This window comes from Wolffia australiana, chromosome 3 (genome assembly GCF_029677425.1).
Source record: "Wolffia australiana isolate 7733 chromosome 3, ASM2967742v1".
NCBI lineage: Eukaryota > Viridiplantae > Streptophyta > Magnoliopsida > Alismatales > Araceae > Wolffia > Wolffia australiana.
In genome coordinates, this window is record NC_135837.1 from 4,236,206 (window position 1) to 4,308,294 (window position 72,089).

At 38.4% G+C, this 72,089-nt stretch overlaps 2 protein-coding genes across 2 annotated transcripts; one reads left to right on the forward strand and one right to left on the reverse strand.

The window, feature by feature from the left end:
• Positions 1 to 36,439: 36,439 nt before the first annotated feature.
• On the forward strand, positions 36,440 to 43,157 carry LOC144700698 (MLO-like protein 12). The gene is made up of 15 exons (XM_078572170.1): positions 36,440 to 36,566; positions 36,671 to 36,813; positions 37,723 to 37,780; positions 37,879 to 38,030; positions 39,143 to 39,259; positions 39,340 to 39,400; positions 39,819 to 39,907; positions 39,993 to 40,067; positions 40,150 to 40,238; positions 40,336 to 40,385; positions 40,668 to 40,708; positions 40,795 to 40,968; positions 41,363 to 41,398; positions 42,396 to 42,524; positions 42,685 to 43,157. Exons 2-15 carry the CDS (start codon positions 36,700 to 36,702, stop codon positions 43,123 to 43,125), a joined length of 1,626 nt encoding a protein of 541 aa, XP_078428296.1. The 5' UTR covers positions 36,440 to 36,566; positions 36,671 to 36,699; the 3' UTR covers positions 43,126 to 43,157.
• A 2,189-nt stretch (positions 43,158 to 45,346) lies between these two features.
• On the reverse strand, positions 45,347 to 58,102 carry HPY2 (RING/U-box superfamily protein). The gene is made up of 7 exons (XM_078572171.1): positions 57,967 to 58,102; positions 57,814 to 57,885; positions 57,598 to 57,708; positions 57,384 to 57,494; positions 45,916 to 46,055; positions 45,750 to 45,835; positions 45,347 to 45,675 (listed from the first exon to the last, which is right to left on the reverse strand). Exons 1-7 carry the CDS (start codon positions 58,060 to 58,062, stop codon positions 45,536 to 45,538), a joined length of 756 nt encoding a protein of 251 aa, XP_078428297.1. The 5' UTR covers positions 58,063 to 58,102; the 3' UTR covers positions 45,347 to 45,535.
• Between the last annotated feature and the right edge of the window lie 13,987 nt (positions 58,103 to 72,089).

A 72,089-nucleotide genomic window follows, 5' to 3' on the forward strand; every position in this document is an offset into this window, starting at 1 on the left:
ACCGAACGGAACAAATCCGTAGGGGCTCGCACATAGCGGACGGGCTCGGCCCGTGCCTAAGAAGACATTCAACTTCGTAGTTTTCTCGATAAATGCCTCTCACCTAATCTAACTTGAGCACTGTGGAGTGCAGTAAAAAATATACTGAAAGACGTAATGGAACTGACTAGCAAGGGAACGACGTACCTCGTCGGAGGGTGTTCGTCTTCGTTATCTCTGACAGTGCACAAGTCGGTGCGGGTAAGTCGGTGGAGACGTGCTTTAGACAAGCACTGGATAGCACGACCAGCGGTGGTGGCACAGCTCGCTAGAGTGTTAGCCGGAGGTCGGAAGAGAGAACGAGATGGAAGAGGCCCCCGGTAGAAAGTGACTCAACCAGTTAACCAGGCCCGGAGATGATGCAGACGATGCACAAAAGTGACGGTCTGGAGCGGGGTGGAGCATGGAGATCAACCGTCCGCAGCTACTCGGTGTAGATAGGAATAGTCTGTTTGCAAGAGGCAGCTTCAACAACGCTAGGAAGCCGATCATTTTGCCGCACCCTTAGGTACTCGACGACACTGGACGATGCTCCCGTAGCCTTGTGCTAAGCGAATCCGCATGAAGAGTTATGTGCGGGCAAAACAGCGGCAGATGTTACACCACGTATCCCTCCGAGTTTTCACAATATGTGCAGAAGGGAACCAAGAGTTGATCGTGCAAATGAAGTCGTCGCACAATAGTCCACAACCGGAATGTGGACGGATTGCGAATGCGATATAGATATAACCAGAGAAGATCAGGACCCTTGATGGGAACAATAAGAGGCGATGTATGTCACGTCAGGTGTCGGGAACAGCAAAATTTGATCAGGTGGGTTGGAAATTCGGGCGCAAGCGACAGCAGGGAATTCTGTTGCGTTGTCGGCGAGAAAAGGGAAACTCGGATCCGAATCCGTGTACGCAAGTTGACGGAACAAATCTCGTTGACCAAATGCGGCAATGACGCGGATCCTGCCACACTTGCACCAGGGACTCGTGGGTTATCACCTAGAAGGAGTTTTGCGGTCACAAAGCTTGAAGGACGCCCGACGAACAATGGTTGCACGAGTTGGTATGTGCGTGATACAGCGTCCAAGTGACGACCCACACGTATGCACGACGATGGAGAAAAATCGACGCATGGTGTTAGGTATTGGTGACGGTGATCTCTTCTTCCCACCTTCTCTTCTTTCTCCTTTCTTACTCTTCTCCTTCCTCCACCTCTCCTCTTCTTCTAGATGAGATCCAGACATGAGGTAACTGTCAACAGAAAATTTCCAGATCTGAAAACACAACGTGGCCTTATAAAGACCCCCCATTTTACAACATAATTAAGAAAACTAAGAAAGAGAAATAAAACGAGACTAAATTAAAACAATACGGCGTGATACAACGTCCAACATGGGTCCAACAAGGGGCCCAATAAGGACCCCCCATTTTACAACATAATTAAGAAAACTAAGAAAGAGAAAGAAAATGATACGAAATTAAAACAATAGGGGTACTCGTCATGACGAACACAAAACAGGGAATAAAAACAACGAAAAACAGATAAACGGAGGATGCGAACACATGCTTTACCCAGGGTACTTAAACCCGGGCTTCTTCACGGATGCTTTGGTATGCCGGTCAGGCTGGACTCGGACCGGTGGCAATGCTAGTGATGGTGATGACATCGGCGATGGCTCCGCTGATGATTCATCAGCGTCGTCTGGATGTGCTCCATCAAGTTGTTGAACCTGCTTAATGTAAGTTTGTTGAAGTTTTCATTCAATCTCATCTCTTGTTTGCATTGAAAAATGCCTGATCCTGGTGAAATATAAGGATACAGACTCGAGAGGAAGCATTAACGGCTCATCAGGCTTGCATTGAGGTTCTAGGAACCTAGGTTTCCATTTTCACATCATCATTCATCTATTTACCCTTAAAATCCATCAATTTCTCACTCTAAACATTCAATTTTCCTGACTTTCTATAATTTTTTCATTCTCTCTCTAGATATTAATACATATACCTAGTTCATCCTCTCAAAATTCCATCTCAAGATTCTTCTATACTCTCTCTTCATTTTCTCTCTCTATCTCTTCATTTCTGACATTTTCTCTTTCTAAAACCGTTTATTTCTCTCTCTAGAGTCCTTTCCATTCTCTCCATAGATCATCCTTCATTATTCCATTCAAATTTCAAAAAAGAAAATCGTGTTTGATATCCATCATTTAGGGCAAAAAAAGTGAAGAGTGGACTTAGTCAAATTGACTAAGTCCTGACCATATTGGGTCAAGCCCAATAAGGCTTAGCCCATTTGGCTAAGTCTTGACTTAGCCAAATTGGGCTGGCCCACTAAGGCCAGCCCTATATGAGCCACACAAGGACCACCAGCTCATCCGGCTCGCCGCTGCCGCTGCTGCTCTGCAACCCCTCTGCCGCCACCGCCGCCAGCGATAGCCGGAAAAGGTATTTTTCTTTTTTATATATTTCAAAGTTGCAAAAAAATCAGAAAAAATCCATAAAATTAATATAATCAATATTTAGTATTTTTAAAATCTCAAAAATTCCAAAAATATTTAACTTTCGTTTTTAATATATCTAGTATTTTTTGGTGTTTATTAAATTCAAGAAAATTCAAAAAATATTTATTTCCTATTTCTAGTGTTAATTAAAATTATGAAAATTAGTCTTAAATATTTTTAGTGTTTTTATTTGTATTTTTGATTCAATTTGGTCATAGAAACTGATATAAATTTACTAATAATCCATAAAAATCTCAGTAATTATATATCTCACTTTTAAACTCACTTCCTTCATTCCAAGCTTGAGAAAAATTCTGAAATTAAATTTATGCCTCTCTGAGGATAGACCCCTTACTTGCTCTATATTAATTATTGAATATTTAAGTGGAATTTTCATAAAAATTGTTGGTTATGTCCAAATCAAAACAACGGCATAAAACCTCTAAATTTATAATTATCAGGATCATTATGAGCAATGGAAAGGCTCATGAAGATGGAGAAGAAAGAAAGGGAGCAGTAAAACCTACCAACATTAATCCGTTTCTTCCTAGATATTCAACACCTGCCTTACTACTAAATTTTTTTATCCCCATGACTTTTTTGTGAGAATTAATCTAAAAATGACCTTGATCAAAATTTTCAGCAGATTACAGTAGAAAAAAGAGGACTGGGAAATGAGGATTCAGGCTGAATATATTGAAAGCCAAAATGCATAATCAAAGGAGGCAAATACATCCATATAATAAATGAGGATGGAGACTAACAAGCTGAAGAGAGGTTAAGGAATGCATGATATCCAACAAGAAACATGATGGAAGGTTCACTTTCTTATGTCAACCATTATAAATTTCAGAGAGTACATTTAATTTGATATGAAATCATCGTCTTCAATGAAGTAAATTAAAAGAAGTGTGGGGATATTTGTGTTATACCTAAAGTGTAATTGTAAAAAAAGTATCACATCTTTTTTTTAAAATTCCATGGGGTATTATTAAAGGATATGAGATTGAAAAGGAGGAAGTTTTTTTGAGAATACATTAACATAGACCCACAAGCAGAATCATGATTTTCATTCATCTATACCAGGGTATTAATGCAATATTCAGTTGTTTACCTATACACTGAGAAGTAAATAATAACTCTGATAATTATGTAAATTCCAGGGTATGTACATATTTGATTTGTGGGTTTTTTCACTTGAATATTCAATTTTAAATAAATGAATAAGCATTTCATTTTAAGCCATTGACTATAAGTCTGAATGACTTATTGGTAGGAAATGGGTCTAAAAATTAGTAAAGAATTCTTTTATTGAATGAGATGATCATTTCCTTGTTGGTGAAATTTTTTATTTTAATGTGATGGTATTTCATTGCTTCAGGCTTCTCAAAGCCATGTGATTACTATACCCTGTAAAGAGAAAGGTTTTACATGTTGGCATTGATTATTTGATGCATAATATATTTCATATTTTTGGAGTTTGCTTTCATGCTGGTACGGATATAATACATAATTTAAAGTCTACCCTGTAATATTATGGGCCAAGAGGAGCATGAAGCCTGCCTTGAAGTATAAATTTGGTTACAGCGGCTATGAATATAAAAAATGCAGGTTTGATATAGGTTATATTATTACCAACCTTTAGGTTTAATTTTTTTATAACTATTTTTTGTACTTTTTTCATGCATTTTTATAGTTTACCTAATTGGAGCAGGCACATTTCCTTATCTTCCCTAATATTTTATAGTTCATTAGTCAAAAGGACAAGACCTCTACATCGCACAATAACTAAATTCAAGGTACATATTATCCTTATTCTCTAAAAACGCTGAATTTCAAATAGAAAGAGAGAGCAACCCCCCGGTTTATATTTCTTCATTGAAGTGAATTCCATGGCCTATAGAAATAATATAAACTATATTACACTAGAAATATTTAAAAGAGAAGAATATATCCCCTTATTTCATATTCAACCATGTATTGATGATAAATTAAACAGAAAAGTTATCATGAATATCATTAGAAACCATGATGAAAAAATACCGGGTTTTATCATATGCTCTTAAGTGTAGAACAATACATATTCTCCATTTATATAGGTTTAGATTCAGGACTCAAAAGTTTGCTTTGGATATTGAAAAACGTCAAATTTTCTCTTAGTTTAAGAGTGAATGTTGTTAATTCAGAAAATATTAGATTAATTTTTACATTACCTAGTAACGATAAGGCTTGTTCTTGGTTATATAAGATAAACCCTAAAAAACTATGATGATAAAAAAGTACCCAAAAAATCTAAAGAAAAAAATCAATACACAATAAAAATTTATTACCCAAGTTGTACCGCAATAATTTCTTTTTTATGCTCAAGACTCCAAACACAAGCCATCACAGTGGAAAATATTACATAATCATTTACCGTTTGTTGGCATCCAATAAGCAGGGTTTCAATTAGGTAGCCTTCAGCTCAGAAATAAACTCTACCTTGACTAAAAGCTGATAAATGACTCTGAATGCTGTGGTGGAAAAGATACAGAACCATTGCCTACCATGCGGTCCCTCGATGCTTCAAATATTTGACACTCCGTCAACTGTGAAACCACATCATTAATGGTTAGCCTGACATCTGTACTAAATGCTATACAAGCCATTGCAGTTTCTATAAAATTCCACATTGAGTTTGCATCATATTGTCCCTCCATTCTTTGGTCTGCGATGCTCTCTGTCTCCATGATCCAACTTCATTTTCACTTGTTAGACTATTTGATTTTCGTTTTCTTCAAATTTAAAACATAGCTTTCCAGTAACAAGTTTGATTATAAAAATCCCAAAGCTATACACACCACTTTTGTTGTTCAATCAATTTTTCCTTATTTTTCTGCACAACAAAAATCCACGTGAGATGAGGATAAAAAGTGGAGACACTAATTTTATTCATAGAAAATAATAATTTTCAGAGACAAACTCAGGATCAATGTATCCTGGAGTTCCAGCTACACCAGTCGATATGTTGGTATTCCCATTATTTTGTGGGTATGACTTGGAAAGGCCAAAATCTCCTAGTTTGGCATCAAAATTTTCATCTAATAGAATGTTTGAAGCCTTTACATCTCTATGAATAATCGTTGGCTCGCAGCCATGATGCAAATAGTCGAGTCCTGCAAATGAAATTAATATTTCAAAGAATATGCTATTAATTCAATTTATGCAAATAATGAATTTTCAAGCTAAATCTTGTTCAATTCCAACAGCTGTTTGAAGTCGCAAATTCCAGCTGAAGATCTTCCTATCAATGGCATCACCTGTCAATGAGATTTCTTGTTTTAAACCCCTTCTGAGTAATATTTAAGTCAAATTATGAAGGATAGATACAGTTTTTGATGATGAATAGCCTAATAAGAGACCCTAACGGGGCAAATTCATACACTAGAGACATATTCTCCTTGCGATATCCCAATAATGGTACCAGATGCCTATGGTACACCCCAATCAATAATTTTGCCTGAAATGATAGTTTTTAGAAAGGGAGTACAATAAGACCTATGTGTAACTTTTAATCAACAAAAAAAGTAAAACACAGACTGCGGCCCTCACCTTAGCTATGAAATGTTTTTTTCGTTAAGCCGATGATGGTGAAAGTACCTTTACTGCAACTTGAGTTCCATCTTTTACACAACCACGATTAATAGTTCCAAACCCTCCTTTACCAATTCGATGTTCAAAGTTATTGGTAAACTTTATAATATCAAATAATGAAAAAATACGTTGTTCAGAATGAAACATTCCTTCTTTATTCACCAGGGTATCACCTGGAGTTCTCTTATGTTCAATAGGTTCCTGTGCTGTTGGGAGGAAACAAATATTTATATTGTGATGTAATAAAAAAAATTAAATAGGAAGTTTGGTTTTATTTAAAAATTTAAATACCAAATTCAATTCCAAACCTTAAACCATCTTGTGTTTCTTCTCTGTGTTTCTATGTTTCAGCACTAATAATAATAGCACAAATGCCAAGAGGAGCAGAAGGAATATTGATGGCGCGACTGAAAATAGGAATATAAACCTTATTTTTGTTTTTTATCTTCTTGTTGTACCAGAAATTTTTACCGCATGATACAAAACTGGGTTTTTGTCAAATATATGATTGAATTTGAGATAATGGTCAGAATATGCTGGTGATTTGCATTTTGAAATTTTAAGTAACAATACATAGCATTAATACATCCTTAAAGAACCTTATATGCTATTAGTGGGTCCTATGAAAATATTAGATTGAGAACAAAAGGTTTAAATTCTCTGCCAGAAAAGAGTTCACTAGAATGCTCTTCCAGTTTGAGAGATATCTGCTAGGAAATCCTACATTGTATCCCTTCTACGTGGTTATGAATCCAATGGTCCCTTCTTTCCTATCGATTGTACATATTTAATTTTGTCTCCACAATAAGAATTTGGGACAGTACAAGTTATATTTAAGAAAAATATCTTTTATTTCACTCCACACGAGCCTTGGTATCAATTAATGACCAAATTTAATCATGCTAAGACAACATAATTTAAGATGAATGAGGATTATTAACCTTAAATCAAGAAGCCCATTTTTGAATCTCTCAAGAGGAATTTATGGAAGGTGCCTGCTCGAACTATTGTTTTCCAAGGACCTGTAAACTAGGAATCAATCAGAATGTTGTTGAACTATTCATTGAGATTGTTATCATTTTCAGTTTACAACAAATTCAGAGCTAGTAGTTGGCCCAAATAAGGATATATTTCTCCGGAGATGTTGTTGTGTGACATGTCACTGATAAATTAAAATTCAAATAAAATTATTTTATACACAGTCTTAACACAAGGAACATGAACTGAAGAAATAGAAATGGCCTTACAGTGATGTCGGATATGTGAGATTGACTATGAAAGGTGGGATTTGCCCCCTCAACCCACTTGTGGGACAAGTTCCAGTTATCAATAATAAATTTTTTCTTCTCGGTAACATTTTCCCCGAGTTTTATTTATAATTAATGTAGATTATAGAGGTAAAAAAACCTCTATAATTAGTGAAATTCTGTTCTGTTCTGTTCTCAAGAATGTTAAAAGAAATTAGTGAAATTCTGAAAATAGATTGATTAATTTACAACTGATACTGGTCAATTCCTCTCAATCTTTCAGCTTATCCCTGGAATTTTGACCGGCCATTGATATAAAAAAACTCACGGAGAGGATATCCTGGAGTAGTTGGAGCCACTGATATAAAAAAACTCACACAGAGGATATACATCTTACGCCCATCGAGGATAAGTTTTGAGGGATGCACGGATCACCCTCCCAGTTCATGTTCACTTTGTACCACTTATTTAGGTCCAACATGGTGTTCACTATCAGATTCCGAGATTAAAAATTAAGTTTTAAGCAAATTATTTGTCTCCATAACCAACTGGTAAGGCTTTATCTTCACTCTTGTTCGCTGGCAGAAAAGTAAGTGATCGCAGAGCAAGGACTTCCTTGGCGTTGATCAATAGTGGCAAGGTTGAGTTTAACATGGGCCGAAGAGAGTAAGTGAGCGCCCCCTGGCAAGCCAATGGGTTTTATATATACCACGTTTGCCTGACGATAAGCAGGCCGAACTGGATCGTAGAAAAATTCATCTTCAGTGTAGATGTTGAACTCTCTTAGCTCCCCATTTTGGAGTTTCTGTAGCTCAGTAAAGTACATGACAACAATAGTAATCTCTTTGGGGCTTCCAGAAGTGGTAAGGACAAAATGCTTAAAGCTTGACGATCTGATTGCTGTAGTCTGAAGTACCTCCGGAGGCGCCATATACTGCAAGTTATTAACCTGCCTAACTGTTAAGAAACGTGAGATGCCAATATGAGATCAAGAAGGGGAAGTAGAGAAGAAGAGAGAGGGGCATCTCACAATCTTCAATCAAATGCCATTTAGGATGAATCATTACAGAACAGAAGATGGAAATAGGGAGTAGAAGATGGATAGGGAGACGGGCGGAGCCACCATCCTGTGCTACGGAGTTTGATAGAGATTGAGAGGGGATATTTAAATAAAGAGACAAGGAGGAGCTGAAAACGTTTCAGAAATATGCAGGAAGACGAGTAGACAACGTAATTATATGAAAAGTAGAGGATGTGTCCTGCCTAGTTTCGCCGAGAAGTCTAAAATTGAATTTGTTTTTAACACTAGACTTCTCGCAAGCAATCCAATAGGGAAATTCAAAGAGATATAAGTGAGATACGAAGAGAGAGGAAAAAGCGGTAGTCAAATGAACAAATAGGCAGTCAGAGGGTTGGTGAGAGATATTTATATCGAACGACGGGGGGAGGGAGAGAGGAAAGAAGAGATGGCAAGCGGCGGGAAGATAAACCATGAGACATACAGATACACAGAGATATATTATTCACAAAGAAAGAGAGATAGAGAGAGTGAAATGAAAAAATAGATGCGGAGCTGGAGAAAAAGACAGAAAGCAGAGAACAGGAAGATAAAACGAGCGATAGACAAAGGTACACACAAGAGGAGAGAGGAGAAGAGTGATGGAAAGAGAAATACATATATATGATGTATATTTATATATGAAAAAAGTTGGAGAGAGATAGGGAGAGATGGAGAGAGATAGATAAAAAGAAAGAGAAATAAAGAGAGATACAGAGATAGAGAGAGAGAAGAGAGATAGATAGATATATAGAGAGAGTGGTGGCACACACGATGATACCCCATCGTCTGACGCGACACCACTACTATTGTTGTCATGTACTTTGCGGAAATGACTCATGTCACGACACATCAGATTTATCAACCTTGGACCCAGGATCCAAATTTCGTTTATTGTTAGATTTGATTTCTTTAATTTCTTTGAATCCTCTAGTAATTTTCTCTTTCATCCAAGGCCTATAAATAGGCCATTGCTGTAATGGATCATTGGTATTTTTGGAATTTAAATTTTCTTCTAATTGCTAAAGTTCCTTTCTTCCGTCGCTACCGCTGAGAGGAGGCCGCCCTCCCTATGCTCTATTCTGATTGTGAAGCTTCCTTCCCCCCCTCCCCTTGATAAGCCTAAAATTGATGTGTAAATGCGTTGTTGTTTGGGCTTTTAGACATGCAATAAAATATATAAATACCCTTAATCACTAGATACTGTGTATAGATCAAGCAAGGGGTCAAACCATAGGGAGGCACTAGGCAAGAATTTTTATCCGATTTTAAATAATATAATTCAAGAATGAATTAAATTTTCACTTAATAGACTTTAATTATGTATATAATTAATCAATATTAAGTAGAAACTTAATTTTGATTTTAATATTTTCAGTCAAGACACTCAAGATAGGATAATTTTAATTATAAGATAAGATTAATTCGTATTACTAATTTTCCAATTATGATAAAATTTTAAGACAATTTTTATGTATTAAAATTGGGAATTAATAATCAGGAAGGGGGTTTTGAAATTGTACTTCAAGATGGACGAATTTTTGGATGAAATTTTATATTTAGGTTTTTTATATATTGAATTAAATTTCCAAACAGTGAATTTTTTGAAATCTAGAGAGAGAAAGTGAAGAATTTGGGGAAAAGTGAAATCAGAATCTAAAAATGAAGAATTGTTCCAAATCTATTTGGAACTAAAGATTAAAAGCCAGATCTCGAATCAAAGTCAAAATGCAATGATAATTTCATTTCAAAACAACTTTAAAGGCATGTACATTTTTCCCATGCCTTTACATATTAGAATCATTCAAGAAGAAGTTGAAAACACAAATTAGAAACTTACAATTTTCATTGATGAATCCAGATGTGTCGACCTCCAAAGCAACTCCTGTGTCCTTCCTGGCCAAATCCTTGGGGAGAGCTTCCAAAATTGAATTTCACCTTTTTCCAGACCTCTATTTAAAGATCCGTATGGATTGTAGAAGGGTAAAAGACAAACGTGCCCTCAAAATTTCATCTCAATCGGATGTCTAGATCTCAAGATGTCATTGTTTTACTGAGGATTAATCTAGGCCATTGGATTTCTTTTATCTCTCTTAAAAAGTGGCATTTTCTGATTGGTTGGCACTTTTTTTCTCGTTTTCCCCATTCTCAGATCACGTTCTGACACGTTTTGTGCGCTTCCACAGGCCCAATCATTGGAAAATCGATGGTCCATTTTAACGGTTCACAAAGCACCACGTCGCCCTATATTTAAAAAAAACAGAAAAGACTAAAGAGACGTTTTATAGAATTTATTACCCGCAAGGTCGATTTCCACGTGCATTTAATGCAGGCGACAAATCAATCTTTGAATGTAATCATAATTTGTATTTTTTAAAAAATGCATGTGTGTCGCTTGCCGCGGGCATTTAATGCACACGGCTAACCGACTGCGGTACGAGGTATCTAGTTTAAAAAATGCACGTGGAGATCGACTCTCCGCGTGCCTTTATTGCTTGAAAAGAATAATAAAAAATACCCTTTTCTTTTCGCCCTCCACGTCATTACTTTTAAAAAATCATTAGCTCATTATGGCATCGCGCATTGCGATGCCATAATGAGAAAATAATGCTCTCTCTCTCATTAGTATTTAAAAAATATGCATCTGCTTATTCGCCCGAATTTCAGGCGAATGACGTGGATGCCATGTGATATGAATATTAATATGTTATAAAATGCCAAATCAATAAAATATGTATTATTCAAATTCGTAAAATATTTCTTGGCTCAATATTGGTCAGAAAATTATAAAAAAATTTGGAAAAATACCAAAAAAATTAGGAAAGCCCTTACCAACCTTTAGCCAAGTATTTAATGCCCTGTAAAAAATATTGCTTCAATGAAATGAGGTTAAATAACATGTGAAAAATATTAAAAAATTAGAAACAATAATAAAATCAAAGTGTAAGTTATTTATCTCCATTTATATATGATAACATGCAAATATGGCCATTAAAACACATAAATATAATGTAATATTCATCAATTAAACATGATAATTTGCATGTTATCATCCCCCCCTAGCACTCCGTTGTCGTCCGCGCGACCGCCATGCACAACCGCCCTACCCCATGGCCGCCGCGCACAACCGTTTGCCTAGGTGGCCGCTTGCATGCAGCCGCCGTGCGCAGCTGCCCGGCCACGCGGTTTGCATGCTCAACCGCCTGTCCACGCTGTCAAAGCCCATGTCACCCACTCCCCCCATTGCACTACACCGGTGCCCAAGGTCCACTATTCCCTCTTTGGTGTTTTGCATTATTTCCTCTAGCATTTTCTTATGTGTTTTTCTACCGTTGGACTTAGTAAAAATATGTTTGCGTCTTCTCGTAATTGACTGTTCGGGATATTGAATTTGAAGCTTTGTTTTCACCGCGGTGGTTGTAAGACAGTCCTCCCACCCTCGACCAAGGGGAGAGGCTGCACCATAAACATTTTTGCTGCATTTAAATGTTCGACAATTGATTGTGTTGATTTGTGATGTGTTTTATCCATCCCTAGTTGACCCTTAGTCTACCCTACCCGCATCAGTCCAATCCATCCTACATCAGAGAGAGAGAAATACCCAATGAATGCGGCCACTCAAAATCATTGACCAGGCTGTATAACAAAGAGGGTAGGGGCTGGAGTTTGAGCACGGATATGAAGGGCGTGCTGCTTCCTGTGTTTACCAAGAAGACCTGCACATTTTTGCCGCCCACAATGAAGATGATCTCCCGTCGTTGGAAACTCTTTGATTCAACCATTATCCACAAACTAATGCACAAACCATTATCCATAAACGTCGGAGGTTAGAGAAGCCCATCATAATTCCCGTAAAAGAACTCTGCGTTCACCCAGCACTTGGCGACTGCATTCGGCGATCCCAGCATATAGCTGTTTTGAGCTCCGCTGGGGAAGCTTCGGACAGTTTGTAAACATCCTAAGCAAAGTCAAATTTGTATCCCCTGAAACATTGTAGTTCACTCTCGTACTTGTGTAGGACTCATCCCTTACATACGAAATCCCGCACAGTTTGTCGATCTACGTCGAGACGTCCATCAGTCCACAGTCTATGCTTATGAACCCTAAAACCATGAAAACAATTGGAGGATTAGTAGTCGATATTGAATGGATTAATGGATAGATATATGGATGCATGTTGGTGAATATCAATATTGGTGTGCATCATCTTGGTGTAGTCTATGCTGGCATACCTTTAAACCTTGAAAAAAAATGGAGGTTAAAGCATGTCTGGTTGAACGAGTGCTCTTGTCTCACCTCGAGATGCCAACCAACGCTAGCTGCCTATGCGCCATACATGGATAGTCGACACTTGTCCTCGAGACTCTAACTGACGCCAACCACCATTGCACTATACGAGGATAGTAGACACTTGTCATTGAGACTCCAACCATTGACACCGTATAGAGGACCATTCCTGTCTCTCCTAGAGAGGCATACTAACATCTGATGCCGCTATATCGTGCAGATGCCATTGCTGTTGTGCCTCAAGCTGTCTGAACTCCCTTCGCCTGCCAACACATCCAGTTAGACGTGTCATCATTTCACTAGGCATGGTGATGCACCCAAGGTGCCATGTCATCATAAATACAAGGACTCCACGTGACTCTTATTATCCTAAGTATAAGGTAAGACAAACACAAATTTATTAATTTTATCGAAATTTCTTCTCCTGTCCCAATTTCTTCAATATTGATTTCTTCTTCTCTACTCTTTGTCGATACTTCATTTTCTAGTACAATATTCAACAATAAATGGATAAATGATAGACATATGGATATTTTAAGGCCTATTTTAACAACATTGTCGAATATAACTTGGAAATAGATAAAGAGAAAAAAATAGAGGGAGATGATTAGATGAACAGAGACCATGGAGTGTGATAGACCGTAAAACTTAGAAGAAGATGGAGATTAATCATCGGCGAGGATAGAGATTGGCTTCTGGAAAATAATTCTCATGATACCCAACATGGGCGGTGTAGGAGTTTCTCCTAGTCTGCAACACAGAGAGCAGACAACGAACTAGCGAAAAATAGAGGTGGAGGGCGAGAGAAGAGAAGATGAACAACCACACTTAAATCTATTCACGTAGAGAAAAAGATGGATCTCAACTTGCTCAAAGAAAGACTGATTCAAAGAGAGAAAAAAGGAACGTTCAGGAATTTACGTTTCCCTTTTATTCTACCACGTCCTTTATTTCAAGCACAAGAGGATTAACCCCAACAATCTCTTCCTTAATCCAGCTTCTATTCTTTGATGATGCGAAGTCCTTCAAACACATTCCTGCAAACTTTAATCTTTTCAGAGCCTTAGTAAACATGCCTGCTAGTTGTTTATCAGTCTCCACATATTCTTAATCAATCTTTTTCTCCTCCAAACATGAATGAATGAAATGATAACGACTATCGATATGCTTTGAACAACTATGAAGTACTGGATTTTTGCTCAAATTTATGGCTGATTTGTTATCAACCATCAATTTGATTTGTTTTGTTTCTTCACCTGTTAACTCACCAATCAAGTGAGCTAACAACGCACCCTGGCAGGTAGTAGCAATGAAAACAATGCACTCAGCCTCGCACGATAATAAGGCTACTACGTTTTGTTTTTGAGAGGTCCTACTGATTTCCCTTCAACCAATAAAAACACGAGGCCACTGGTACTCTTCCAATCATCTGTATCACCAACATGATCACTGTCATTATATCCAAACATGCCTTCTCCAGCTCGACCCTTCTCATAAAAGGGTCCATAATTGAGTGTTCCTTTGACATATCTAAGGACTCTCATGACTGCCAATAAGTGTTTAGTGGTTGGATGCTTAATGAACCTGCTAAGAATTCCAACATGGTAATTAAGGTCTGGTCAGGTGTGAGAATCTGTTCCATCTCAAACTCCCAATCAGACTTCTGTAATGATCTGAATTTATAATTGAATCTGTTCCATCTCTGCTGAATTTTTCCCGTGCTTCCATAGGAGTGAATGCAGGAATGTAGTCAGCCATTCCCGATTGCTCAAGTATCTTCAATGAATTAAGCCTTCTGATTTAAGATGATGTGAGAATTACCCTGAATAGCATCTATTCCCAAATACTAATTGAGTAAGCCAAGATCACTTATCTCAAATAATTTCATCATATAGTTCTTGAGCTCTTGAATACGACAGATTCTTGGACATGTCACTATCAAATCATCAACATAAACGCCAAATAGCAAATGAGATATATCAGAAAGATTGAAATAGACATCATGCTCATTCACACTTCTAGTGAATCCAAGAGAGGATATAGACTTGTCTAATTTCAAATACCAAGCACGAGGGGCCTGCTTTAGCCCATACTGAGCTTTATTTAACTTGAGTACATGCTGCTCATTGCCCTTCTTGATAAACCCATCTGGTTGTCTGACATAATTCTCTTCTTCGCATTTATAAATGCAGATTTAACATATAAATGATGTATCTCCCAATCTTCTTGTGCTGTAAGAGCCTACTGTACTCTGATGGTTTCCATCCTTGCTACTTGAGAAAATACTTCATCATAATCTATGTCATACCTTTGAGGATATCCCTTCACAACCAATCTTGCCTTGTGTCTGATTACTTCACCATTGGAGTTATTCTATGTCTTGAACACCCATTCGAGATCAATGAGTTTGCATAGATCTGGTAGCTGAACAAGTTCCCATCTATGATCCCTTTCAATTTCGTCCATCTCTTCTTGCATTGTGTGCTTCCATATTTTTTCCTTGTTGGCCTCTGAAAAGTTCACTGGTTCTTCAGTAAGATTCATACAAGTTTCAGGACCAACATTTATCTGAGATGTTTCATTGTAGATTTGATCTACAATTCTGATTTTTTTGGCCAGTCTTCTGCAGAGGTAGAATTCTCATCTAAATCAGCTTCAGCTCTTCCTCCATACTCCATGTCAGATGTATTTTCAGCTGTTTGCTTGAAATCATCAACAACAAGATCCTATAAGTTGGAAAGTTTAGACGTACCTTCATTTTTGGATTTGTTGTCTTCTCCCCAATTCTACAGATGTTCTTCCTGAAAAACCACATCTCTACTGATATGAAGTTTACAAGTAATTGGATCATAACACCTGTACGCCTTTGTTCAAGTTTCATAGCCTATGAAAATCATGGGATGACTTATGTCATCAAGCTTTCCCGATCTCTTTCCAAATACCTTTACATGCACGGAAGAGCCAAACACCCTGACATGCTCAACATTTGGTTTTAAACAAGTCCATTTTTTGCTTGCAACGACACCATCAAGGCTCTTAAAAGGTGACCTGTTCAAAATATAAACAACAATACGTACAACTTCTCCCCATAATTCTGGTGTCATAACTGTTTATTTAATCATTCTTCTGACAATAGACATAATGATCCTATTTCTTCTTTTAACAATGCCATTCTTCTGAGGAGAGTAAGGAAGGGACTATTAGTTGGCATCGAATTCCAAGATCATCACAGAATTTTTTGAACTCATTTGAGGTGAATTCTCTTTGATCTGATCTGAAACATTTCATCTTCAAAGACTTTTCCGCTTCAGCCAATGACTTGAATCTTTTGAAAGGTTCAAAAGCTTCAGATTTTTGCTTGAGAACAACAACCCACCTTAATCTGGAAAAATATCAACAATTAACATGAAATAATTACTCCCGCGTAATGCTGATGAAGAGATGGCCCCACACAACTCACCATGGATAAGTTCTAGAGGTTTTGTTGCTCTATGAGACATTACTGAAAAAAATGGAGTTGTGTGTTGCTTTCTAGCAGTGCAGCTTTGACATATTTGTGCAGGTGCTTCAAGAAGAGGCAGCCCATTCACCAGCTCCTAGCTAGCTGTATGGGCATCTTGAAATTCAAGTGCTGAAAATGTTGATGCCAAAGCCAAGCTGAAGATTTATCATCAGCAGCAAAGAAACACCTGTTGGAATCACATAATTTCAAAGGATATAGTCTCCCTTGAGTTCGTCTTGCAGATAGAAGAAAATTCCCATGAGAATCATAGATAGAAAGCATTCCGGCTTTCAGAACAACCTTGTATCCTTCTTCATCAAGTTGCCTATGACTCAGAATCATAGATAGAAAGCATTCCGGCTTTCAGAACAACCTTGTATCCTTCTTCATCAAGTTGTCTGTGACTCAGAATATTTAATTTCATCTTAGGAATATAAAGAGCAATTTGAAATTTCAAGATCATGCCGTCTTCACTCCATAAGGTAATGTTACCTTTGCCAAGGATCTCAACCTTCGACCCATCACCAAAACAAACTGCTTGGGTTGAAGTTTCTCCGATGTCTTGAAATAAGCTCTTGTTTCCAGTCATATGATTACTTGCACCAATATCAAGATACCAAATATTTTCTTCAAGAGGTTGAACACCTGAACGTTGAAGAAGAAGCTCCTGAACATCATCACAATTGCCATAAGAAGAGCAGGGTTGGGCTTCTCCTCGACATTTGCAAGATGAGCTCTCTCCTCCTCTTTGTGGCATTCTGATGCAAAATGTCCATATATGTTGCAGTTGTAACACTTGATCTTGGATTTGTCTCATGGTCTGCCTTCTTTCGCCTTCCCACGATCATCATTGTTTCTCCCACAACCATGACCACGACCGTGTCCATGACCACGACCACATCGTCTGATCTGAGGAAAAATGCCATCTTCTCTGCCTTTTGATTTTACCATAGCAAGAGAATACAGAGCATGCTCCTTGCGCATCTTTATTTCTCGTAGCCTGTCTTCATGTATCCTCAGAGAACCAATCACTTCTTCAAGAGTCATGAAGTCCATGTCTCCAAATTGCTCTATAGACAAAGCAATGGGGTCAAACTTTGCTGGAACTGCTCAAAGAAGTTTGGCAACAACATCACCTTCTTCAAACTTCTCGCCCAAGCTTCTCATTTGAGTGACAACTCTGAAAAGTTTTCCACCAAAATCTGATACGAGTTCTTCTTCTGCCATAACTAGCATTTCAAACTCCCATTTCAAAGCTCGTACCTTGGCCTTTTTTACACGAGAAACACCGATGTTCATCGTCCTTATAGCTCCCCATGTCTCCTTGGCAGATTTATTGATGTTCATTATCCACACGCCACCTAATATTATATTTCTCAACAGATCATCCCGCTGTACTTTTGAACTCAATTTAAATAATGTAGCATCACAATTTCTAGAAATGAATGTCATTTTATACAAAATACTTAAAATGTTAGTGTATTGATAGACCCATATTTTCCTTGTAATCATACATATTTAAAAGTCACATTGGAATCATTTCATGTGTATTATCTTGAATTTTATAAGAACTTTGCATTTCATGCACTAAATAGAGCAAGTGATAAAATGCAATTTAAGGTCATTTTTATAAATGTTTTAGATACTCAATAATTTCTTAGTACAAATATATGTAGCACATTAAAAATTTTAATGTTCTATCTAGTATTTCAGTTAATATTTTTTCAGGGAAGAATTCGAAGAGGAAGAAAGAGATAGAGAGAAAGAAATAGAGGAAATGAAAAAAAGAAAAAAAAATATACATCTATAAGAATGTTTATTGGGCAGGCTAAGGACTCGGCCAGGCGCATAAGAGCCCAAGCCAGCCATAGGCAAGCGAGCATAGGGCACTGGAGCCCGCCTGCAGCCAGTAAGGGGTGGTGCCCAGTAGGCACGCCCAACCAGCCACATAGTACACAAGGAATACAGGCCCACAGAGAGGCCAATAGAGTTGGCAACATTTATATAGGTCCACATTTTTAGATGTTGTCGATATGGATTTAGAATCCCACTATGCCTTTTATTGTTGCAGTGGGCGGGGCCACCAATGGGCAATAAATGGATTGTGGCCCAATGGGCCACGATCCAAAGAACACAAGAAAGAAATTGAGATTGGTCTTTGAGCCAATGGGCAGGAGTGTTCTTTCTTATTTCTAGGCTCCCTATAGGCTGGCGAGGATGACGCGAATGCGTGACCCTCCTGCGAACGAATCAGTAGAATGGATCACTGATGGGGCAGCTGACAGGGCGTGGTGACATGGCGATGGGGGTACACCCACTAAAGTTGGGTCCACGGCTCTGATTTAATCACAACCTTTGACCCATTTCAAGATCAGATCAAACGGCCAGGGGCAGTTTGGTCCAACCTTGTCCCTAGACGTCGACGACACTGCCGGATACCATTTTTGACTGGTGAGGGGGGACCGCAGGGGATCCAACAACTGGGGAGGATCCCCACGACCGTCCTCGTCCATCATACAGCCTGGGAGGTCCCTTCGACGCCATTAAAAGGGCCCGAAGGCCCCAATTTCATCTATCTTTTGACCACAAACCATACCGATGGCGGGGATCTCTCTCGGACTCGAAGGCAGACTGCGGTGTCGTGACAGCGTAGGCGATTGGAGAAAAACTCAGGTGAGGGGCTGGGGAAGCTCGGATCTGGGCCAGAACAATGGAGAAGAACACATGAAACCTTAAACCAAAGTTAGGCGTTGATCGGCGCCACCACTCTTGTCTTCAAATCTGGGCAGATCACTGAGTTTTTCTAGTCACTTTTGTTGACATTCAGTTGGATTTTATCATCATTTAGTCTATAATTAGTTTAATCATTGATTAAATCCATTTCGATCAAAGAATTGTTACCGTGATTTCTGTGTGGCATTTTATTGAACACTTCGTGTGTTTGATGGTTATTTTTTTGACTTACCTAAGTTCTACTTTCTTAACCTGATAAAAATTAAACTCTATATATATCATACGTCTGATAGGCATTCTATCAAACAACTGAGGGGCATTCAACAGAAGATTGTTCTTATCCCCGATTTTCCTTTATAAAACTTATAAGCTGATTTAAGATATATAACATCGATTTCTCCCTATTCATGACCCTTTATTAGGAATTCTGTCGAACACCTTCAAGGTGTTCGACTAAATCAGCCTTTTACTCCCTTAAATTGATCCTAAAAAATCTATAGAAATATATTTAAAGATATAAAAACATCTTAAAATACCTATAGTAATAATATAATAAATATTTCACCTATATAAGTAATATTCTATAGCGATAGGTGATCTTATATTAATATATATAAGTTAAAATTCTAATTAAAATAAATTATAAAAATTAAAATTATGATTAAAAAAATCAAATACAAAAATTGAAATTATAATTAAAATAAAATGAGCTAGCAAGTCTTGGGGAGAGGCTTCACCGATTGAGAAATCCTCAGCTCTGTACTTGGAGGCTTCGCCGATTTGAGAACTCCTCAGCTTAGTCCAAGGAGACTTCGCCGATTGAGAACACCTTAGCTAAGGCAATGGAGGCTTCGCCGATTGAGAATACCTTCGAGGCTTCGCTGATTGAGAAATTACCTCTTAATTACTAATACTACCTCTTCTTAATATTTGTCCATACCCATATATTAGATACTTACTCTCTCCTTATATATCTTCTTAGTATATATACAAATACTTCTCTATCTTACTAAATTACCTTTAATTAAATATAGTTATACCTATATAACTAACTTCTCTTCAATTTTCTTATCCCTACTTTTATTAAAGTAATTACATATATTAGGCAGCCCTCTACTTCTTCTTTCCTCTTATTAAACTAGTTACTCTTAGTAAGCACTTATCTATCTTTCAACTAACTATATGTATGTATGTATGTATGTATGTATGTATGTATGTATGTATGTATGTATGTATGTATGTATGTATGTATGTATGTATGCATGTATGTATGTATGTATGTAATTTATCCACGTTATTTACAACCACTTTTGTTAATTGTAATGCAGTGGTACTGAACCATAGACAAATGTATTATTATTATTATTATTGTGGATTAGTATTTCCTTTTACAAAGATTTCCTACGTTCAATACTATTTGTATAACTTACGTTCAACAGAATAAACATTTTCTTACTCGTTTGCTTACATTTGACTAAATTTATCTATTATTATTATATTAAACTCTAAAATTTTTAAGTAAACAGTAAAATTTCCTTTTCTTCTCATTTTTGTGGTTGTAATCCTTTCCTTTTGTTGCGCTGGTTAGAATAATATATAACTATTTTTGCACAAATCAGTAACTTAACCATTTGTTTTATACTGTTCACTGGTTATGGAGTTTTGTGTAGTGCTATATCCTAATTGTTCATCATAGTTAGTGCAAAGGTATATATTAAAACTTCAAGGAATCTTATTTAATATTCTATTACATTGGTAAAGAAGTTTAATGCATCATCTTCCTTATCTTATCTTTGCTTACACCAAGTAAAGACCATCCCATGTTGACCTTTACTATCACCATCATTAATTTCTTGTGTTTCTAAGGTATGGCTATGATATCCATGCAATTATCAAGCCATAGCTTATAGTGAAAACATAGCCATACATCCATAAGATATTTTTGGTGTCTCAGGTTTAAACTCCACTACAAGAATTGTGAGCTTAGTCAGCCTAACTAGCATTTTGGTATACTATAACTTAGGTATTAATTTGGCCCAAATATGTGAATTATACCTCTAAAGCTCATCTACTACTTGTTCTTAGTATCTCCACAATGATGACTACAGAATCAGACATATTCATCATATCAATGAGACTAGTAATTGTCTCATGAAGTCAATTCGAATCCATTACCTAGTTTTGAAAATCCTTTCGAACTGTTATTCTAAATGGATTTAAGGGGAGTTATGCTCATAGGTTTAGCATCATGACTATGTTAGATGGCACAAAATATGATTTTGAATAAGATCATTCCCAGTTTCCAAGTGGATATGCTACCTATTTGAGGTGTGAAGGGGATGGAAAAATGAAAAGCTTGAAAATTGATGACCACACAGGTGGAGTGTGAAGTCTGCCATGAGTAGGCCCTCCTAAAATTATATATTCCTCTTCTTTTACCATATTCATTAATCTTTGTGTCGTAATCTTTTATTAACCTATGAGCCTAGACCAATAGGCATCAACTAAAACATGCTGGTTTGCAGACCAATAAAAAATTGTTTAATCTAATGTGATGGGCCTTTTATTCTCTACTAAAACATTTGGTTACACACCTGTTATGATTAAAAAGCAAATATTCAGAAAAGTTTTCCATCTACTAAAATATGTGGTGTTCCCAGTTCATGTGTAGAAGGATAAAACATTTTAAAATTGATATTTAGAACCGTTATCTGAGGTTGATATGCCTTTTCATGGAGGTAACTGCTACTAACATGGTGCTGAATAGCTGTAATGGTATGGACATAAGCCCAATCAGCAGAAAATATGGATCTTTTCAAACCTACCCAAATTTAAGTTAAGTAAACAAGTAGACTGCTACACAAAAGTGGTTAGGGCTGAATTAAAAAAAACTTGAGGGGTATCAAAATTTCAAAAGAGAGCAAAAAGTAATAAGAAAACTTTCAAAAGTTGAACGAAATATTTTTATGTAAGTGAACAGAAAGATTATGTATTAGAAATTTATTTTTGATAAGAAAATTCCAATATAAAGTTTTTTTGGAATTTTTTTTAGAATTTCAAGAAATGTTTTTCAATATTAGAAAATTAAAATTTTGGAATATTAGAAATGGAATATTGACGACACTTGAGGCTTTTTAATCATGTCGGTGGATCAAATGTGGTGCTCTCAATATTCATGCTCCTTCCAAGGCATGGACATTCCACCCATGTCTTGCAGTATGAAGGCATTCAATAAATAAATAGAAATCTTGCAGTATGAAGGCTTCACGATCGGAATATATAGATTCCCAAAGCTTGATAAGTCCTTTCCCCAAACTAGGTCGGGGAGATCTTCAAAGTTTTTCTTCTCTATTATAAACCTCACAAAATAGATGTAAAACATTGTTCTTTAAATATATACCCCACAAGACAGCTAGATATCCTATCCATCTATTGTATTGTTTTCTTGAAATAATCTGACCTGTCGGATCCTATTTATCTTGCACCCAAACATCCAATAGAACGATTTGAATCTGTGTTCTGATCCATCATGTCCTTCACTTCCTTTAGAGAATTTTGTACGGTCTACTTCCACCTTTTCTGCACTTGAGGGCATTTCAAATAAAGTTTATCGCCTTTTGGAGACCAATTTCTAGGCCATGAAAGCATCATGTTTACAATAATTGAATTGCAATACATGACTTGACCATTCAAAAGTTAAGTTTCTTTAAAAAAATAAATAAAACCAATATGGAAAAAAATTTAGTTCAATAGAAAACCACATTCACATAATTAAAATATGCAACTAGTGAGCATAATCAATGTCATCATAAACAACACTTCTATAAATATTGTTTGTCATTGATTTTTTTTAATCAGTTTGTTTACCTGATTTTATATGCTTGATTGATCACTGATGGGTTATCTATGTTTGATTTATCTTTTGGATGATATTCAGAGTACAAGACATTGGAATTACCTTGAGTAGAATTGGCTACACTCTCAGTTTTCTCCATTTAAGTTTTTATTAAAGGTATTCACGTACAAAGCCTTTAGATATAGTCATGATCAACGTGATAACACATTTTATTTAAACTTCCTAAATCCTGTTTGAATATCTAATAGATCTTCTTACCACCCAGATTCACTTGAGGGAATAAGGTTTTATGAAGTGGAGAATAAAAGGGGGGGGGCTCACATATCTATATCCCATAGAAACCTATAATGGATCATACAAATTTAGAGACAAATATGGATCATGATCAATGGGCTAGGCCATCTCACGTGGTTCTTAGAGATACTTCTATGGGCTTTTTGGGAAAATTGGAGCAATTGAAATTTAGGGCTTCAAAGGAGTTAGAGAGGATCCCTCCCATATTCTTGATCCCTCCCAAATTCAGTCTAACTTTCCTTTTAGTAAGGCACTTGATTTTTAGATGGGGAGTACCACAAAGTCAAATTCAACCATTGGGAAACGAGAAGGAAATGCAGGGAGAGAAGATAGAGAAAAATATAAAGGAATTATAGATCGTGGTTTATACATAAATATTCTCTTTCTTTCTCTATTTACCTCATTCTATAAGTGCTCTAGCAGTGGCTTATGAGAAAGATAGTTCTTATAAGGATCCTTGTTATTCAATCCAGCAGGGTAAGTTATATAAAGTTTTCATCCTTTACTCATTCTTTTCATTTTTTTAAGAAATAACCGACGTTAGTAAAATACAAGAATACAAGCTAAGGAATACAGATTGGGGCTCAAAAGGAAAATCTCAATAATATAGAAACCTAGATTGAAGGTTTCATCATCATCCACATCCATTTCCCCTACTCTTTCCCCAGTCTAAATTGTTGTCTCGGTATATTCCCATTTTTTAACATTATTCTTTATATAATATAAACATTTCCCATTATGAATATCACATACTATTGGTAGTTTTCACCAATAATCGTATTAAAAATTTTATCAATTTACCCTTCCAAAATTTTGTCCCATTCCGCCTATGTTCAAATGCTATTTTTTTTGATTGTGCGCTTATTTATTTAATTTTCAAGCTTAGAAAAGTTCTCAAATAGAATTCTTGCATTCATGTAATCAAACCCTTATTTATATGATATTATTTATAAAGTATTAGGAAGAAAAAATATTATAAATACTCTTTTCAAAGTTGAAATTAAAAGAAAGCATACAACCCATGAATGTTTATATATCAAATACCACATGAGAAAAATAATAAAATTACCAATAAAAAGTATTTGTTTGGAGGAAGGTGTGTGAAATCCTACTGGATGGTGGGATAACTATGAGGGGGGAAGAATTAGTTTTTTTGTCTTTATTTATTTTCTCTAAATTCTTTTTTGTGTACTTGTTGTTTTATTGTCTCCATTTGTTATGTCACCCGTGCACCAGATTATTTTATCCTTGACGAGGTCCTAAACCCTGCACTAGTCCTAGGAGGAGACAGTCCTCCCAGATTCTCTCTCTCATGTGGTTAACCCCCAAAGCTGGTACTATCTGGCCAGGTGATTAGATCACAGTTTAACATTAATTATGATATAATCCACTCACGCTCTCAGTAACCTTACTTTGTCATCATCTTTCGGTATGCCACTGTTTGATTCATCTTCCACAGAATTACTTCAAGAGCTTAGCTCGTCGTTCACACCTCCCTTCGGCCTGATTTTCCTCTTTGAAGTCTTGAAGCTACCTCACCGATTCACATTAACTTAAAGAAAGTCAACTAAGCTATATTCAGCATCATCCTACAAAGAATAGAAAATTCAAAGCAGGGATTGACTTCTTAGTCAACCTCCTGGGCTCCCCCTTAGTCTAGTGCAGACTACTAATAGTCTAACCCTTACCTTTATGGACAAGTATGATTCACTCAGAGTCAAACAAGTATGAGAATTTTAAGTTTCTCACTTATTCCAAATCTTAAAAAAACCGGATGATAATCAACCTATAGGCTAACCTTCAAATGGTACTAAATGAAATAGAAAGAAATCAATATCAAATAAAAATTCCTGTTCAACCAATGAGCTGACTTTGACTCACTGGCTTATCTATGAATTCACTTTTGACTGTCTTTCTATATGGAACCTAAAATGTTAGTTCTAATAAATATGTTCTTATGTAACAATCTTTCTCATAAATTTTTCAAAACAAGATATTTCACCATTTTGACTTATATCTCTATTTCAATAACTTCAGATTTTGCATGATGCAATTTAATTTTCAATCACCTCAACAGAATTTTATATTTTGAAATTTTTGAATTCCGAATAATCAAACAATCGTAATTAGGAATACAATGCGACCAAAATCTTATGAAAATATTTCTGTTAATATTTTGAATCTTTGTCAAGAGCGTTTTACTCCAGAAAAGAAATTCCAGAATATAGAATCAAAACTTGAACTCGAGGATTTAAAGATTTGAAGTCAGAATGAGGAATTGAGGTTATGTTGACCTAATTCAAGAACATATATTAATATGTTTATTTTCACATTCAAGAGAAGAAGAATGAAAGAACTTAGACTGATGGATTCACACACTGCGTTTTGAGAAAACCAATTTTTACCTGTCGAATATTGACTGCTTTCAGTCAAAGAGAGAATGAGGAAATGTGCATGATTTACCTTGAATCAGATGTAAAGGGAGAAAGTTTTCTTAAATATCCCCTTTGATATCTTCTATTAAAAAAATTGGCAGCCAGAAAGTTTTCTTGAAGAGAGAAGGACCAAGAGAGCCTGACAGTAGGAGATCATGAGCACTTTCCAATGAAGAAACCTTTTGAAGAGAATCAGTCGAACTGTTTCTTGAGTCTTTTTTTCACTATAAAGGGAAAGGGGAGGGCATCATTTTGATCAGGCTTGCTTTTGATCCCTCCCCAACTTATGAGAGCGATATTATATACTGTAAGAGAGAGACAAAACTTTACATTATTATTATATATTTTATAGATACACATTTTTTGAAAAATTATAAAAAACAATAAGGTACAAAAATCTTATTCTTTATGAAACGTTGTCGTCTGTCATCACATACCCACTCTATCTGTCAGTACATGCATCCACAAAGAGATACCTTTCTCACATGATTTTGGAAATAATGATCACTCACTTATGAAAAAAAATTGACATTATTTTCATAAAATATCAATGGTCATAATGTAAATTCATCAAACTCATTTTAATTTACAAGGTCAACATGATATGGGATTGACAACCACATTACATCCATCAATCTTTACTATGTTTTTTGTTGCTCTATAAAACTAATGTGTGGGATCCTCTCCACCCATATGATTACGTTCATATAACTTAATTGCAAATGCATATAACTTGGTAGACATGCTGAGGTTCCAACACATGATGCTCCAAGCTACATATCATGATATAGAAGAAATAATGAATTTTATTAAGTCTTTATTGAATCTTCATCTTATTGATTATTTGTTACATATGATTCCTTGTTCTTATTATGGCTTGAATGACATAGGTCAGGATAAAAAGTCAAGTCCTAATTGGTCATCTTCGTCAAGACATACACGTCTACAAACCATTGATGAAACTCATTTAACTGTATTTGTCATTTCTTATTCAGTGAGATTTTTGATTGTATAATGCATATTATGTGGCCCTCAAACATATCACTATTTCATGTCGTGTTTTAAAATTCATTAAATCAATATATTCATTTGAATTCATAGGTGATGTTCATAATGAAGCTCACAAATTCACTCAATGACATACTGAATTATGATTAGAGAATAATAAATTAATCAATAATTTTTAAAATTTATCATAAAGTTATATATTGAAGGATATTCAACAAGGTCATCAAACTATTAAAAACTAATGACATTACATCGTCCTACTTTTCATATGAAAAGTATGGCTGATATTGTAAGCATTAGTGTGGAAACACTGAGGCAAACACCAGTCTCAACTAGTGTGTGGAGCGGGGCCTGAATGAGAGACCCTACACTTTAGGGTTGTATGAAATGATAAATTTTAGTGCGAGCTATATATATTCAATGAACATAAAATCTTCTTGAACTAGTAATTAATTAGACATATCTCCTGCATGCACATATCTCATCGAGCAACCTGATACATGGCATAATGGATGCCAATCGATTGACTAGACCAAACTTTAATGATTGGCTTAGGAACTTAAAGATCCTCCTTATATTTGAGAACATAGCCTATGTCCTTGAGAGTGGTGGCCTGGGAGAGTTTGTGTTGGATGCAATTAAAGGAGAGATAATGGAATATCAAGGAATTTAAGAATGAAGTAGAGAAACAATTGGGAAAGAGTATTAAAACACTTCAACCAGATTGAGGTGGAGAATACTTAAGTACACAGTTCACTCAATACATGAAGGATAAGGGTATCCTAACTCAGCTGACACCTCCATACATACCACAAATGAATGGGGTGTAGGAAAGGAGAAATTGAACCTTGTTAGACATGGTAAGATATATGATGAGCTTATAAAGACTACCAGTATGGAATGTCCTCTGAGGGATATGTGCTTGAAATAGCTGCGCATATACTGACCATGTTACCTTGCAAGTCCGTAACTTCCACACCATATGAGATATGGAGAGGAAGAAGACCAAATTTTATGTATGCTAGAGTATGGGATCTCCTGCCAATGTGAAGAGGTGTGACTCATGAAAGTTGGAACCCAGAACTGAGCTGTGTAGATTTGTGGGATATCCAAAAGAGACACATGGATACTAATTTTACTAGCTAAAGGCACAGACCGTTTTTGTTTCAAAGAGGGCCATCTTCTTAGAGGATGAATATCTTTTAAGAGAAGATAGTGGGAGTAAAGTAGTTTTGAAAGAAATTCCAAATCAAGACACGCATACTATCTCATTAGATGAGCACTCAATTCATGAACATATTCAGGAAAATACACTAAACACATGTAAGTCAGGAAGAGTAGTGAGACATCCTAATCACTATATCAGACATATAGCATTAGGTGAAGTCGAGACACTACATCTTAAGGATGATGATCATCTGACATATGATGAGGTGGTTCGAGATTCTGACTCTCAAAGATGGCGAGAACAGATGGATTTTGAAATCCAATCCATGCACCAAAATCAAGTACGGTACTTGTGTTGACCCTCCTGAAGGTATAGTACCTATCAGGTGTAAGTGGATCTTGTATGTGGATCTATGACACATACAAGGTAAGACTAGTTACAAAAGGTTATCCTCAAAGGCAAGGAGTTGACTATGATGAAAAATTTTCACCAGTTGCCATGATAAAGTCAATCAGAATGCTTCTCGCCATAGCGGCACACAATGACTATGAGATCTGGCAAATGGATGTCAAGACTATTTTCCTCAATGGAAACCTTGAGGAAGAGGTGTATATGGTACAACCCGAGGGTTATGCATCCCAGGAATTTCTAGATAAGGTGTGTAAGTTGTAATGATCCATTTGTGGATTAAAGCAAGCTTTGAGGATCTGGAATCTCAGATTTGATGAGGTATCAGACCTCATGACTTCAATTTTGAATGAACATGAACCATGTGTATACAAGAAAACCAGTGGGAGTGCAATTGGTTTTGTGATTTTATATGTGGATGATGTTCTACTCATTGGGAATGATGTAGGAATATTGTCATCAGTAAAGGCATGGTTATCCAAGAACTTCCCCATAAAATATTTGGGAGAGGCCTCCATGAAAGATTTGGGAAAGACAACCTCCATATTGGGAATACGTATCTATAGAGATAGATCGATGAGGTTTGCTAGGATTATCCCAATCTATGTACATAGACACCATTGTCAGAAGTTTTGGCATGGAGAACTCAAAGAGAGGTCTCATACCGATGAGGCATGGAGTTCAAATATCTAAGGAGCACTCACTTAAGAGTCCTGAAGATAAAGCGATGATGTCTAAAGTTCCATATGCTTCGGCTATTGGATCCCTCATGTACGCGATGCTATGTACTAGGCCTGATGTTACATTAGCTCTAAGTGTTATGAGCAGATTTCAAGCAGAATTAGGAGAGGAACATTGGGTAGCAGGGAAATGCATCCTTAAGTATTTGAGAAGAACTAAGGATTTATTTATGATTTAGTGAGGAGAGATGTTGAAGCTCCAGGGTTACATTGACTCAAGCTTCCAGTCAGATCTAGGTAATAGTAGATCTACATCTAGATTCCCGTTCACACTGAACAGAGGTGCAATGTCTTGCAAAATTTCCAAGTAGCGTACTACAGTAGACTCGACGACAGAAGCTGAATACATTGTAATAGTCAAGGCCGCCAAGAAAGCAGTTTGGTTCAAGAAATTCATCACATAACTTGGCGTTATTCCATCCATCTCAGAACTTATTTCATTGTTGTGTGACAACAATGGTGCAACAACACAAGTGAAAGAGCACGATCTCATCAGAAAACTAAACACATTCTGAGGCGATTTCACTTGATTAGGAGATCATTGCATGACGAGATATTGTGATGGAAAGGGTTCTATCAACAGACAACATAACAGACCCACTAACTAAGTCGCTAGCTCATGAAGTTTTTGAGCTTCATTGTTAAACAATTGGATTATTGAACAAGGGTGATTGGCTTTAGTCCAAGTGGGAGATTGATGCATATTGTATGGCCATCAACCCAATCAGACCACCATGCTTATTTAAGTTCATTGGATAAAATATTGCATTCATTATTATTCTAGTGTGATGTTTATAATGAAGTCCATGAATACATGCAATGACATAGTGAATTATGATGAGATCATAATATAGTGATCACTAGTCTTTCAACATCTATTCTAGATATTCTTATTCGGCTGACAGTCGAGACAAACATCAAATTATCGAAATAGAATGGCACTAGCTGATCCTACTTATACAATAAGTATATCTGATCATGTTGCTATTAGTGTGACAACACTAAGGACAAATAGTGGGTACTCTTTGGAGAAAGAGTTCACTAAATTTATCCGTACGAATGCTTGAATGGTTTTATACCCAAACATCGATCAGGATGATTCATGTCATGGTTGTATAAGTGATCCATTAACTTGAGACACCAAGGACAGCTCGTGAATGGACGACTACATTTTGACTACGACATACGAGCCTCCAATCTTGGGATTCAAACAAGTCATGGCTCAGATGTAGTAAGAAGCTCACAGAGATCATTGAGTGGTCAAGACAGGATCGTCCACGCTTGGTATAAAAGGAGATTTACTCAAGGAAGACGATGTAGAAAGTCCAAAGCTAGGGTAGTGGGGATATTAGAGAGGGAGTTTTCTAATAATTCCTGTTATGCATTAGTACTAATTGAATGACGTATTATGGGTTGAGGATAAACCATACCCTAAGTCATTCGAGAGACTTACACAGATGTTGGATTATACATTAATGGTAACTGATGATGTTAAAGGTTCTATGAGAGAGTTCAGCACTATTTGATATCTTCTAGAGCACGAGGTGTAGCTTGGCACCCCATGGGCTGGGAACTTAGCCTATCGTTGGGTTAAATCAATCCTTAGTTGATTAATCTATATGTTGTTATAGTTAATTAATCAGGTTGGCCAATAATTGTTATTGGGCCACTAAAATTATTAATTAGAACAACACATAAGGCTAGAGGTCAAACGCGTAAGGCCATAAGGGCATTTGTGGATATATTTTACTTTTTAGGATTTTTGAGAAAAAAATTAATGTAAAATATAAATAGGGAATGGGCACTCATTTCAAGTACCCAGGTCAGCCATATTCGAAAGCCCCACCTTTTCTCCACTCTCTTCTCCACTTATCCAAGGAGAGTGTCTTCATGGTGAGAAGATCTTGTAGATTATCAAGAAGAGTTGAAGAAGAAAATGTGAAGATCCAAGTACCGAGTGATCGCTTGGATACTTCTAGAGGCCAGAGGTCGACAACCTCAAAACGATCTCAAAGCAACAAAGTCAAGGGTGGTACAAGTTCCGTTAAAGGTACACTCAATGTGTGATTTTAAAGATTGAATATGAATTGATTAACAAGCTTTCGCATCCATGGAATCGTGGTTTACGTGGACGAACCAAGGCACTCATCCCAATACTACTAAGGGAGGGGTCTTAGGATTCTTCATGTTGGGCATGTTCCCTTTTTCTTGGGGGGGGGGAAGGCCCATCTCCACTCCTATGTGAGGGGGGAACCCCTCTTTAAACAAGAAGAAAGAAAGAAAAAAAGACCCTGTTTTATTTTATTTTTAGTGTTTTTTTCTATTTTTTTAATTATTTATAGAAATGCCCTTCCAAATTTGAGGGTTCCATGGGAAACCCTAGCTGTTGCCGTAGCCGCCAACTTCTCTGCCCCCCTCAGTTGCCCTGCTTGCAGCCGCCAGTCCTACCGCCCGTAGCCACCAACCACGCCGCCCATGTCTGTCACCACATCTGCCGTCGTGCCCACAACGACGCAAACAGCTGTAGCCGCGTTGTGTCAGCACTTCCCACCACGCCTACAACTGTGTCCGCGCCTATTGTGCCCTCTACTGCGCCCCTACCTATTGCTACACCTGTGCTAGTTTCCACGGCCCGCGCCCCTTGTGTCGTGCACCGTGCTCGTCTACATGCGCCGTTCCCGCCAACCTTGCTCGTGCTGTCTGCACTGTCATTGCACGCCGTTCATGTCTTCGACGGGTCAACCGCCGGCTCCCCTTATCACTGATATGGATGTCACGATCACGACTGATCCGATACACTCACATCTATTCCCTTTTATGTTCTCATTTATTTCCTTCAGTACCTCTCGAGCATGTCTCCACCGCTGGGGTTAGGTTTGTGATAGATAGGAATAATGCTTTCTGGGAAAGTATTTCTACCTTTACATCTTTTGTCGAATTTGTCCAGGGTGTGCGCACTAGCGCCAATAGACGTGCTCATGTTGTTAGTCTTCAACTCAACATCTGGGTCATTGGAAGCCTAGTGGCATACCCAATACCCTTTTCCAGTGGTTATTGGTGTCTAGTGTGTTCGACGCTAGGTTTATACTTCTCATTGACCTTTTCTGCACGTGCATACGCACCATCATCCACTTGTATTACATTCAGCCAATTGATGCCAGAACGGGCGATCGATCCCATCCTCTTGTTCCGCATCATGGGTAATCTTTCTAGAAGAGTTATTTGAATGGATCTATATGGATACCTGAATGATATAATAGTTTAACATCATTCAAGAAGATTGAAATCCCATTTTCAAAATGGATCTGTTGACCTAAGACTCCAAGGACATGTTATGCATGGGGGACTATATTTTTTCTAAGATCCAAGAGTCTCTAATCATAGGATTCAAACATGTATTATAGCAAGAAGTACAAAAAGGTGATCGAATGTTCTAGATGGGAACATCTGACCTCAGTGTAGGATGAGATTAACTCGAGGAATGAGATGCATTAAATCTATGGTGATGCAGGATGACTAGATGTGACGGAGCTAGGTGATGACAGGAACTGGATCCTAGGACAACTAGGGGTGATAGGATAAAACAGACCACAAATCACACGGTCGAGTTTAGAAATTAAATCCGGTGTAAGTTCTGATGGTGCAGCGCCTCTCCTCTTTGAGGGCGGGAGTACTGTCTTACAACCACCGTGGTGATGCAAAGCACCAAAATCAATAACTTCTAACAGGCGATCACTAGAAGTTTTAAAGGCCTACTCAATTTATTCGCTTGAAGATTCAAAATCCAAATCTAATCCGACGGTGGTGGATAAACACTCGAAGAATACTGGACGAAGAACACGGCACCAAAGAGTGTAGGAGTACCTCGACACTCGATAGTGCGTGAAGAGGCAGCGAGGAATTCTTGATGAATCGTTGACGAGGGTGAGACTGGACAGTAAGGCGAGCACGAGGGCATGGGGGAGCGACGTAGTGGCAAGGGTTGAGTGCGGTGGTGTGAACGGCTGACAATGTGGAGGGCAGTCTGCATGGCAGGTTACCGGTGCTTGCGGCCTGCACAGCGGGCATCTGCGCGGGGCAGGCGCTTGTGCAAGCGGACGCCTGCGTGGGTTGGGCGCTTATGGGGGCGGGCGGCCTGTGGGGCGGGGCTCACGGGGCGGGCTTTCAGCGGGTGAGCGCTGCGTGGCGGCGCCAGGCAGCGGGCGCTATGCGTAGGGGCGGACGCGCAGCGGGAGAATGCCTGCGTGGGCAAACGCTTGTGCGAGCAGGCGCTTGCGTAGGGCGGACGCGTGTGCGGGAGAACGCCTGCGTGGGCAAACGCCTGCGCAGGTTGGCGCCTGCGTGGGGCGGGTGCCTGTGCGGGTGGGCGCCTGCGCGAGGCGGGCGTCTGTGCGGGCGAACGCCTCCATGGGGCAGGCGTTTGTGAGGGCGGCGCCTGTGCGGGTGGCGTGGCGCGGGGCAGCGGCCAAGGGGGGAAGGGAGGGCGACGGTCTAGGGCACGGGGCAGCCTAGACGCGGGGCACCGGCCAAGGAACAGGGGCGCGGGTGGCCGGGGCGCTGGGTGCGGGCGGCCGGGGCGTAGGGCAGTGGCCAAGGGCATAGAGCGCGACGGCGATCAGCGGTAGTGGTGATCGGGGGCGGCAGCGGCGACCGGAACGGGATGGGGAGATAGGACGAGCCTTCCAAGGAGAGAAAAAAACTTCAACTCTTGAAATAAACTCGCTAAGTGTTTTTTTGCAACATTGGCCTACATATAGGCCTTGGAGGAAAGAGAATAAAAAATAAAATAACCATCAAGGACGAGGCGACGTGTCGACTCGTCACGTCACGAATGGTTCTGTAGTTGTCGTTGATGACGTGTCATGACGTAGGATATGTCCTGCGTAAGTGGAGGCATGTCCGTGGTCGGTGCGTTGACGTGGTCGTCATCATGGCAGTTCTTCAATTGACGTTGATGACGGGTTAGGATGTGAGGTGTCTCGGATGACGGTGGCGGCTCGTGCGAAGATGGTGCATTGACGTCGTTGCCATCGTATAGCAAGGGTCGTGAAGATATTGTAGCAGACTTTCTCCTATGATCTTCATTATACATCAATTGTAAGTGAGACATGGATTAGGGTTTGATGGTGAACCATATATTCAGTCATTATTGAGTTTGACTGAGACAAAGGATTATACATATACGACAACCAATGATGCCAAAGGTTCCTTGAGAGAGTTCAATCACTAGTTTGTATATTAAATAACCCGAGGGGTATCATGACACGCCACAACTGAAAACTGAACCTGTCACTTGGATTAAAGTAAACATTAATTAATCTACATGTAAATATAGTTAATTAATAAAAGTTATTGGCCCATTAAAGTTATGAACTAGACTGATGCATGGTCCACAAGGTAACAAGCATAAAATTAGTGGACATTAGTGGATACACATAAAGTCGCTAGGACATTTTGAAAAGTACCTAAATAAGTTTAAATATAGGAGGGGGGCACCCATTATAGGTAACCATGTGAGCCACATCTAGGCATCCCGCTCCCCCCAGCCCTCTTTCCTCCCATCTGCTCATTCAACTCACCCATTTAGTGAGACCTGATGGTAAGAAGATCAACTTGATCTTCAAGAAGACTTAAAAAAGAAGAAGAGATCCATCAACTTATTGATCACATGGATATATCAGCACATCTCTTTGAATGGCTTAAAGAATCTCCTTAAAAATGAAACTCAAAGGTGGGATTGTTTCCTATAAGTTAGTATGGGTACATTATGCATTACATCACATATATATATAATTATAGCATAGACTCCATGAAAAAATAAAACAGTTCAGCACTTAAGGAAAGCCCAAGCATCTGACATTATATATATAGAGCTGACTTATATGATATGGAGTTTAGCATTCCATCTTCACCAGACAATCAGCTGTAAGAATTTTTTTCTACATCTGAGAGAATCCTACTAGGAATTTCCTGAGATGGGATGCATACACCATCATAAAAACAAAATCATCTCTCAACAAAAAGGTTTAAGTACCTCAGGTCAGAAAATCACTTGCAACATTATGAAAGGAATTAATTTTGTTACAAGTTAGGCATCAGACCATCTACAGGTTCAAACACATCAATTCCATGATCTTTCTCAATGAAGAGCACCCAGTACATCTCATTAGTATATCCCTGAAATAGTAATAGGGTTTACCGTGCTCAGCCTATGAGTGGCAGAAAATTTTATCCTACCCAAACTTTTGTTGTCTTACTTAAACATCCCAGGGATTGAGGTGTTTTTCTGTTTAATGATAAGTAATAATTCAATTATGATGTCACCATAACTAGACCTACCCGTGGACTTAGTTATAAGCATCACACAACCATAATAAGGAATATAATTTGTATTGACGAATTTTCAAAAGAGAAGTTAGCTCTGATATTGACTAGCGGGCGATATATAAATCCATGAGTATTAACATCTCTATATGATTTGATTCAGAAATTTGTTTGTCTAGTGTTCCTAGTTTTTGATAGCATTCCCATGAAACCCAGGAACCTAAGTATGATCCCTTTTGAGTAAGCCTTTCAAAATTATTTCTCATCTTTAATTACTGTTCATCTAAGACTGAGGCTGTGTTGAGCCACGAGTAGACTGAATAAAGATTTGAGTTTAATTAACCCATAGTGGATATAAGGTTAGATGAGCACCTTTAACTTATGGTACAGTCTTAAAACTGAGGTAATGTCACGGTGACTAGTTACATTTATAAACTTTAGAATACACCATTTAAATTAAAAACATTTTAGTGTCAATGATAAGGTTAAACATTATAGGTACTAGGTAGTAAAGATCTACTTATGATACATGACCAAATGGATGAGAATATCAGGTATGACACATGACCATATCACGTCCATGGTAGAAAATTTACAACAATTTGTGATACACTGGGTAAAAAATAAATGAGAAACCAGCAACCAATGTGAACATATCACCTAAAGGTCAAAAATTTAGAACAAAATCGTTGTATGATTGGCAAGAAACAAACTAAACGTTGATTCCCACGCATATTCCGAGTATTACTCAGGATAATTAAAGAAACAGGAGAAAGAGAGGCATCCGTTGACATTTCATACAACTTTGTTGGGTGAAAAGACAAAGAGAGAGTTCAGACGCAGCCCTTTAGACATCAACTTTCTGCGGATCTCTCTCTTCCTGTCATTTCTCTTCTTGTATACATCAACTTTTTAATGCAACGATCTGTCTGGGCCCATGGCCTGCTATTCATCCCTCATTTAATATATTTATATCTACTGTCAGGTCCCTTTCTATCTAGGATGAAAGTTATTGAATTCAGGGACGAGCGGTGGACAAAATTGCTGACACCATGGAAGTCGCCAATACAGAAACTACTTCCGTACTTAGTCGGTAAAAACTTACAAATTGCGAATTAAAAACGGAGAGAACACGCGTTGAGTCAACGGGCATCTGTGGCCAAGTACAAGGTCGTCCTTCATTCTTTATTCCGGCACAACTTAATCTGATCCTTGTGTTGATGAACTTGCTCACGCAAAGGAGAAGACGATGGGAAGCCTTTGGCTCCCTCATATCTTGAATTTCTGGGCGCGTGGATAAGTTAAAATGGACCATCGGCTTCGGACAAACCGCGCATTTTATCCGTAGAGCACGTTCTCTTCGGCTTTTATACATCTCTTGTTCTGCTCACGTATCAACTCTTATGATCTTCCTCGCCCGGTTCTTTTATGAGTTGTCTGGTTCTCAGTTTCTCGGCACGGATTCGGAGATCGGGTTATGGCGGGAGGTGCATCCTTGGAGACAACGCCGACTTGGGCTGTTGCCGTAGTCTGCTTTGTGCTCATTATTATTGCTTTGTTCGCTGAGCACTCTCTGCATCTCCTTAATGCGGTGTGCCTCTCTCTCTCTCATCCTCTCTCTCATCACGCTAATCTCTTCCTCAACTTCCCTATGCAAGCCTTTCTCTCCCTCTATTCTCTGTCTCTCGCTCATCTTCGTTCTCTCTCATCTGTCAATCTCTTCCTCAACTCCCCTCTCGCACTCCAATCGCCTCTCCCTCTCTCTCTCTCTTTCTCTCTTAGTTCCTCGCTCTCTCTCTTTTTTTATCTCTCTCTCTCTTTCTCCTCTATCTGTCCCTCGCTCAACCTCCAGCCTTATCTCTAGTCTCATCTATGTCAATCTCTCGATCAAGTTCTCTCTTTGGCTCTCATTTGTCAATCTCTCTCCCTGTATCTCTCCTCTGTCAATCTCTCGCTCAACTTCCCTCTCTATCTCTCTCCTCTGTCAGTCTTTCGCCTAACCTCCAACTCTCTCTCTAATCTCTTTTATGTCAATCTCTCGCTCAACTTCTGTCTCTCTCTCTGTCATCCTCTCGCTCACCTTCCACCGCTCTCTCTCTAGCCTCTTCTATGTCAATGTCTCGCACAACTTCTCTCTCTTTTAATCTGTCAAACTTTCTTTCTCCCTGTTTCTCCCTTGTCAATGTCTCGTTCAATTTCTCTCGCTCTTTCTCTTCTGTCAATCTTTCTCTTCTCTGTCAAGTTCTCTTTCAACCTTGCTCTTCATATCGTCTGTTAATCTTTCTCTCAACCTCAGTCCCTCTCTCGTTTTTAGTCTTTCTCTCACCTTTTAGCAATCTATGTCTCCCGCTCTCCACCTCCTGCTACCTTTACTAGGTCGATTATTCTCTCCTCTGTCTGTCGCTCCGTTTTTCTTTCTCTTTCCTCTTTTTCAATCTTTAAATCTCTATAAATCGATATCTATCTACCTTGAGCTTGAACTTTCAGTGGGTTATGGCAGTTTCTCAAGAGAAAGAAGAGAAAGACGCTGATTCGGGCCCTCCACCACATAGAAGCAGGTGAAGACCAAAAATACCCCAAATGTTTTCAACCTTCTCATGACATTATGAACCAAACTAAATTCAATTCTTTTAATTTTCTGCAATTCGGGGACCAGAACTGAGGAGCTTCGGCTTTATGTCCCTCGCGCTCGGCGTCGCTCAGGATCCTATTTCAAAAATTTGCATTTCGCGGAAGGTTGCCAACTCTTTACACCCATGCAAAAATATCGATGATTCCGACGACTCGCTAGAGAACTCCTGCCCCGAGGTAATATCCTTCTTTTCCTCCCTCTGTCCTCTCTTTCTCCCTCCCTCTATCCCTGTTCCCTCTCTTTCTTTCTATCAATATATCTTTCTCTTTCTCCCGTTCTCCCTGTTTCCCTCTTTTTCGATCTGTTTGTTTCTCCCTCTACTCCTACTTCCCTCTCTTACTATCATTTTACCAATTCATCTTTTTCTTTCTTCCTCTATCCCTGTTTCCCTCTCTTTGTATTTTTCAGCCAAATTATCATTCCCTTTCTCCCTCTAGCCCTGTTTCCCTCTCTTTCTATCCTATTAGTAATTTATTTTTTTCTTTCTCCCTCTACTCCTGTTTCCCTCTCTTTCTATCTTTCTACCGATCTATCTTATTCTTTCTCCCTCCAGCCCTGTTTCCCTCTCTTTCCATCCTTCTAGTAATTTATCTTTTTCTTCTCCCTCTATCCCTGTTTCCATCACTTTAGATATTTCCAACAATTTATCTTTTTCTTTCTCCCTCTACTCATGTTTCCCTCTTTTTCTATCTTTCTGCCAATCTATCTTTCCCTTTCTCCCTCTAGACCTGTTTCCCTTTCTATGTATCTATGTATCAGTCTTTCTCTCTCTCTCCTTCGCCCTCTCCCTTTCTCCCTTTCGCTGTTTTTCTCTCTCTAACTATAACTTATGTACTCTCTCTCTCTCGCCCTCTATCCCTTTCTCCCTCAGTCTCATTATAATTTATGTACTCTCTCTCTCGTCCTCTATCCCTTTTTCCCTCTGTCTGTTATTATAATTTATGTATTCTCTCTCTGGCCCTCTCCTTTTTTCCCTCTGTCTCTCACTATAATATGTGTAGTCTCTCTCTCTCTCGCTCTCTCTCTCTTTCTCCGTCTCTCACTATAATGTACTCTCTATGAGTGTTTTTATATCCTGCTCTCGCTTTTTCCCCACTCCCTTTCTCCCTTTCTTTCTCTCCGTAATCTCTGTATTTGGTCTATCGATCACTTTCTCTCTCTCTCTCTCTCTCTCTCTCTATGTACCGATCTATCTATCTCTCCATTGATTTATCTGCGTATATCTCCATCTATCTATCTACCAGTTTATTGTCTCTCTTTTCTCTCACAACGTATCTTTGGGGAATAGGGAAGGCTGCCTCTGTTGTCATCCAGAGGGACATATCAGCTCTTACTGTTGATATTTATGCTGGCGGCTTCTCACGTTCTCACCTCCCTCTTCACCTTTGGGCTTATGATGGCCAAGGTTACTAATCAACGCTATATAAACAGCGATGACAATTCAATGTCTACATTTCAGATTGACAGATCTCAAATTTAACGCAGATCAAGAAATGGGAGAGATGGGAGGACGAAACCCAAACTTTAGATTACCAGCTGTCGACAGGTACGTTAAACTTATGCGATGAGCATAAAATAACGATGTTTCTATTGAATATTTTTCGACAAATCTGGCTTTCAAGCGGTCTAAAGGAATATTAAACTCTTTTTATGGGCGTAAAATGGAAAAAATTAAAATACTTTATCGATTAAAGAAATTCCAACCGTCGAGGTGTATTCAAAGTATAAAATAACGACATTTTATTCTATATTTATCTATTAATTTGGCATTCATACACTGGATTTCCCCTGAAAATATGTTCGTGAAACTTATGGATGGAATATGTCGTTATTTTAATTTTAGATAGATGGAGAGAGAACTTACTAATATTTTATTGATGCATCAAGCGCTCAAACTCCAGATTACCTGCTTCCGACCGAACATTTCAGTTTTGAAATATAATTACTCCATTTTTATTAAACAGATCCGAGAAGGTTTAAATTGGCTCGCGAGACTTCCTTTGGAAGACGTCATTTGAGATTCTGGAGGAACCATGGAAAGCTTCTCTGGATTGTCCGTTTGTTCTCCTCTTGCAACTTCTAAATTTGTTTACTCTACTAACCGTTTAAAGGGTTTAACTGGACATTATTTGTTCCAGATATGTTTCTTTCGCCAGTTAGGGAACTCTGTTTCCAAAGCGGACTACTTAGCTCTCCGTCATGGATTCGTCATGGTTACACTGAAGCTTAAACTCTTGTTTTTAAACTTAAAAACTCTAGGGTTCGCTAACTTTGAATCTTGTGGTCCTTCTGCAGACTCATTTTCCTCAAGATCAGACGTTTGATTTTCGCAGTTTTCTTAGGAAATCTTTGGACAATGATTTCTCAGCTGTTGCTGGAATTAGGTCATCTCTCGAAAGCCGTTTCTAGCCATAAATTTTGTACTTTGAAGTTCATAAAAAATATAGTTGACTTTGTCCATAAATTTTCTGACTTTTGCAGTCCCTGGAGTTGGACCTACGCCGTCCTCTTCCTCTTTTTTACCGCTGACGGTAGGTCACTTATTAGGGTTTGATAATTCGAGCACTAAATCTCTGATATTTAATACGAGGAATGAAAATAAATTTAAATATGTTTGATTGGGAAGATCACTTATATGGTATAGGAAAGCATCAAAAATTCATCTCACTTTGATGTTTTCCATGTTCAATTTGAAGATATAAAAAATATTATTTTGGTGATGAATATTGCAAGTTTAAAACGCTATCTTTCATAAATGTATGAAGTGGATCTTTCTCTTAAATGTTTTTGAACCATGATTTGGCATGTTTCAGGGTTCTACAGCCAATTTTGGCTTCCCGTGATTCCTCTGATGGTGAGGAATTGAATTCCAAGATTGCGCTGCAAATTTAACGGATAATATTTCATTAGCTCAGAAAGGACATCTTAATCTACTTTCAGATCCTCTTGGTAGTCGGCACAAAGCTAGAGCTCGCCATCACAAAGCTGTGCTTACGAAACTGCTCTGAAGAGTCGGTCATCAGGGGTGCCTTTTGGGTTAAACCAAATGATAATCTCTTCTGGTTTCGCAAACCTCGTTGGCTTCTTCACACCATCCATTTCATAATGTTTCAGGTAGTTCCCCACAACACGGTGATATAGATAGAATCATTGATCAATACATAGACGTCTAAATCGATGAAAAGCGTTAAGTTGGGTGGATAGATAGTGACTCTGATAAATCGATGAAAAGCGGGGACACTAGTGAATTCATGACGATTCTGCCTTGTAACAGGATCCACTGAGAATGGTCTAAAAGAAATACGAAAATTTAGTAAAGAATTAGAAATATAGATAAATTGATTGATTGACTGATTGTCGGATTAACTGATGCAAAGATGGATAGAACGATTAATCCGATAGCTGGAGATGGACAGATAGATAGATAAGAGAGAAAAAGAGGTTAGGTTATAGCAGTCGTATACTCTCTTCTTTGTTTCTTGATTTGCCTTTTTGTTACTGATTGCAGAATGCCTTCCAGCTTGCAGTGTTCGTGTGGACATGGGTAGGCATCTCACAAATATTTCTTTTCTTCCCGTGCTTCTCGATCTCTCTCTAACTCATTCACCCTCTCTCTCAGCTCTCTCTCTCTCTCTCTCCTATAAGTCAAACTCTCCCTTTCCTTTCTCTCTCTCTCTCTGTCTCTAACTCTCTCTCTCTCCATGATCTCTATCTCTAACTTTAACTCTCTCTCTCCAACTCTAACTCACTCTCTTTCCTCTCTATAGCTCTCCTTTATCTCTAACTCTAACTCTCCCTCATTCCTCTGTCTCCATTATCTCTAACCCCAATTCTCTCTCCCCTCTTTCTCTAACTCTAACACTCTCTCTCCTTCCTCTCCCTCCATCTCTTACTCTAACTTTCGCTCGTTCCTCTGTCCCCGCTCTCTAAATTTAACTCTCTTCCCATCTCTTACTCTTTGTCTCGCTCATTCCTCTGTCCCTCCTTTATCTCTAAATTTAACTCTCTCCCTCCATCTCTTACTCTTTGTCTCGCTTATTCCTCTGTCCCTCCTTTATCTCTAAATTTAACTCTCTCTCCCTCCATCTCTTACTCTAACTCTCGCTCATTCCTCTGTCCCTGTATCTCTAATTTGAACTCTCTTTCACTACATCTCTTACTCTAACTCTCGCTCATTCCTCTATCGCTCCTTATCTCTAAATTTAACTCTCTCTCCCTCTTGCTCTCTCGCTCTCTCCCACATTATCTCTGACCTAAACTCTCTCTGGTTGCTCTCTTCCTCCTTTATCTCTAATTTTAACAGTCTCTCCCACTCTCTAACTCTAACGATCTTTCATTCCTCTTTCCCTCCTTTATTTCTCTCGCTCCTCTCGCTCCTCTCGCCCTCCTTTATCTCTAACTCTTAACTCTAACCTCTCTACTCTCTGTCTAACTCTAGCTCTCTCTCCCTCTACTCTTTCTCTCTTTCCGCTATCTGTAACTCTAACCCAACCACTCTTTTCCCTCCTCTCAAACGCTTACTTTCTCGTTCTGGTTGACAGTACAAGTTCGGATTTCCTTCTTGCTACCATCCAAAGCCAGAAGACATCGCCGTCAGCCTCGGAGTCGCAGCTTTGGTCCAGATACTCTGCGCATACGAGATCCTCCCTCTCTACGCCCTCGTCTCCAGGGTAACAACATATCACCTTTCTTTAACAAAATAACATTAAAACTTCCCATCAGCAACCCCAAAATAAAAATCATAGCTTTAATCCAATGGGTTTTAAGAATGAAGCTGTAATTAGACAAATAAACGGTCCTTAACCATACTCTAATTATGAATTTTCCTAGGTGGGTTCTGCGAGGCCGGACACAATCTTCACAGATGAAGTGATCAAGGGGCTTAGAAGATGGAAGACAACAGCCCAGCAGAGCCACGCCATCACTGGGCAGAACTCCACGTCGTCCTCGCCGCCGACGTCACCGTGCTGCCGAATGAAGATGAAGATGAAGAAGAAGAAGGCTGAGGAAGAGACCGCGGCTTCTGTCTCGGAGACGACGACCGATGACGGAGCTCAGGCGGCTCCACAGCCGTCGGATTCGAATCGGACGGCGAGGGCGCCGTCGAGAAGAGACGCGCACAGAGAATTTGATGGAGAGGCGTCGTTCTTTGCCTGGCATCCTCGTCGACGGATGTCGTTAGAAGAGTATGCGAGCAGAAGAAACTCTCTAGAATTCCCCACCTTGGCTTCAACGCCTGCCTCCAATGATGTGAACAATCCAGTTCCTTGAGGATGCATGATTGATCAAACTTAATTTCTTCATTTTCGAGCGTTTTTTTAGATTTGATGTTCATATGATATCGTAGTTTATGGCCCACAGCATCATTTTTACCGACAGAAAAAGTTTCTTGTTCTTCCTGTTTCTAACATGTATAGAAAAGCTTTTCAATCTTTTTAAACATTGACATTACCTTGAGATCGTGATTTCTCCTCAACTACTAATAAGTATAACGTTATCGTAAAAGGATTTTTTCTGATGGATGGAGCATGAAACTTACTTGCTCTCTTATTTTCATGTTGTTTTTAGATTAGATGTTCTTACGATATTGTAGTTTATCGTCAACAGCATCAATTTTACCGAGAGAAGACTTTTCTTGTTTTTTCCTGTTTCTAAAAGTTTGAGGATAAAACGAGATCATATAGGAATGGTTTTCTTATTTTTTTGAAATTTGACAATAGCATGGGATCGTAATTTCTCATCAGTCGCAATAACTTAATCATCAAAAGACCTTTTTTTATAGAGGATGAATGGAGCATGGAACATACTTTCTTTATTTTCGTGCTTTTCTCTTAGATTTGATGTTCATATGATATTCTATTTTATTGTCAACAGTATCAATTTTATCGAGAGAACATTTTTCTTTTTGTTCCTGTTTCTAACATTTATAGAAAATCTTTTCATACTTATTAAATTTGACGATAGCATGGGATCGCAATATCTCCTCAATAACAATAAATTTATCATAAAAGACTTTTCTGTAGGATCCATGGAGCTTGAAACTTGCTCTCTTTGTTTTCCTGCCTTTTTTCAATGTCTGATTCAATATGTTATGGTAGATTATCGTCAACTGCATCAATTTTACAGAGAGATGATTTTTCTTGTTCCTCATGTTTCTAGAAGTTTAAAGATAAAACGCGATCATATATAAAATGTTTTATTATTTTTAAAAATTTGACGATAGGATGGGATCGTAATTTCTCGTCAATAACAATACATGTATAATAAAAAGACTTCTCTTTCCTGAGGATCCTTTGAGCATGAAACTTGCTCTCTTTATTTTCGTTATTTTTTTAGATTTTGTTGTTGATATGGTTTGGTAGTTTTTCGTCAACAGCATCAATTTTACCGAGAGCAGATTTTTATTGTTCTTACTGCTTCTATCATTCATAGAAAAGCTCTTTTTGAAATTTGACGATAGCACGAAATAGTAACTTCTCGTCAGTAACAAAAAAATTATCATAAAAGACCTTTCAGGAAGATCCTTGGACGATGAAACTTGCTCTCTTTACTTTCGTGCTTTATCGTCGACATCAATCTTACAGAACAAGTTTTTTCTTCTTATTGTTTCTAACACTTATAGAAAAGCTTTTGTACCTTTTTAAATTTGACAAGAGAATGAGATATTGGTTTCTCCTCAAAAACAACTTTATCATCAGAGGCATTTTTTTCGCCTTTCTATGTTTTATCGCCGGAAACGACCGTATGATGTTTATGGTTTTACAGCGATCACATAAGGATATTACTAAAAATACAACTTCTCGCAAATACAAGGAAATTTTTATATATGAGTTTTCATGGAGTTCATTTTTCTAAAATTTAGAGGATAACACGAGATCATAATATTGCTAACAACACGAAGTGTCTATGGAAGGTTAATCTTACTTTTTTTTTTTCATATTTTCTGAATTCGGCGGTAGCATGAGATCGCAGTATGCCTTAAACAAGGAAAAGCAATAATAAAAAAAATGAGTTTACTTTTTTTCAGTTCCATGTTTTATTTCCACAATTTAAACAAAGGACTTGGATTACAGAAGTAATTAGAGGTTTAATGAAGGAGGTAATTAATTTTTCATGGCTGGCAGAACCTCCTGAAGCTACCAAAGAGAGCATATCTTCTTAAACCCTAGTAATGGAGATGGGTGGTCCATGCAAATATAAAAATAATTAGGGGATTAAGGGCCAATTGGAGGACAAGATGAATGCCTCAGGCCTCATACAGCTGGCCATCAAGTGATATTCCACCTACCTTATAGACGACTCATCTCTTGATAGCTGTATTTCCATAACACCGATTATTGCATCGATTGTCGCTTAAATATCCAGTTTAAGTCATTAAATGTTAAATGCATCCCCAGAGATCATGAATCAAACTCCTTTATTATCTTCTGACGGGGACGTTTAGCCGTGACGTCGCAATCGGCTAAAAAAATTCTAGTCAACGACAATAAAATTATCAAAAGAGTTTTTCATGTCATTGTAACGTAATGAGAGGTTATAATCAATCCCATCGCCATAAAAATAAAGGGTTGACTATCATGATAGAAAAAAAATGTACAAAATGCGAGTTTGTTATTGCTTTTCTGAGTCGTCGACGGGGCCAGCCGACATATGCCTAGACGAGATGGACCTACTTTGTTGGTCAGTCATCGTCAAGCTCCGTGAAGTCGTCAGCGAAAGACGAGCAGCCCGAGTTGCCTCGCCGGGAACGCATCTCGTCAATCTCTACAACCAGCAGCGGGTCGCAGGTCACTCTCCCTGCTTTCAGAACACGTGGACACCCTGGAGCCCAAAGAACCCACTAAGAAGTCAACGGTCAAAGTCAAAAGATCAACCCTAAGAGTCAACAGTCGAACCTGCCACCGGGCAGTAAGCATTTGCCGCCTTTATCTTGATGTATTGAAGAACCGGGGCCTTCTCGTAGATGTGCTTGCAGTCCATGCTGTAAGAGACGGAACGAATCACTTCTGGCATTAGGAGAGAAAATATTCCAAATTTGACGATGTGGGATTAGACGTTGACCTCCGAACAGGGTCTTCCAGTTCAGTGACGGGTTTGCCCGTTAATGGACAGGTGATGTTTAAGAGGCTATTCTGCGTGCCTGTCATGACTATATCTTCCGTTTCGTCGCCAGGCATGAGTTGACCCGCATGATGAACATTCTACACAGTAAAAGGATAACTTCCAGATCAGAACAGAGATCGATAGGAGCTTCCTCTAATAAATTTTGATGCCATCAGGAAATCACTTGTCTTCAAAAAATGTAAAGTTAAGAATAGAAGGAAAGAAAAAATACAGTTGGGCCCAATAATCAATCAAATCATGAGATAGAGCCCAAAATAAGTGCCAACGAAAAAAATATCTTCGAAAAGTCAACAGGTAAAATGGTTCCAAACTCATGACTGAAGAAGAAAGGAAAAATTTTATTTTATTTTGTGAACGAACTAAGCAAAACAAGAAAAAAAATCATCAGTTTGTATTCAAGTCTACTGTCATCTCTTTCCACCTTTTACTACTTTTTATACCTGTTGCGAGGCTTTCATCCAACCTTCATCACTAAGCCAAAATCTGATGAATGAATACCGAAGACTGTATGAGAGAATATTAACAAAATTGAAGAGCAGCACAAGGAAGAAAATTTGTTTTCTTTTGAAAAAACTGAGGATGATCACTCAAAATTGGTGATCCTCCCAATGTGATAGATACAATCAATGTGTACATGTGACAGCTAAAGGGCCCCCACACCCTCTATTTCCAGACCTTCAAATCAGGATCATACCAGGATCCTGTGTTAGGGCGAACAGGAGCGGGAAATCTTCCCTTGGTATGCCCTGAGCCGACCATCATCCAGCTAATAGCAGAAGGCAGAGCCGTTTCCTAGCTTGGCGCTGAAAATTTCAGACTAGGGGGAAAACCTACCTCACCATGGATGAAATGTACCGCGCACTCCACCCAGTACATCTATGGTCCATAAGTTCTACAAGTCTACCCACCTACTTGACTAAAAGAGCTATATTCATTCCTGGTATTTATATAACCGCAAGTCCCCCAAGTTCACTCGTTTGCAAACTACGTCCAAGGATATTTGGAAGAAGATTTGTGTTAAGGGATGATAGAAGTTTCAATAATGCTCATAAAACCTTCTTCTAGAAGATACTGTGCAATGTGTAAAACGGCTACTTTCAAGCAATATAGAATGATAGTATGGAGGTGAATGAATTCTTAGTTGAGCGTGCAGTCTTTTTTTGGAAGTGCATCACTTCCTGTGGTAACATAAACAGACTCCTACACGCCTGCGGCCCTGCACAAGTATGAACTTAGAGCCTACCCACATCAGAATATGCAGGTATAATGGCTACACCAAAGCGCACTGTAGAGTTCAGCATGTCCCACTGATGTTTCATGCCGAATGGTAAACAACTTGATGATAGCGGGATCAATACCATGTCAAGATCAATCTCAAGGACTACAGTCGAACAACTGATTTAAAATAAATCAGACGACATCAATGTCACCCTCAAAGTGGGTGGTCAGCTTGGACATTAAACTAACATTGCCAAGGTTTTTTGAACTAGAAGTCAATAACCTTGTACGACAACCTTGTACAACAACATAAGCTGTCATGATGCCTTTGTCAATAACAATGTCACCATCAAGCACCCTACCAGTTATGAGTTTGGGGGAGGACTTGACAATATGGCAGAAGGCTAGATTGCAAGGGGCTCGCGGCACTGGTCAGAGTGGTATCCATGTTCTGACAGGGCTTGAGGTAGGTGTTTGTTATGATCCTGCAAGAAATCTCGATAGAAAAATAATTTACATAAGAGAATACAAAAGACACGATAGGAAAGAACACATCCCCCCTGTCCAAAAGACTTGAACAGAGTTTCAATGAAGAACACAGTTCTGCGGACTTCACCAACAATGGAGGATAGGGATTGTCCAACCGATATCCGTCCAATATCAGGTATCGGACAACGGATATCCGATATCCAGAAAAAAACCGGGACAGTGTCTGATGACCAATATTGGATTTCGGTCAATAGGTCTAGATGGATATCGAAGATGGATATCGGAGGGGTGAGGACAAAACGGGTATCGGATACCGGATATCGGAACCGGTATCCAGATATCGATATCTGGTATCAACAGAAAAAATTAATATTTATCATCATATTCAATGATTTATGTACCTTAATGCCATATGCTTTTTATATATTTTCAACCTCGGTTAATATATTATCCCATATGAGATAACCTTAATGCCACTGATTATTTCTATTTTATCCCATATGAGATAACAGGATTCGAAGTTTAATGTAAACTCCGAATCCTGTAATCCCATATGGAGGAAAATAGAAATATTGTGCTTTATATATTAAATGAGGTAGAATATACATTAAATATTATTGCAGTGTCAGAACAATTTCCCATGTGTCATTCTTGAATAGTGCCTCCATTTCAGTGTCCATTGCTTTCTTCCAGTTCATGTCCTTAATTTCCTCCTGATAAGTCCAAGGAATTGGGATTGAATTGATGGCTGCAATAAAGGATTGATAGCCCTGTTCAAGATGAGAATACCCAACCACATTGGCGAGTGGATATCTCACTCCTTGGGTGCACTGTCTTCGGCCCTTTCTCATAGCAATAGGCCATTCACTACTTTCATCTTCTTCTCCCACCGTTGTCTCATTCTCAATCTCATTTGTTGCTCCCATGTTGTTGTCAACTTCATTTACAACTTCCTCTCTGTTGGGAGAAATTGGGAGAGCTTGATGTGTCTGATTGTCAATTGTAGGTACTTCCCAGATTTCATGCTGAGAACTCATATTTTCTTCAACTGATCTGTCGCCTGCTGCAGTATCATTCAGTGGTTGGCTACCACTGTCTTTGACTCTAGTTACCTGCTGATATATATCAGTAGAAGTCCCTTGTAATGCCTTGAAATAACCTTCATTCTCATGAAACGTCACATCTGCTGACACAAAGAATTTCCTTGTAGTAGGATGATAGCACTTGTACCCTTTTTGGGTAAGTGAGTAACCCAAGAAAACACACTTAGCTGATCTTGGACTAAACTTGTCTTCTGGATTGTGTAGATGCATGAAGGTTACACAGCCAAATATTCCGGGTTTAAGATCTGTCTTCCATCGAGCGTGGGGATAGAATTTCGTCATAGCTCCACAGGGCTTTTATAGCCTGATGACTTTGATGGCAATCTATTAATTATATACACAGCTGTTAAAAAATTTTCTCCCCAGAATCGCTTGGACACATCATTTATGAATAGTGATCTGGCAGTAGTGGTCACATGACCTATGAGCCTCTCAGCTACTCCATTCTGTTGTGGGATATACACATAAAGAAGACTCATGAATTACCCCTTGAGTTTGAAGTACTTGGAGGTTGTTTCATTAATTAAGTCCCTTGCATTATCAGTACGCAGTCGTTTAATGGCAGTATCAAACTGGTTTTTTCACATGAAGCTGAAACTAAATGCTCAAACTAAAGATTCCTCTTAACGAGAGAATTTTCGGCTGGTTGTTGAGAAGACGGAAACTCGTCACACAGGTCTATCGGCGGAGGTGGGCAACAGCGGACCCCGTCGACTGCCCCTTGTGCGCTAGGGGTGAGGAAGACTGCGCACACCTTTTCTTCACATGTCACCTCGTTCAACGAGTATGGGCCTCGCAACAGCTTTCAGGAGTGAATATCTCCTCAGACGACGATTTTTGGGCATCAGTCACAACGGGTGGATACTGGAGCAGAATGAAGTGGGGGAGAATTCTCGCAATACTGTGGGCGGTATGGTTGCACCGAAACGAAGTGGTGTTCAAAGCAGGAAAGGCTTCAGTCGAGAGTGCCACGTTTGACATTGAGGCACTAATATCTTTTTGGGGGGTAGGGGGATAAAAGCAGGATGTGCGGTCATATCTGTAAATGATGTGTACATGACTTTGTTTTTTTAATAGTATCAGGCGGGCCATCGGTTTCGGGTTGTCTGCCCTGTTTTCTTCAAACAAAAAAAATCAAACTGGTTTTTCACCATGTGACAGAATGTTTGAATTAAAGCAGCAACATCTGATTTGGATTTTAACAGATATACCGATGTTAACCGTGTGCAATCATCAATAAACACAATAAAATACCTTGCGCCTGTTAATGCTGTAGTAGATGACCGACCCCACACATCACAGTGAACAAGGGCAAATGGTATTTCACTTCGCTTACTCTTTCAATTAAACATTGCACGTTTATACTTGGCAAACTGACATGTATCACAGTAAAGATCAACAACATTCAAGACTTTGAACAATACTGGAAACATATATTTTAATAACTCAAATGACGGATGTCCTAGACGACAGTGATCAACTTGATCTGCTCCATCCGTCCATTCTCCTTTTGCTCTAGTGTAGTGTAGCACGATGCAGGCTCTCCACCACCTTCACTGCTAACATACAAGAGCCCATTCTTCCCTTTAAAAGATGAAGTCCTCTGGTTCTGTGCCTTATCAAAAACAAACACATTGTCAGGTATTATGGAAAATATAAGATCCACATCTCAGACAAATCTCTGTGGAGATAGTAGTTGAGCTTTGAGGTCAGGGACATGTAGAACATGTCTAACAATTCCAAGATCTTTTATTTTGATGTCCCCAATACCTGTGACAGGAAGGACCTCTCCCCCTGCCGTGAACACCCTTCGGTCTCCTTTATATGGAGTATAGTTATAAAACTTAGAACAATAGGGAGTCATATGATCTGTTGCACCGGTATCTAATATCCAGTCAGATAAAATATGATAAGGATAGGTAGGTAGCTCACCAGCTCGAGCCATGGATGTGGAGCTTATCATGGTATTGAGCTTCTCAAATTCTTCCTTCAGAATAGCATAGTCATCAGCGGTAATCTGAGAGGTAGTCCTTTTTGGGACTTGCCCTTGCTCTGCTTCATCATCTGATTCACTTTCTCTACCATCAGTGACATAGGATTGTGCAGATTTTGAAGGACGGCCATGCAGAATCCAGCAGTTGTCTTTAGTATGATTCTTCCTTTTGCAATAAGAGCAATATAGATTAAATTTACTCTGCTGTTTACTTCCTTGCCCTTTCTGCTCTGGAGCTTCATCTCCCTGCCTTTTTTTGATATCTTATAATTTGGCCCTCTGATGTGCCCTTCTGCTGTTGCTTCGTTTTCACCATAAGTCTTGCTCCTGTTTCATCTTCGTCATTTCCATAAGCCCTTCACCTTTCCTCATCGATTACAAGTTGAATGGCTTCCTCCAAATCTGGAATATGTTCTCCGTTGAGAATCTGACTTCAGAGTCCTTCATATTCCTTGTTTAGTCCCATAAGGAATCCAAACATACGATCCTGTAGTGTAGCCTGCCATACCTCTGGATTCTTGATCGGTCTGAGATGATCAATCTCTCGCCAGATTGCCTGAAGTTCTTCCGCAAACTCTGCAGCAGACATTTCTCCTTCCACCAATGTGGTTGCTCTAGAAACTACCTCAAAAATCCTCCAGGCATGACTCTTTCTATCATTACTCTTGCAGGTGATCCCAAAGGCTTTTAGCCGTCTTCAGGTACAGGTATTTCCTGAACCGATCTCCAGCCATACCGCCCAGTAACCATGCATGTTCACCTGCATCCTCCTTCCAGACTTTATACTTTGACTCTCCAGGTCTATCTCTTCTTTGAGATGATGGACTAATCCCTTACTCTCAAGGATCAGTTCAATATATTGACTCTAGTCAAGTAGGTGGAAGCCATTAAATTTAACCCCCTCAGGGACAATTAGGAAGAGTACTTGGCTGAATGTCGCCAGCTCCTCTCTATCCATTCTTGGATTTTTGGACTTTTCCATCAATCCTGACTTGTCGCCTTGCCTGAGTCAGCTTCAATGTCCTTGGTCACGGTCACTTCTATGTGGCCGTCACCAAGCTATAGCTATCTTGGTGCTGTTTTCTTCTCTCTACTAACCTTGTAGAGTCAACTCCGGACTCTTCAAGGCCCACGAGACCTGCTCACCTCTCCCTCGTCGCAATAGGATGTTAGCTCGAGGAGATTCCAGACAGATCTGATGGAGATTCAGATCATCAGGCTCCCAGGTCGCTCAGATACCATGATGAACTTCTGCTGACGGACTGTGGTGGCTAGGGTTTAGAGAGATTAAGAAAACAACTTAACTAAACGTTTCCCCCATTTATAGGGTTACATTACAACACAAGTGGCCCCAAACTTAAAGAAAGAAAAAGAAATTAAAAACAACGGTTGCTTCTAACATCTCTCAATATACAGCCCTTGCTGCAATCACAGATCTTGAAAAAGTGTTCTGCCATCTTGATCCTGCTCTTTACTTAGAGGCTAGTTTGCCTCCAGATTGCATTATTCAAATTGCCATATACAAACTAGGTGGCACATGTTTGACTGTTCATTCTTCTTTTCTTTGTATGATAAGTCCTATGAAGGATCTCAAAATTGAAATTTGATCTTTGATGGAGCTGTGTCATCCTAGCTATCCCTGGCCATGGCCTAAGGTTCCCCTGCAAGGGCAAAAAGCCCACCTAGTTTGGGCATGCAGCGTTCTTAAACATCTTTGGCCTATCCATCGGGCACAAGATAACTCAGTGTTGGAGGGTACCTATTTTACTATCCGGGGTGCTTATGAAATGTTTAGACAGGAGAGATTGAGGAAGAGCAGGTAACCATTCACGTATGCTGGTTCATATGGAAGAGAACGGTTCCCTTTAAGAGAACATATTTTTAGTTGGCCACTAACATAGATTTTATGAGACTATTCCCTAGATGTTATTGCTGGACAGTTTGGCAGAGTTTTCTTTGCAAAGGCGGTGATGAAGACTCTTGTCATCTGTTCTTCGAGAGCCTGTTTGCTCCAGTAGTTTGGGCCAGTCAGAAGATTTCATGGGTGGATTTAACTTCAGAAAAGGCCTTCTAGGCCTTGATTAGTAGTGGAATATTAAGGAGGGAGGGGGAGAGAGACGGGTACTAGCTGTGCTATGGGCATCTGGTTGCATCATAATGAGATTTTTCCAGGAAGAGGACGGCGTCAACGGGTAGCGTCATTCACAAATTGTTGGGTATTGTTTCATGCTGGCTTAGAAGGGCGTGGATAGTGGAGGGGGACTTGTTTGGTCTTCCCAGTAACTCTTGTTTTTTGGATCTGGTTGATCACCAATTTGGGTTACCTTCCTTTCCAATAAAGGTCAGGAGGGGTGAATTCTTCAGTGCGTTCACCTGTACTTTATCCTTTATAAGACCTTGCTGAGTGATCCAAGGAACAAAAAACATTAGTTGTTCTCGTCCAAACTGACATTTCTTGGGATTAACATGCAACGGATTTGAAGCCAATTTAAGGAAGGCCTTCCCCAGATGCTCCTTGTGCTCCTCAAGAGACTTGATGCAACTTACAATATCATCAAAAAATACTAACATAAACCATCTGTACTCTTCTTGGTACCTCTCTATTGATTTCTACCCTTTATCTTCCTCTCTTCAATCTCACTATCTCTCAGCATCAGCCCAAGATCTTTGTATTACTCTTTCTGTCACTGTCTGTTAAGATGCTGCATATTCATGGATCAAATAATACTTCAAAATGTGAAATCCAACAAATGAAACCAGATTGAAGAAATTCAGAGAAGTCCAATGTACAAAACTGTTGATCCACACTCAAATGAGAATAAACATGCAAGAAAGAATCAAACAACCACCATTAAAAATATCTAGAAGTATCAGATGAGAAGATGCCGGATGACTTAAGTTGGCAGATGATATGACCTTCAATATAAGTCAGATAACATAAGTCTCACAGAGTGCTGCAGTGTTAGGTCAGCTGCTAGCAATATAAGCCCCGCTTGGGAAGTCCAACCATGGAAGCAGCAAAGGTCGATTTGGCTGTTGTCTGGGTAGTGTGTCAGTTGTGTTGTTGCCGTCTTGAGTATGGTGACGGTAAATATGACGGCAGGCAAGCCTGGATGCCCACGGTTCTATTAACTGTTCGTTCGAGGGTTGGTTTGAGACTCGGACTCTTTGTGCCTCTTTGCAGAGTTGGACCACTGCCGTACGGGGGCTTAACGGTACTAGGCACTGTGCCTGTTGACTGGTTTCCCCTTCCATATTTGGTTCTAATGGACATGGAGGTATATGGTTCGCCATGACTTTCTGAATATGAGCTTCCAAGGAGGATGAGGCCCTCGGATTTTGCCCATCTTGTGGGCCCAAAAGAGACCAATTATGAACTGGCTAACCATGCCATGGAAACATGATTCTTGGCCTATTTTCTAGCCCATCAGTTCTGTGCTTCACTGGAAGCCTCGATGGACCTGGATCTTGTAAGAGTGAAGAGTCCCACTGCTGGAGAGCCACTTGTCCCATGAAAGTTCGCCTCCTTGCCAGATAATAGGGCTATTCCTGTTCAGTTTCTTCCACAGAGGTAAAAGAGATAGAGCTGGAAGAGTAGCTCCCCCTCTTTCCCATTTAGCTCGTGGTCAACAGCGGTGGCAGTGATGGTGCCACCGATGTTAGCAGTGGTGAGGGTATCAGTGGTTGAGGCGACCGGGCCGGCCTCATTGCTGGGAACGGCTGCAGAGAAATTTCAGGCCTAGCTCCTCGACATCTGATGGCAGGTGATGATGTTCTGCCACTGGCAGTCGAATCTTGGTGAAGATGCTTTTCCATCAGCTTGGAATCTTGGTGAAGATCACTCCAGCTTTGATTTTGCAGTTGATGTGATCCTCAATGGGAGCACTTCTCCAGGTGAAAAAACTGTGAATACATTTTATGGTGTGTCGCTGTCACTGAAGCATGAAGTTCATCGATGCAAGAATCCATTTCCTTTAGAGCTGTCTTGGTCACTTCTTCAGGCATTCCATTTTTCGATTCTGAATATTTATGGATCCAAAGTTGGCGGAAGAAAACTTGCCCTGATACCAAATTGATACGACCTTCAATCGAATTGTAATTATTTACAATGAAACAGATTTTCCACAATGATTCATGTAATTTCAGAGACAATAAGAAAAATTCAAGCCACTGAGTGGTGTGGCTGGAAGGAGAAGAGGAGAAGAGTGAGGTAGCGATAGAGAGATAGAGAAAGGGAAGGAGGGGAGGAATACAGCGGCCACTCTCCTGATGTGGACATCAACTGTTTGACATGAGGATTTAGAGCATCACCTAGAGAGAAACAGAGATGAGGAAGAGGTCAAGACGGAGGGAGAGGGGAAGTAAGAGTGATAAACGAAAACTCACGATGGCTTCTTGATCCCCCTGGTGGTTTTACTTCCCTGTATTTATACTTTTCCCTGGTCATGGGCCAGGGCCTCCTTGGACGGATAGAAGGGGCTTGATATGGTACCTGGATTAGCTTAATACCAGGCCAGCAATCCCTGATAGTGTCGTACTGGGCCGGTTTCATATCAGCGGCATCAGCCTGCTCTTAATAGCCACAAGGAGTGAGACCAGATTGGATCTCCTCCTGCGCACTGAAGCTAGGAGAAGCTCCAGCTCCCCCTTTCTTAAAGTGGGCAACAGATTTCTTGATGCCCAATCCAATGATTGCCTTCTTATCATAACTGCCAACAACTTCCCATCTTTAAGAGTTCGAATTCGCATGTACACCCATTTGTGCACATGTGGGATATGTATTGTGCTTCTTCTTGCCTAGATAAGTTCAAAGTAGGGACTTATCAATATCTCTTTCCCTCAATCTCTTGGACAGCCATGATCTGTCTCATCCAACATCACCCAACGCTGGACAGAGCATATCTGATGATGGCGACCCCAGATGTGGCAAGCCCTGGATGTGACGATGCAATGCCATCAGGGATTGCTGTCATCACATCATGTGTCGCCTGTGACTCTGAGCCCAACTTGGAGCGAGTCAAGGCATGTATGAAGCTTGACCCCAATAAATAATGAAACCATGTGGAACTCTCTAGAATCGAAGCCATATACTTAGAACTTCAGCCATACTGTGTGAAATCCCTTGGCAAGAAGCCCTTACGAGTAGCTAGGTTCATGTATTTTTTAGTCATATTGTATTTCTGAGCCTTCAGTGAGTGAGTCCCATTGCCTGCCGCCTTGATCGACCAGCTGAGTCAAAAATTTCACCCTCGCTTTCATGTTCTGCAGCTACAACATACCCTTGGACCAGGATCCAGACCTCAACCCTTGCCAGCCACCCTGTTGGAAGACGATAGTTGAGTTACACTCAAAGAACATCAAGGTTTCCTGTCCTTCCAGTTAACAGCATCATGCCTCATCCATTGCCATGGCCTCCAGGATGTTCTAGCCTCCAAGGCATTAACATCTGTTTGATACCCACAATATCTGGAGTTCCAGCTAGAGGACAAATTGATCAAGATAGGGTAATATTGATGCAAGCAGATGTGGGACTTATGAAAAGAGGGGCCAAAGACCTGGGCATGTAGGGTGCTCGTTCCACTGCTACGGAAATGTCATAAGGCCTTACAACCCTTATGAGTCCATTAGGCTTATCTCTCTGAATCTCTCTCTTTTATCTTGTATGAGATATCTCCTTTCTAGTTAATGAAATAAACTCTTGTGTTCTCGCATCTCTTGTAGCTTCTAGGTTTTCCCTTGGCGGCTCTCTCCTCTCGGGAGACAGGGCTCCTCCTGCCGGCCTCGCTTCATCTATATCTTCCTCTACACATGCTTTTGCATGTTTCCAACAGAAGGTTCGAAGGAAGTAAATTGTGAAAGTTTTTTATTCTTCCCTTCCCAACGTGGCAACCCTCATTCTCTCTCTTCAGTGCAGATATATTCTGTTATCCATACCCGAAGTGTCTCTCTCATGCGACACTTTGGGCAACTTCTTCATTTTGTTTCTTTGTCCTTCCTCATTTCTTTAGCTTGAATCTTCAGGGATAAATTAAGACATTGTTTCCAAGAACATCCCGTAGCATCATCTTAAGGAACCCCAACGGATTTATCTTACATTTTCAGGCGCTTGAAAAATACAAATGATCAATCTTACATGTAAGTTCCATGGATGATACAGAAAATGTCCAAAAAGAAAAAGGAAATAAACTCTTATGTCTACATATGTCCTTGCTCTCCTCTTATGGATGTAAAATATGCTCAATCAGACAAAAACAAGACCATCAACAAGTGACTTCTTCCAAGAAAACAAACCAAAAATTAGAAACATAATGATGTAGAAAAAAAAAATGTAAACGAGGTATGCAGGTAGCATGTTCAAAGAAGCCATTGTTTTTGCACAATACTTTCCATAAGTTTACACATTGATTCTGCCAATCGGACAGCGACCTCACGAACAAAATAATGCACTTTACGTTGATTCGGCAGAGAGGAATGCACAATCACAGCTTTGAGATGCAGCAACTTTTAAGGCATATAAGAGTTATTGAAAGTTGAAATGACTGACATTCAGAACAGGCGCAAGAGGTTATAACAATGCAATTTAAAGTTCTTCGGTCGCATACCCACACAGCTTCCTTGAACTGACGATAAAACGGATTTCTTTGGGGATCGAACGGTGACGCTGCGTTCAGCCGGTTGGATTCTTCAGTCAATAAATTCCCGAAATCCGTGGACTAAATAGAAGAAAAAATAGATTTCAAACAAGTGCCGAAGGTAACAACACAACGCGGCCGTAGTAACGTTGAAACGATGTACAAAACAATGAAAAAGGCTAACCTCCTTGCTGGGGACATACGCTTCACCAACAGCCTTAACCGCGGAAGAAAGATGCGCACAGCCTTCCGAAGCTTTGAGGAGCTCCAAAACTGCCTCTTCGAGTTCCTTAACCTGCTTAATCTCAACCACTTGATCCAAAATAAAACTGAAAGTGATAAAAAAATTCAAATTCCATGAAAAACAACAGGAATCATGAGAGAAACAGGTTTCCCCAACCTCACTGAAATTCTTATCTCGCTCCAGGTCTACAGCTATGCCTTTGAAAACTCCGAGCGTTCTCCTAATTTCCTGGCACCGGATCACAGTTAGGGTTTGAACGCAGGAAGTATCACAATTTGCGCAATTCGATCAGCACAGATAATCACACACAACGATGAATGACTGATAATCGCCACACAACGCATCAACAACGCTCGTCATTCTTGACGATCCTCCCGCCGCACGGGGAGCCGAGGATGAAGCCATCGCCCTCGTTTATTAACCAGAGAGCGCGGGAAAAATCGAGTATGAGCGTTTGTTTGTATTTATAGCCGGCTAGGCTGAACTTTTGAATTTCTCTTGGTTTTCTAAGACAAATAAAATTACCCTAATTTCCTTCTAATTAAAATTCTGCAAAGATCAATATATAAATATCATATGCTTTTTTAACCCTAATAAGATCAGTATATTGACTCAGGCTTTTGTCTCAAGGGTCAATTTCTTCCTAAGGATTGTTGTCTCAAAGGTCACTGAATTTCTTTCTAAATGCTGTTCAGGGATTCATACAGATCAATTCAGTAAAGAGCACCCACTATCTATCCTTAGTGTATTCACACTAATGGCTCCGGGACCGGCCATACTCATCATATGAGTGAGGCTAGATAGTGCTAATATGTCCGGATACTTCGATGTCCTTCTCGTGTATCCTTTGAATAGGAATATTTATAACATATGCTTAAAGACTAATGATCTATGTATTACGATCTCATCATAATTCACTAAGTCCGATCATGTATTCATTGACTTCATTATAAGCATCACAAATGCACTATAATGAATATGCTCTATTGGTGAACATGGAACGAGATATGGAATGTGTGATTGGTTTGTCGGCCACATTTAGTTCCATCATAATGATGTCGTTTTCTCTTTTTTTTATTGGGAGATGAAAATCTCAATATATTCTCTTATTTTAGGGATTGGCATTTTCCACTCTTTTTCCATGATCGATAGCTCTTAGAGAGTGTTGTATCCTACAAAAAAAAGAAGTCAATAGTTATGTTAATGTAACCATACTTAGACACCAATGCAAAAGTTTCTTATTGGTCACCATTTAAATTAATCAAATTTTAACACAACAGACCAGGAATTTAAGACCAACATTAAATTAGTTCCACAAAATCAATTATGACTCATAGAATATAATAATTATGGCTTCAAACTTTCATATCTCCATGACTAGGATGTCAAAGTTTCCTGAAAATACTTTTTAATTACAAAATTTTATTTGGGAATATGATGTTAAAAAATGTTTAAAATACTAATAAATCCACAAAAATCAGCTTATAAATTTAAAACTAGATGTAATTATTTAGGGTCGAGAACATGTATCTGGTCGCTAGCATGAATCCATGTCCCTTATGTCCCAGATCTCAATGCAAACTTTCCAAATTCAAACTTTGAATTAGTTCCACAAATCTTGTTTTTTTTTACCACATCCTATAAGGCCTTGTATGGGCCCTAAAAATGTGCTTCTTATGTTTTGGTGTTTTAAGGGTTTGGGCTATGGATTCAGGTTCATGTTCGCATCCAAGACATGTTGTGGGCTTCTTTTATTATCCCAATTGAATCCATAGACCACCATTTAGTTTGCCTAACTCCTGAATTTGAATTCAAAATCAAAAGAGGATGTGAATAACTATTATTGACATAGTGAGGTGGTGTTAGGCCCCTAACTAGGTGGCATTCCTTTTCCAAAGGCCTGTGTGCTTATTGGGAGGGAGTGTTCGCAAGAGACTCACGATCTGTAACGATTGAGTCCAAATTAGTGTTATGATGCACTAAGGGTGGTGATGCCCAACCTGATCTTTCAGGCCATCGCCCCCGTATGTGGTGATACACTATAGACGGTGCACGTGCCCATTCGTGCCTAGGCGGAATGGATCAGGTGAAGTCCATGAATGCTGGGTGCATGACTGACAGGCGTGACCACACGGGTGCAAGCACCGTGCGCCAGCACCAAGCATCACGCGCGGGCGCCAACGCCTAGCGCGAGCGCCAAGCACTGCGCGGGAGTGCCAAGCGCTACACGCAGGCCAGGCGGCATGCCACGGGTGCAGCGCACGGAGTTGTGCGGGATGCCGCGCAGCGGTCGCGCGGGTGCTGCGCGCATCGCGTGTGCGGGGGCGCGGGGCGGGCGACATACCGCCAGGAGACTAAGGCAGTGGCGCAGCGCCGAGGCGGCATGGGGGTGTTGCGCCCCCGCGGGTAGTGTCGGGCGCGCAGCGCTCGGCTTGAGGCGCCGAATGTGGTGGCATCTCGCGGTCTGCACGTGATAGGTGTCAACGGGGGTGTTGGTGGCGTGTGTGATCGTTAAGGCAAGGGTGGCGTGTGTGATTGCCACGTCTTGGGACACGTGGCGCCCAGCCCAAGGGCAAATGTGTAACGGCAAGGCTGGCAGTCGCGCGCGTGCAGAGCTGTGGGCCTCGAGGCGTAGAGGCGACCCTACCCTGGCGCGTTGCGCCTCGTCTCATTACCATGTATCATCCCTTGTCTTCCCCATGTAACAATCTTGACTACGATGTAACCTTTTATAATATTAATGCAATGACCCTATTCCTCGACGGCGCTGCATCCCCACACTCTTCTCTAACCCCTTCTATGTGATCTTAAGCAATTGCAAAAAACTTACGTTGCAAGAGATCAAGGCTGCTCAATGCTCTAATCCAAGCACTGAGACCGGCACGCGCCAAATTCGAGCAATTGACAAGGCTCGGGATTTGACTGTGTGACAGGTGGGGTTACACTCCAGTGTGAACAAAATTAAAAAATAATTTATAAAAATTAAAATTTACTACTTTATCTTGTATTAGTTAATAATGCAATCTGAAAATGAAAGAATAAGTGGCACCAATAAATTGTAAAAACACTTTTTATGGACTTAATTTGATGTGATTTGAAAATTCCTAGATAAGTTTCTACGATCTTGAAGATTTTTTCTCCTGATTTTAACTACCTTTTTTGATTGATTATCTCCATTACATACCCTAGATTCTAAGCTCTGCCCGGTTACCAAATGAGCAAAAATTTAAAAATGGAAAGCGTTTACCTCAAAACAAGTCCATCGCACACCATTGAAATAGTTGGACTTGCAATTTTCACACACTTTATGTGGAACAGGCTTAAGTGGGTTGACTAGATGGTACATAACTAGTTGGCAACCGAACCAACCGACTGGATAAACACATTTTACATCATTTGATCTAGTTCGGCAACCATGTTACTCTCCACTAGGACCAAGTACTACATAGGGCTACCAAAGCTCTTGCAATGTTGTTCTAATTAGTTTGAATCCATTCCTCACATATGAAATGCATCGTTTCCCAAATTTTCTATAAATCTAAATGAAAAATATTTTTTTGTAATCATTTATAAAATTGTTTAAATTGGTTTCATTCGTTTCCTTGTTTTTCATTGAGTTTAATCCCAAAAAATATAAGCACATGTAAATTGTAATTTAAGTGAATTGTGTTATTTTATAAGTGCTCTCTAAGGATTCAACCATTACTTGTTCTATGCTTAGCGAGGAGATCATCATAAACTATGATTTAACACTTATAAATGATAATTGTTATTTATTAAACGAATAATGTTAATTGTTAAACTTGAAATGGACCTATATCAATGGAAAGTAAGGATTTACATGTGTCTACGAAGCAGTCATTGAGAGACTGAAGTTACATAATAGCAAGGATTATACGTTTTGAAATAATTTGGCTAAAGTGTAATTAAAGAGGCACCAAAGCATGAGTATTAAGATTTGACCACAAGGAATTCAGCTTGCACTATGTTATTTGAGGCCTCAACAAATCAGTTTCCTCCTACAAGATTATATCTTGTACTTCTAGACCCACTCCATGCTTCACTATGATAAGAACAGTAAAGTGATGCAGTTAGAAATTACTTTCTACTTAGTCACCATTGCATGAACACTGCAAAATTTTATTTTTACTAACCTCTAAGGGTAAGTTATATATTAAAGTGAATCGATAGGTGTAGGAAGGAGAAGCACTCCATCTCTCAATATTTTCACAAAACGAAATCTGGTTTGTAAAGTTTAGAGCACGAATAAATTTAGGCTATTGTCTCTGCTTCTTAAACTCTTGAATAATGGAATGTCTCTCAAACCTGTCTGTATAGTTTTACAACTAAGTATTTATTTTAAAAAGCATGATAATACAACTTTTTTACAAACTGAAGTTCTATAAATACAGCTTTATGCATATGTTGGAGCCTTCGTAATGCTTTATTCAAGTTTTCTTCCTAGTGTTTATGTTTTATGCACTGATAAAACAAACCTTAAATGGATAGAAAGAGAACACATGGATAACCAAAGGTGATGGATTGAGGAAGGCTGAAAATGATTGTGGTGTTAGGTTGTAATGATAGAAGAAAAGTCCCACAATCAGAATCTACTATCACAACGACAAAATCTTATTATTTTTTATTGATTTTGAAGACGTCCACTTTTTTTGGGTAAATACAAACAGAATAAGAGGAAAAAAATAGTTTATTCAACCTAGACATTCAAATGAACAAGTGTGAGAACATGAAATATGATTACAACAATAATAAGTGGACTAATAGTACTAATTGGGATTGTAGCATATCCTAAGTGTATATATGATAGATGCCTGAGTGTTCCTAAATGTTTTAGACAAATAGAATGAAGGTGACTGTTGGTCTTGCATCTGTAAGTTTTAATGCATGGATGATTAATTAGGGATGGTGAGGTGGAGGGGTGAACATTGTAAATAAGTTTTTTTGAAGATATAAGTATGTGTGGGTCAATGAAAAGGCAACGTTTAGATTAGGGCTTGGATACATTATAACCCTGCATCCAGAATAAAATTCAAATAGTACAGGACCAAGACAGTTAAGTAGGATTGTTGAGAAGGTGGAGTTGTAGTGGGGTTTCACACAATTAATCAACACTCAACCTCTTGATCATAGTGCTTCAATCATTTGATTTTTTCCTTTTCTGAACCACTCCACTAGGTAGCCTAAGCATTTGGCAACCATCTTTAGATTGTCAAAAATTATCGATTGAGATGTCAAAGAATGCTTTTCATCTTCTCTGAGAGACTAGGTTTTCTACCTATGCTTCTTAGACCAAGGATGAACATACTTAAAGTTGGTTGACGATTTTTATTTAAGCTAATGAGATATATCACCCTATTTTTACTCATACTAATGTATGTATGTCCTCAATACATAATTTTTTTTTGTGTTCATTAGAATTTCTGACGTGACACAAATGAAGGTATGAGAATGTATGTTGAGTTGTATAACTTTGATTGCCAATCCAGACTCAGAAGGAAACATACATATTGAGATGGACTAAAACTTCAAATCATGGGTGATCACATCACTATTTGGGGAAAATATCTGGTTACACCATAGTTTTATGGATGTGTTTATTCAAGCCGTTCATTTGTGTGGCCTCTAAGTGTATCCACAAGATCTTGAAAATATTAATTATCCTCTTGGCTCTTGGACATCACGATTAAACCACACAAATCTTCTTACCATCTTTTCATGCTACAAGACACCTATTTTTGAGATGAATAAAAGAAAGGATGGGCGCCCAATCCTCATATTATGGGCACCTAAGAATGGGTCCACATATTTTTGTTAAAGTTGCAACATTTTGTGTATAACTATCAACATCCAAAAAAATTCTGTTATCATATATTTTCAATCCTTTATTCACATGACCTTGGGTATAGCTAACCATCAAATACTTTGTCAGTTTAGTTCATATTGATGCTCAATAGAAATAATTCAATAAGATTTTATCCAAGAAATGCATTATCCAGCAAGGGGCATAACTTATTGGAGTTAGTATCATGTTACATTGATGGTAACAGATCCTGTTGTACCATCTTATCACTATTGTGGACTCTTTCTGTATATGACCCTAGACTAATGTAAATGTCGTCATTAGAGATTGACACCTCATAGTCAAAACACAACCGTTCAGGTAGAGGTGCCTTTGGTGTCCTAGGTATTAAGATAACTTATACAACCATGGCACGAGTAAAATCTCATTGAGTCTTAAGCATAATATTCAATTCATTGAACTTGAAAGAGACATATCAGTAGGATTAGCTTGGCAGTCACAAAATATCTTTCAATGTCTTCAGAATTAAAGATTTTTGTTATAGATATCATGGCTTGACTTTATGTATCATGGGTTGTAGTTAACTCCCGTAAAGCTGAAATAATTACAACCTGCAAGAAAGAAGCCAAGAAGAATGAAAGCTCAGATAATTTTAAGAAACAAAAACACAAAAGGACAAATATTAAAATGCATAAAAATGAAAATAAGATTAATATATGTTCATCAATGTGGTGGAGTGGGTTCAAAAGAGGGGTGTAAGCTTCAGATTGGGTCCTTAATAATGGTTTTGGGTCCTCCTCTTGAGAAATTTTGAAGGGGTCTTTAGTATCGATGTCAAAGTGCTCTCATATCATTTCTTAAATACTTCTCATGTCTTAGATACTTCTCCTATGTATCAATAATCACTATCATATCATTTCCTGTATTTATATAAGTGCTCTCGCAAAAGACTGGTGAGAAAGATGAGGTATCTAGGATCCTGGTTGTTCAACCAGCTTAATGTGAGTGTGGTAGGTTTGTTTCTATATCTTCTCCACTTTACATTGAAAAATTGCATATCCTATCAAAATATTAGAATGTGGACCTGAGAAGTTATATTAATGGCTGAGGAAATAATCATTGATATTGAAGATATTTATATTCATACTTTCATATTTATTTTTATCCCTTTCTCCCTTTATCTCAACATTTCCTCTATCTAAATGCATAATCGCAAACACTTTATTTTTTGAGAATTGTCTATTTTTCTCTCCAAACTTTTCATATCTATTAATTATTATCTTTTATTTTTTTAATCCTTTGTACCTCCAAACTCCATTTTCTCCATCTTTTTTATTTAATATTCGCTTCCCTCTCTATCTTTTCATTTTCCTCGATTCACTTTCTAGAATCTATGCATCCAAAACATCCAAAACACCATTTGTTTTCTTTAAGTATATCATCTAACATCCAAAACACCATTTGTGTGTGACCCTGTAGGTCCATGTATTAGTATACTTAAATAATTTAGAGGCCAATTATCCATTTATGGCCTTCAAAATTCATTATCTACATCAAAAATATTGATTAACTAATCACGGATTGGTTTAACCCACTCGATAGGTACAGTTTGTAGCGTGTGCTGCCAAGATACACCTCATACTCTAGAAGATACAAAATACTTTATTAACTCACTCATGGGACCTTATTCTCATTAGTTAACATGTAGGTATAATCCCTCACCCTTTTGGTGTTCCTGAGACAACCTTGGCTATGGTAAACTACTAAACCTTACATAGCAATCCATGTTAGTAGCAATGCATTCATAAATCATTGAAGAGCTCTTCTATAATATTCTATTACTTTCCCACGGAGTTCATCAGATTGATGGAAGGCAAAAATTGATGGGAGGAGGAGAGGATTACAGAGAATATGGAGATATAATGATTGTACAATTAGGTATAACAAGAGGTGTTTTAAGGGTTTTTGAAGTAAGTTTGGTGATAAAAATGAGGAGTCACGAAGGAACGATGGAAGAAGAGATATGAGAGTCATTGTTGGATGTTTTTGCAATGAGATGGTTAGAGAAGCTAACGTAAGGATGGAAGAGATAACAAACCTGAAAAGCGACTGAATTCTCACACAAACCCTCTTCTCACATGCCTATCCTAGGTTGGGTGATTATAGACTCACTATGATTGCTTTCGTCACCTCAATCATAATTCTACATCATTCCCAAGCATAAAATAATGGCGATAATGGGTTTTTACCTATCCTTTTCCTTCTGGTATTTTCAAGATAAGAGAGGAGCAAAATGCTTTGAGGAGAGATGAAGTTTAGGTTCTTATAGAGCCTACTTAGGTAAGAGGGTCATTTTGGTCATTTGAAAAATATAATTTGTGCTCAAAATCATGATCATAATATTTCTAATTGAAGAAAATGTTATAGGGGCACTGACATTGAAATTTCAGCCCAATCGGATCATTGGATCAAAAGTTATTAACATTTGAAGTTGGAACATTTTGTGTTGTTTGATCGTCCTTTGAACAAATTTCTACCACATGACACACGTGTCTCACCCTAATTGGGTGTGACAGTGTGCTTTTTTGAAAACTAGTAGAGAACCCTTCGTTATCCACTGGATAGTACCATGTAACTTCTATACTTTGTGACACACTTTATTATTCATTGGATAATTCCATGTACCATTGGTTCATGTAATCTTTGGTAGAAGCAATATGAAAAATTACACAAAACCCCTTGAAAATCAAATCCTAATATATCTCTCCTTTCAAGTCTTTTTTATTCCAAATTCCTTCATTAGACCAATAATTCAATCATCTATACTGCTAAATCCTCAAACATCTAAAATCATGAAGAAAATTTTGTTTTAATTAGATTGAACCCGACCTATGCACAAAGTAGATCTGGCGTTGGCTCAATTTCCCTATAGATAGGGAATTGACTGGCTTGACTTCTTGGATGTATGGACCATTGTAAACAAAGATTGATGTTTCTTAAAACATTTAAAAACCTGACTTGGCTGTAGGCCGAAGTGGATGGCATGTTTGGCCCTCCTTGTCATTATAGCTGGATTCACACCGTGATGTCTTAACTATTGTGTCACATCCAAATACTCATTTAAAATGCAAAAAACAAGCCATTTCACTTCCAAGAAGTCAAATGAAGTTAGAATCCCAAAATAATCCGACCAAATGCATAAAATGATGCCTAACGGGATTACAATGTGTAATTCATGTAATTGTAGTATTTCATCATAAGATAATCATAATTGCATGTTTTCGTGATGAATTACCATCAAAAATAGCATTTTGACGCTTGTATTGAACTACAAATTTTTCTTTATCACTGGCATTGAGTCGGTGATTGCTTTGAGGTTCATTGTTAGATAATTTGGGATTCGAATATTCCATTTTGATGGAAATATTAATTATTCATTGATACAATGTATTTGTTATAATTCATGTCTGATGCTTACAAGGAATTTGATGAATGCATGCTTGAACATAGTTTATTATGATGAGATCATAATACAAATATGTTCTAAATATTCATATTTGAAGGATATGGGAGAAAGACTTAGAAGTACCTACATAAAATATCGCAATCTAGTCTTATTCATATGATGAGTATGGCCTGTCCCAAATCTATTTATGTGGAAACACAAAAAAGATAATGGGTGTTCTTTAATAGAAAGAGTTCAGTAAATTGATGCATATAAATATCTGAATGGTGTTATAGTACATTTTGAATCATGCTAATTAACACCACAGTCGTGTAGGTGGTTTTTAGACATGAGACACCAAAGATAGCTTGTGTATGGATGCTTCTATTTTGATAATTATCTATGTGTTGGTAATCATCCAACTCCAATCGAGATTATTTTGAGTGCATCAAGAACTGCAATCAAATTTGAAACAATCCATTATTAATTAATCTATATGATGATATTATAATTTAATTTGAATTGAAAATAGAGATTATTACCCGCTAGAGTTGGTAACTAGATAGATAAAGAAGCATAGAGGGTCACATCCAAATGGTCATTGGGACCTAGGAATATATACTTAGTATTAATATGGGAAGGCCATAAACAAAATTCACCCATGCCAGAATTGTTCAGAGCTCATCCCCTTGTTGTCCCTTCTACCCATATCTCCTTCCCAGTCCTAATGTAATAGAGATGATATAACTACAACGGCCAAGCATGAACAAAGATTGTCAAGGTGCACGAGTAAATATGATGTGCCAAGTACCCTCTGGAGGCTGCATACTTGAATAGCTCAATATGCCTCACTCAATGATCTAAGAAATGATTGATGCAGTCTATGCCTAGCTAATATGATCAATAATTTTATTGATGCAGTTAGAATTCTATTCAACGTCTTCTGCTGCAGGAATCCAACTTGTGTTATTCATATCAAGGCCATAGAGCCCATCTCACATTGATGGCCTTCCATCATCCAGAGCATCCACATCCTATAGGTTATTTTCCATCTCTAGATTTTCAGCTTATTTATTTTCATGTGGGAAGGTCCAGTGTTTTGATTTATAAATTTATTAAACTCATTCATACACTTTCAGCTAATTATATTATCAATCTCAGGAGAAATATTTTACATACTCTCATGAGTTATTGCAATGATGATTTATTATTATTCTCTATGATGGGGTTAATTTCAAGAATTATAAGAGGCTGAGTTGAAAGTTCACCTGCATTAATTCTCTTAAGAATAATATCATCCATTTAACCTTTCTTTGCATTGAAGTTGTCTCATTCCTAGGACTTCAACATCCCTCTTCGTTTAATCTACTATACACTATGAATTCCAATGAATGCTGCCTAGTTCTCCAACTCATTTTCTTTCATGTTTCATAATCATAAAAAATTGTATTACTTTGTTATAATATTTTTAATTAGAATGAATGGATTGAAAAGGACAAGTTTAGGTTCATGAAGAAAATCTGCTAACGTTGAAGAGATTGAGGGAATAAGGATTGAATGAATAGTTGTTCCTCTCTCCATTGTTGTAAATTTGCTTGCCTTCATTTGGATTTACATTTGAGGTAGCGAGGCCTTTGTCTTGCATTGAAAATATATTCAAATGGTCTAAAATAAGGAAAGAATCATCAGGATGTTTTTCACTAGTTGAAATAAGAGGGAGAATTAGTGGAACTATTATGTTCTCATTCAGCTCCTTCATGGCCTTGTGGATTTTCCATGTTTTGATATTTGTGTTTTCTATTCTACGCTCTAGCTCAACCAACTTCAAGTCAATAATTACTCCAATATTAGGAACTAATGCTCCTGCCACTGCTCAAAAACTACTTGGCTGGTATGCCATGTTGTCTGCCTACTTTTCCATTGGTTTCATGGGCTCATCTACACGTGCATCTAGAAACATTCCTCCTCACTAGCCGTATACACCCCATTTTGCACTAGTCATATCACTGTTCATAATAGATCCCAAGGCATGGGAACTTTGAAGTTAGTCCATTTCCCAAACTTCATTAGAGATGTGGTTCTTTAGTAGAAATCTATTGTAGCTTCTTCACAGGAATTTGTTTCCCCTTCTAAATAAAATTTATATAACAGGATGGTCTCTATTTCACTGAATGATAGGAATTTATGCAACAATTTTTTGCATCAATTCTTATCGCTGTCCCACACAAGAAAATGAAACATTCACGTTTTAAGAACTTACTGGGTAGCTCCTAGTGCTCATGAAACAAAATGGTCACTCCAACTTTAGCATGCTTCTTATTGGATCACCAAAAACAAATATTTAAGATAAAAAAAATGGTAAATAAAAAGCAAAATGTGATAAGATTGGACTATTCTTACGTATTTAAATTTAAAGGTTTATGCTCACCTGCCTTCTTGGTGGCCATGCTAATTGAAAAGTAAAAATTCGTGTCTCAATGTGTCATTTTCAGGTAACATGAACATGCAGCAGGGATGTTCTGGCTTATGTAGGCTATGACAACTCAGAAAGGATTGTTATGTGCTCTGGTGAATCATGGTGTGGTGCTGCAGCTGATGCACATTGAATTCACTAGAGGTGATTCTGTCTTGTGTGGTTGGTGCATTATGGTGGTCTGTGTATGCCTAGTTGTGCCGCAGGGCCTGGGGGAATTGCTCACAATCACAATTCTACAATGCCCACTACACCTTTTGGGAATGTGGTGATAGGGATGATACATGATATAACTTCAGGATGAATTGTAGTTGGGAAGAATTCATATATAGGGTATGCTTTATGGGGGAAATTGATGCTTCTTCTCATCTAAATTTCTAGAAATCAGGAATTTAGTTCCACGGAAAATTTTGGATGAGATAGGAAGAGATGATCAATAATATTTTGATCTTCTCTAGAAAAACAATATTTTCAAGAATTAAAATAGATTTTAAATTCTGAACATAAGATGAAAGTGATTTTTTCGAATTGAGCCTAAACTTTTAAGTGAGTAATTTTATAAAACACAGTATGTGGGTTTTAATTTTATTTTTGAAAAAAAATATAATTTATATTATTTTCATGTTAGGGATTTTGGGAAGAATCAAGACGGGAATTAGTTAATCAAGATGAAGATACATTGTTTTATCAAATATCACAAATAATTTTTACCCTATGCTCCATGTGTCGTTCTGGGACAACCACTATTGGAGGAGAGCAGGAAAGTCATATGCAGATTCTAATTTTTCACAAAATCAATATCTAAGTCTAGATAGATGAAAGGGAGTATTTAAAATTTAGCTTCCATATTTGATTTTAATCTTATACTTGTCTTTTAATATGAGAATACCTTTTGATATTTTGATATTTTGAGAAGAAATCAAGGGCCTTTAATCACATTTTCTCTCTCCTCCAGGTTTTGGACGTAATGGAAATTTTTAAAAATGTAACCTTAAGAAATTGAAGAGGTTAACGGTTTCATAATTTATATTTTTCATAACTAATCCATTTTTCGATTTATTCTCTCCATATCATTTAGGAAAAGGGCTTGTCAGTCTCAAAAGCAATATAAAAAAAAGGCCTAATATTTGAAATGATCCCTCTCTCTCCTCATATAGATAATGCCACATAAATTATGCATTTATCAATCAATTACCTATGGATTAAAAATTTTAATAAAGGAAGTAGTTAAATAAATTAAATATTATTGACCATCCCATATATATGCATTGATAATATACTGCAATAAAGAAAAGAAACTCGTTTTCAGTTTCAAATTTCTATCAATGTTAAAAACCCATAAAGATTGATTTCACACTTTTTTATGCCTAATGAATTTTTTAATCCATTGACCATAGGGTAAAAGTTCACCTATTCTCACATTTAATTCTGTGTTTCCATAGTCAACTAATTCTGGATTTATATATACACGTGTTCAATATCATGAGTTGAACGTAATATACACTGCTTGAGAATGTTCGAAAAAAGAATTAAAAATTTATCCGTATTAAAAATTAATCAAATCAGTAATTAAAGCAGTTCATACAAATAGTAGTCACCGAGTGTTGAAAATTATAGACCATCCTTGGAACGAGCGAGTCCTTAATTAAAGTCTAACAAATAAATTCATAGATTGACTTGTCCCTTTCCAAAAATTTATTTTACGTTATAAAGTTTAAAGTAAAATAGCAAAAAAACTAAAATTGGCTCCCACAAAAGTGAATTTTACTTCTCTAATATTCGAAGTCGCATTGATAAAATTGATCTATTGGACACATGGCATTGTGATTTATTTACACAGCTCAAAGGAACTTTGATGTCTCGTAAGGGTAAAATATGTTGAATGATTTCAATAATATCTTTGATAACTTTATGCTGAGACTAAAATATATTAAAAAATAAAAGATTATAGTACTAAGCAAATTCTTGATCATGATTAGTCCACTGACAGGGCACTTGAAAGTAATGTGATACATTAATTTGATATGTTTTGTATTTTCACAACCTGGTATGTCTTATTTGTGAGATAAGCCCCATCACTCTAGTTACCTTAATGTATAATGAAGAATATTGTCTATGGGATATTACTCTAGCGCAATCATGCCTTACTAGCCACACTAAAATATATCTTTCTTATACAAATTTTAACAAGTGGTCCTTCTTACCAGCCCAGGGAACTATCATTTAGTTGATGATGACTCTTGGAATGAAGTGGATAATATTACCTTTGCTGAAAAAGGATATTCCAGTAGAGCAGTCAATAGAAATTTAATTTTATCATCATATAAAACCTTTTGTAAGCTCAGAAGTGCTCAAATGTCGATTATGGATCTAAAAATCATTAGAGAATACTCATATAATGTGTTTATATGCTTAAGACTTGAAATTTGACTTGGACTATAATTTCTTTTTTACTTAATGCCCTCACTGGACAACATGCACATCAATGTTATCGTTACCTCAATTCTCTCTTTTTTAATTCTATGTTTTATCAAAACACTTTTTTTAGTTTTGCTCCCGTGAAGAAGAAAACACGTGTGCTCATTCATTTCTATGAAATAAATGGGCAGTCTTCATCATGTAAGCACATAATATGAGTACTTTGTATTTTGTTTTATATCATTAATAAAGTTGGTTGATCACATTGAACTAAG

Excerpts from the sequence above, each read along its gene's own strand:
- HPY2 (XM_078572171.1), bottom strand. The coding sequence starts at position 58,062 with ATGGCTTCATCCTCGGCTCCCCGTGCGGCGGGAGGATCGTCAAGAATG. Across the intron at positions 57,709-57,813 it reads GAGATAAGAATTTCAGTGAG|GTTAAGGAACTCGAAGAGGC; the intron begins GTTGGGGAAACC and ends GAGATTAAGCAG. Across the intron at positions 45,676-45,749 it reads TGCTTACTGCCCGGTGGCAG|GGTGTCCACGTGTTCTGAAA; the intron begins GTTCGACTGTTG and ends TTTGGGCTCCAG.
- LOC144700698 (XM_078572170.1), top strand. The coding sequence starts at position 36,700 with ATGGCGGGAGGTGCATCCTTGGAGACAACGCCGACTTGGGCTGTTGCC. Across the intron at positions 40,068-40,149 it reads TCCGTCATGGATTCGTCATG|ACTCATTTTCCTCAAGATCA; the intron begins GTTACACTGAAG and ends GTCCTTCTGCAG. Across the intron at positions 40,709-40,794 it reads TTCCCGTGATTCCTCTGATG|ATCCTCTTGGTAGTCGGCAC; the intron begins GTGAGGAATTGA and ends ATCTACTTTCAG.